Source organism: Silurus aristotelis (assembly GCF_946808225.1).
Source record: "Silurus aristotelis genome assembly, chromosome: 16".
NCBI lineage: Eukaryota > Metazoa > Chordata > Actinopteri > Siluriformes > Siluridae > Silurus > Silurus aristotelis.
In genome coordinates this window covers 10,620,706-10,692,794 of record NC_139589.1, presented here as the reverse complement: position 1 = coordinate 10,692,794, position 72,089 = coordinate 10,620,706, and the positions used below count along the sequence as shown (strand labels likewise).

The following is a 72,089-nucleotide window of genomic DNA, read 5'->3' as shown; positions in this document are numbered from 1 at the left end:
GGACTCATGCTGTATGTTTTTTTCCATTTTATACTGTCCTTCTTTACTATTCCACACCTGTAAATTGTATTAATAGATATTCTCACTATCTGGTGTCTTTCAAAAGAAGTGTGTGTCTGGTTTCCCTTACAAGTGTAACTGTGGGTTCCTCAATTAACTGAGCTGAAGATATTCTATAAATAAATACAGTATGTATACCTACTAATCTATTAGGGTTTTTTTGTTTTTTTTTAATAATGACATTTGATGTTTTAGATGCCTTAAATTGTGTTTTATGTCACGCTATTTCAGAAAAGGATGCTGTAATCTAATAATATAATGTACAGTGGACTATAGAACTGAATTTTACTGAAAGTATTTTTAGCAAATATGTGTAGAGGCAGAAAAAAGGGAAAATGGCTAAAGAGAAATATAGATTTTAAAAAAGTGTTTTCTTATTGGAAAATAAACCTAATTGCACTTTATGTGCACCTTATTCATTAATCTCTACAAGTCACAGGATCATTGATCATTATTTTTCAGTTTTTGTGTTTTTGCACAGAGCTGTGAGTCATTAACATTCTGCTCTGATGTTGTGTGAGAGTCAGAGATAGAGGAAAAGTCAATAATCAGTTTTTCCCTCAGTACAGTGGCAAGATGCTGAGATTTGGGGACTATTTATGAGATGGTGAATTATTGAGCTCAAATTAAAATGAAACAGCTGAGTGACCTAATTCTCAATAGCCAACTCTCTGTCTCTCTTTATTGACAAATTATAACTGTGTCTGTGGTCTGCTCCCTGAGGAGGGTCCTTATGTAGTGTTATGCAGTGGCTCCTGGGAGTGTGCTGTAATGATTCTGTGAGGCTGAAACTAATCTGCTTTTTTAGCCTTATTCAAAGTCTATGACTAAAGTTTAAAAGATGTGTCAATATTTATATAGGTATACTATCATTTTTGTGTACCTGAGAAAAGCGTTACACAAACTCCGAACCCTGAATATCTTCTGAATATAAATTCATTGGTATAGTTATATCTGAGTTCTGAATACTGATATGCTTCAACCAGCTCTTAAAATAGCCCATATGATCTGATTCTATTAAACAACATATTTCACAGACTGCTTTTTTTCCAAATCAAAGTCCACTTTTATTTGCCTCTGGGCAGTTATTATTTCTAGTCCTACACATCAGACTCAAAAACATGTTTGTTAGATTATTCTGTCTATTGTTTGGCAGTGATTCTGACAAAATGAAACCTAACTATTTCTCTGGCAATGGTGATTGTTATAAACTGTAAAATATTGCAGGTATAATACCATCTTTTTGGGATGGTTCAGCTTGATTTGTCCATTTTACTTCATTCTCCCTTGCAGAAATGCTCAAAAACTATCCAACTGCAAGGGGCTCACCTGTGTACAGCCCTCTTCAAGTCATTCTACAGGATTTTGATAGGATTTGGATCTGGCTTCTGACTGGGCCATTTGAAAACTTTGATCTTCTTTTTCTGAAGTCATTCCTTTGTTAACTTGGATTTGAGCTTTGGGTCATTATCGTGCCGGAAGGTGAATCTTTTCTTCATCTTCAGCTGTTTTGAAGAAACCTGCAGGTTTTGTGACAAAATACATTGGTATTTGGAGCTATCTGTGACTTCCTCTATTTTTCTAAGATCCCTAGTAAAAGCTGAAGAAAAGCAGCCCATAGCATGCTGTCCTATCTCTACCAGACCAACCATCTACAGACTCTCATTGGAACAAAATAGCAAAATAGATTAGGGCTGGACTGTATGTATGTCATAGGTGGGAAGAAATAAATATAAATACTATATTTTTGTACTTAAGTAGATTTTTCTTTTTACTTTCACTCAAATTTTTTTTTATACAAATACCTGTACTTTCTACTTCTTACATTTTCAAAGCAAGCTCGTTACTTTAGTTTTAATCTATTCGGTGACATGATCAATATCTTTCCATTGGGCACCATCTTCAGCCCATCAACCTATTTCTTTTCATTGTGCGCCTTTTTTAACCACTCACCGGTGTATCGTTTGCATTGCACCACAGTCTAGCCTACAAAGCTATAAACAAGCAGGCAGAAGGCAACAAGAAGTATGGGGTTAACGTGGATGAGACAAAGAAAATCAGCGATGTAAACATGACTGAGAACAGAGACATTCCTGATCTCCTGATCATCATCTTTCTCTGCTTGTATTCTATATGGTAGTTGTTCAGCCTGGATACATTCAGTAGGTAACAAAAATTTTAATTCTTTTGTATTAATATATTAATATGATATGAAGTCCAGTTACCAGTGTGACACCAAAACAGGTAGTAAAAATGGCTACTTTTCACTTGAGTACATGTCAGAGCCCAAACGTCTTTACTTTCACTTGAGTGAAAAATTGTAGTCAGTACTTTAACTTTTACCAGAGTCTTTTAAAACAGGAGTATCTGTGTTTTTACTTGAGTGAAGGATGTGTGTACTTTTGCCATCATGATGTACGTCTGTTTTGTCAACCTTTAGCTGGAATTGGATTTTTTTGTTGTAGGAAAAGCCTTACATCTAGCCATTCTACTTCGTAGCCCAGACATGTGTAGAATATGAGAGATTGTTGTTACATGCAGGGAATGCCAGTACTTGCTTACAGGTCGTTTAATGTTGTTATAGATCTCTTAGCAGCCTATCTTATAAGTGTTCTTGTCTTTCACATCAATTTTTGAGGGACATCCAGTTCTTAGTAACATCACTGTGGTGCCCAATTTTCTCCACTTGTTCATGATTGGCTTCAAAGTGCTTCTTGGTGCATCTAGTGTTTTGGAAATTCTTTTGTACCTCTCTCCTGATCAATATCTTTTGACAATAAGTACATGCTGTGTACTGAATGAGTACATACTGTCTCTGCTTTTTGCCAGTCCAGGGCTTCAACAGTCAGATGAAACCAAGAAGGCAAAAAAAAAATCCTACAAAACAACTGATCCTTATTTGGGTGAAATCAGAATCACTTCATTGTTGACAGGTGTAAGATAATTACTTTCATGTTATATTATAATACATGCATGCTCAAAATACAATAAAATTAAACCTAGTGGGAAAATGAGTGAAGTCTGATCAGACCAAGGTAAAAGTGTTTACAATAATTGTAAAAGCTGTGCAAAAACAAGAAAGTTTATTACCCAAAGAACACTATAACTATGGTGGCAGCATCATGCTACAGGGCTTATACTCTTTAGCTGGGACCGGTTAGAGGGAGTTATGGATAAATACCAATGTATTTTGGCACAAGTCCTGCCAGCTTCTGTCTAACAGCTGGAAATGAAGAAAAATTTCACCTTCCAGCATATTAACAACCCAAAGCACAAATCCTTGTTAACAAAGGAATGGCTTCAGAAAAAGATGATTAATGTTTTGGAAAGGCCCAGTAAGAACCCAGCTTAACCCAGAAGTCCTATTGAGAAACTGTGGAATGACTTAAAGAGGCCTGTACATGGGAGATCCTGTGTAAAGGTAGAAAAAAAAAAACTGACATGATTCATCTTGGTATTCTCGAGAACTTGAAATTTTAACAGGAAGACTTTTTTATATGCACAATGCCTGGGGTGATCTCTACTCATTTTATAGTAGGCAAAAATACGGTGTAATCTTTCCAGGCGTGTTCATGCATGGTACTTAAAAAATACTGACATCAGGGATTTAGATGAGGAAGTCACAGGTATACTCCAGAAATAATGACCTTTATAATGACGTACTTTTCCTTGTCAAACTATTCCAAGTGTGTTGTATAGAGTTAATAGAGTCTAGAGTGCATCTATTTTACATACTTATGTTTAAATAGTGACAATATCTCTGTTTTTTTTTGTTACCTCCACAGTCTCTAAATCTCTCTCTCTCTCTCTCTCTCTCTCTCGCTCTCTCTCTCTCTCTCTCTCTCTCTCTCTCTCTCTCTCTCTCTCTCTCTCTTTCTCTCTCTCTTTCTCAAGCCAACTTGAGGAGGTGAAAAGTGCTGACATCACTATCAGTCCATTGCATTCGAGGGGGGTTGCATTTTTTGCTGACATCCTGATGTGTCTCAAAAAAATCTAACAAAGTGCTAAAATTGCAGATATCCCTCCCCCCATCTCTCTCCCATCTCTCTCTATCTTTATATCTCCGCTATATACATTCTCCTTAAAATAGGAATAGGAAATAAGTAGTGTATTTGCTATACAGACATATGGTTTGATATCAAAATGTATCTATGAGACGATAAATCAGAATTTAAAAATAAATCAGAATTTCACAACTAGATGTGTTGAACAGCTGTGGTCCTTGATTGAAACCAGCCATTTTTCAAGTGACCTACAGGTGTTTTTTTGTTGCCCAGGTGTGTCTTGTATTTTTTTTTTTTATTATTAATGAACAGTTTATAGTTCTGAATGTCTACTCTTCGATTGAGCCCTAAGTTTTGCCTGTGAAGACTGCTCAAAAGGATAAATGCAACATGACAAGATCACTGTCTATAGGTAACAAAAATCATGTTACCATGTTTGATTCTGAGAAAAGAGTGGAACTCAATCAGAGACATTACACGAGCATTAGTATAGCCAATGCAAAAATCTCCTGAAAGATGCAACCACTGTGACCTAACAACCAGACATGAACAAGGAAACAACAGCAGATGATAACAGAAATATTAAAATAAGAGCTGTGAAGAAATACCCAAAACAACAGTCTGTTACATTAAAGATAAACTCCATAGGGCACAGGTGGAGTTACCACAATCCACTATTCAAGAAGCAAAATGCAAAATGAAACCACACATCAGCAGTGAAAAGGAGAACACCAAAATGGAAAAATAAATAAATAAATAAATAAATAAATAAATAAATAAATAAATAAATAAATAAATAAAAGAGATAAAGCACAACAGTAGTGAAACCAAGATTAACCTCTAGTGAAGTGATGGATAGAAAGAACCTGCTCTTGAACTAAACGTACAGTTTTATCAGCCAAGCATGGTGGAGGTAGTGTAATAGACCGGACATGCCTGGTTGCTTCTGGAATGGACTCACTAATCATATTGATGCTTGAACTCATAATGGTAGCAGCAGAAATAATTCAGTATACAGAAACATTTTGTCTGACAATTTTACAAAGAAATGCTTTAGAATTGTGGAAAAAAACTCCTCATGGAAGATAATGACCCAAAATACACAGCCAACATAAGAAAGGACTTCATCAGGGGTTTTTAGACTGGCCAGGTCATTTAGCAGACCTTGACCCAACCTAGCATGCATTCCACTTCCTGAAGAGGAGACTAAAGGGAGAAACCCCTTAAACCAAACAACAACTGAAAGAAACCAGTACAGGTCTGGAAAAGCCTCATAAAAGAAGAATGCAGGGTTCCACATGACAGCAGTGGAGTTACTTACAAGCCACTTTAAAAACAAACAATAACAAACATTTAAATCAAAGCTGTGTGTGTGTGTGTGTGTGTGTGTGTGTGTGTGTGTGTGTGTGTGTGTGTGTGTGTGTGTGTGTGTGTGTGTGTGTCTGTGTGTGTGTGTGTTTGCGCGTGTGTGTGTGTGCATGTGTTACCATTTTTCTTTTTCATTTTCTGATGTGTTTATTTGAAATTGTTGGTCTTTTTAGCACAACACACACACACACACACACACACACACACACACACACACACACACACACACACACACACACACACACACACACACACACACAATTTATCCAGATGTGCCTAAAAGCTTTTTTGCATTTTTCTTTCCTGTCGTTTTTGACAGCAAAATGGATTAAATGTGAATCTCAGACGGCATTCATAACAAATCTGCAGAGTGACTGAACACCCTATCTGTTTGTTTGTCTATCCCTCTGTCTGTCGCTCTCTGTCTGTCTTTCTATTTCTGTCTGTCTGTCTCTGTCTGTTTTTGAACCCCCCTCCCTCGTTCTTCCAGTGAGTCACCTTGTAAATATATGAATATGAAATGTGGAGAGAAGAAAATGTAATCTGCCACTACATCGCCGTGATTTGCATATCTGCCAGCCGCTGTTGTTTTTTCCCTGATGTTGTTCTTTCTTTTTCTTTTCTCTCCTTTTTTGGTCAGTGATGGAGGGATGACAGCCAATATGATCTTACCAAAATGTGCCCCCTCCTCATTTTCATTCCTTTTCATCCCTTCAATCTTTTTTGTTTTCTTTTGCTGTGATGAAAGTTAGATTAATGACAAGTAAAGTAAGCAGGTGGAAAACTAAACTAAACAAATGTGCCCTCATTCACCTTATGTTTTTTTCCAAACTTCTTTCCCTCCATGTTATTCTTTATTGACTTAACTTTCTTTTGGCTATGGTTAGAAGGATGAAAGTCACAATGTGCCCTCTTCTTTTTACATTCATCTTTTACTCATCTTTTCTTCTACTCCATCGTTCCTTTTCATGCTTATCTTTGCTTTCTTCTTACTATATTTAAGGATGGAGAGATGACAGATAAGTGCATTAAAAGAAACATTTATCACATTGACCTGTCATAAAATAATTATCTCCATCCTTTATTTTTTCTTATTCTTACATATATGGGGAAGGATGGAGAGACAGGGACAGGTAAAGTGAACATGAGTGGAACATTAAAGACATTCACTGACCTGTGTCCTGCTTTTCTTTTTTTCCCTCCATGTTTCCATCGTTATCCCCTCTTCTTTCTTTCCATTGCTACACCCCCAGCTCAACCCCCTTCACCTGTTCTTTTTCTCCTTCTTCCCCCACAGTGCCCCCTTGTCGCCCCATCCAGACCCTCTGCTGCATTCATATTCAAATCCATTGAGTGTTCTAGCCTTCTGAAAAAGAAAAAAAAAGAGAAATGAAGATCCGAGTCAACATGGCAACAAAGACATTTTATATCCCTTATTTTTTTTTATGTGACAAAACAATATATTCTACTGATTTGTGAATGGACCTGCCTCAAGAAAGCCACAAAGAACATCTGAATTTAAGATAGATCTTTAAGATAGAAAATTCTTTTTTTTTTAAGTTTAACCTTTTTATTATAGTATTTTGCTCAGTTTTTTGTCATAATCAGCCTCCATTCAACCTTCCATTCATACATGCCCCCCTTATTACACCTTTATATTATTTCTGTAATCATACATCACGTGAATAGAAAATAGCACATTTACAGATTTTACAGCAGCTCTAAAATATTTCTCTTTTGTTGTAATTCAAGGGCAAATGTAAACTTATCAAAATGGAATTGTGGTAATTATAATTAATTTAAATTAAATTAAAAATGAAATAAAGCATTAAGATGTCCTCAGAATTCCTTTAAAAATACACTTTTTGTGAATGTTAGATGTTAGATGGGGAATGTTGATGGACAGCAGTTGTCTTCTAAAAGCAATTACTTTCAATAAATGCAAATGTATGGCTGACTAAAACAGGTTTTCTCCAACAGTTTTATTATATTTAGCTTAATCCATATTTCCGGTGATGACAACCATCTTTCAGTTTATTAAGCTTTGTCTTTAGACCAAATGGCTCAACTTAAGTATCATCAGACCACAAATGCTTATTCCAATTGCTCTTACATTTTCTAACATTGTCTTTTTTAGAAGTGGCTTTCTGCTGGACACTCTCCCACAGAGTTGATGATATTGTTGAGGTCTGCAGAGGTTCTCCTATTTCAGCCAGTGAGCTCTGTAACCCCTTGAGTGTTGTAGGTGGACTCTTAGACACTTCTTTGACAATTGCGCTTCTTCTCCAAGCACTCAGGCTTGGTAGTGTCTGGATTGTGTCATATTTTTTCTACTTTTATATAATGGATTTTAGAGTGCTTCTAAGAAAGATCAAAGGTTGGTTGATGTTTTATGAACCTTCTCCATCTTTCGCTTTAAACATCTTTCTCGATTTTTCCTTTAACATCATCTAGAAGGTTTTTTACTGCAAGACATTCCAAAGATTGAGATATTTATTGTACTTGTATGTAATAGTTACAGGTAGGTTTCAAAGGTGTACTATGTTTAATATATTTAGCATGAGTCATTAAAAAATAATAATACACCTAATTTAGGTTGATAAAAGAAAGAAATAGTCACTGAGTGGGAAACATACCAGAGGCAAAGTTTAAAAAAATTATGTACAGTATATGTATTCATAGGCACCACAAAAAGTATGTTGTTATGTTTTTGGTATACTCTAAAGACATTTAGGTTAGAAATCAAAATACAAATCCTTTTCAGGAGGTGAAATGCATCAGTTGGGTTAAGGTCTGGTAATTGGCCTGGCCAGTCGAAAAAACTCAAAGTTATTTCCTCCGATTGATGTCTTGGCAGTGTGTTTTGGTCAGGATGAATTTCCTCCTAATTAGATTCAATTAGATTAAAGACCCAAATGAGAATGGGTTCCCCTTTTGAGTCTGGTTCCTCTCAAGTTTTCTTCCTCATAACATCTAAGGAAGTTTTTCCTTGCCACAGTCACCACGGCTGCTCATCAGGGATAAATGCACACCATTCACCTTAACTCTTAAAATTCTGGAAAGCTGCTTTGAGGCAGTCTATGTTGTGAAAAGCGCTATAGAAATAAACTTGACTTGATTAAATGCGTTTCTCTGTAAACTGGTTGAATGTGCACTAAATTCACTCTGCTACTACCAAAGAATTGCATCATTACTTATCTTATTACTTTTTATATCTCAAACCCAATAAAAGTATTGACCCTGCTGTTCCAGTACTTTATATACACTACGTGGTATCATATCGATATATATTAAATAATAGAAATCATATAGAATTTTATATAATATATGTCTGGCCTCTTGTTCTCCTTTATTCATCTTTTTTTGCCACTGTAGAGAGTGACCTACATCAGTGTGAGCATTCAATCTGAAGTAAATTGCTTCTTCTGACATTGACTAGTTCATTGTCATGTCTTCGGAAATGAGGCATGTCAAAGACGATGCTTTTTGCAGACAAATAATGAGAAAGTTAACATTAAACTAGCGGCCAGCTGATGTTATACGTACCAAAGCCAATTGTTAGCATTTACTTAAAACAGACTACAGAAGGATTGTATGTTTCTTGTTTATTAGATTTCTTTTAATCACAACAGCTTTTACATATTCTATGCTAGTTTCTGTTAGTCAAGTCAAGTCAACTTTATTTCTATAGCGCTTTTCACAATGGACATTGTCTCAAAGCAGCTTTACAGAATTTAAGAATGCAAGTGAATGATGTGTATTTATCCCTGATGAGCAAGCCTGAGGCAACTGTGGCAAGGAAAAACTCCCTTAGATGTTAGTCTGCATGCTATATAGGTCTTTATTTACAATTTAAACCTCCAAGGGTTTTGGAAAACCTTATTGCCTCAAAATCTATAGCAGGTCTGCTTATTCTTCATTCCATGCGCACATTTTTTTTACAGGAGCTTGCACTGTATTAACAAAAATGTTACATTTCTCAATATAGTAAATAAAAAATGCTACAGATTAGCCTAAATCCTTTGCACACATTAGGATTTAATGACATTGATTTTAGTAGATTATGTGGTTTAATTCAATTTCCTCATACAATCCACTTTTTATTTCTGTGATTTTTCAGGCTTGTGGTTAAAATGGTGGTCTAGTTTCATTTTAATAATGTAAATGGGTAGCCCATAAGAAGAACTTGTAGCCTAATGCTATGTAACTAAACATTAAATATGAGAAACTTTTGTCTTAAACAATGACATGAAGCTTTTAGCAAATATATTATGCTAGTTACTTAGCAAGTGCCATGTTGTCAACAGCAACATTAATACATGCTGCTATGTACATTTTTTTTAGCTTCTGGTTGTCAAAGAGTTAAACATGATTTGAAAGCACACATGGCAGCAGAGACAAAAACATTCCTAATATGTTCTAAGAGAAAGTGTGACATGTTTCTTCAGAGAGATTTTCCTCCCAATTGTCAAAATAAATCAGGTGGAAAGTAATAGTTTTCTCTGCAAAGCCTGAATGTGAAATTGCATTTAAATTACACAGCAGGAATCTTTTTTTTTTTTTTGTTCCTGATGTAATTTATTTATGATTTGTCTCTCAAAATGTTTTCAAGTCTCTTTTTTTTCCAGACTTTTTCATTTCTGCCATCAAAAGAAATGAACAAAACAACCTGAGCATCTGACTGATATTGAGTATAAAACATTTTTAAGACAATTAACTGAAAAAAAATACACAAATATTTTCTATAACTTCCAATGTGTGAACAGTGATTATTTTATTAAGTTCTTCACTGCAGTTAAGTTTTACGATCAGTAAAAGCTTACGATCAGTAACTCCAAGCCTTAACCACTGAGATACCGCTTCTTAATTTTAGCACAATAAAATTGACAAACAAACTGATAACCATTTGTTAGTCATGGATATAAAAAAAAATAAATAAATAAAAAAGGGAAAATGGCTTATTGGCTAAAATTGGGTTAAAAACTATTCAATGCACCATTAAAATCCTAAATAATAGTTTGAACTGTCAACTGTGTGGCAGAAACATGGTCAGAAAAAAGCATGTGAATGATTATGATCTGAGATTTTTGAAACACTTAATAAAGTGTTTATAATAATAATTAATTATTTTATTATTATTATCACTATAAAAGCAAGAGCAATTACACCTACACAATGCAACGAGATATTACTATTTGACTTATTTACCTATTTATTCCTTACTTATTAGGACTGGATATGTGGTTCTTATTTTTGAATTGCCATTAATTATTTAAGGCCGTCCAAAACCATCTAAATGGTTATTAAAAATATTATACAATACTCTTGCCTATCTTGCAGGGCCATCAGCAGCAGCACATGGTTTTTATTAATGATTAAGGCACAATGTACATTGTGTGCATAGTGCAAGCAGGGACTCCAACAAGACTGGTTATGACAACATCTAAACACTAAAAACTCTTAACAAAAGAATTGACTAAATAAATACTGAGGTTGTCTTTGTACCAAACACTAATTGGAAGGCTGTTCCATTACTGTGGGGTTTTGTAAAAAAAAATGCTCTGCCCCCTTTTCTAGCCTTTGTCTATTCAAGGTACCAACAAATAGCTTGCACATTTTGATCAATGTAGGCATAGTGGTTTATGGTAACCAGAAGTTTGCTCAAGTTCTACAAAGCAAAACAATTTAGTGCTGCTGCATTCTGGACAAACTGAAGCTTGTTTATGCACTCACTAAAATATTCAGATAATGAGGTATTGTAATATTCCTAGAGGTATTGCTAGCAATATATCTGAGCTTAAAGATGGATTTAAGGTCTTTAACTGCTGCACATGATGAAACAGAAAAACCATCAAATGTCCTTCACACATTCCTCAACTTTATTAGGCTGGCATCTCCCCTTATTAAAACATGTTGCTTTTTTAAACTTCCACCCCTGTATGGTATCAGCATAACAGTGGAAGCTGATACCATCCAAAAGAATAATTTTTGTGGTAGCACCTATAAAGAAAAAAGCAGGCCCTAACCCTAACCCTAGACATTTCTTTAGTATGCAGAGAGAGGTTACCATTTCCTCTGTAAACTGATCATTATCAGTGAAATTAGACCTGAACAAGGAAAAGGATTTGATATCAGAAAGAATTGCATAATCAGTGGTGTGGAAGGCTTAAATAAAGTCATGCAACACAAACAAGAAAACACAACTACAATCGGATCCAGTCGTAGGCCATTTACAACTTTAACCAGCACTGTCCTTATGCAATTTTGAGACTTAAATCCTGATTGATACATTTCATTAATGTTATTTCTATATACAGTGTATACAGTGTATACCTAAGTCTTTTTGCGTTTTTGACAGACACATGTTGATTTCTGTAAAGCTGCTTTGAGACAATGTCTGTTGTGAAAAGCGCTATATAAATAAACTTGACTTGACTTGACTTGACTTGACTTGACTTGACTTGACCTTTCGTTTATACGCAACAAGCAATGTCATTCAATTTTATGGAAATTTACTTTGACCAAACAAATATATAAATATACCCATGTTAAAGTTTTCATTTAAAAAAAATTCTTAAATGGAATGAATGAACGAAGGCTTTATACACTCTTGGCATCTGAAATTTTTTTCCAAGCATTCAGCTAAAATATCTTGCCATGCCTCTAGTAAAACTTGTCAAAAGTGTTTTTCTCTAGCTGGATATGACTTTTTGACCTTGTTATCCAGTTCATCCCAGAGCGGTCTAATAGGATTTAGGTCCAGTGACTAGGCAGGCCATTCCATGATAGATAACACTCATGCCGACAAAAGAAATTGCTTACAGAGCTTGTATGTATGCTTTGGGTAATTTTGTTGTATGGTGAAGTTGGTTAAAATAATTTAGGATTTTTTTTAGGATATTGCATTCAAACCATAGGTGTGATATCGCCCTGTAGTTGAAGAGCTGAGATAGACTGTTTATTAAATTATTTTTTTTTAGAAGAGGTTTGATTGCTTCTGGCAATATCTGTTTGGAGAAACATGAAGGTAAACCTGGTCTGAAACTTTTGCCTGATATTTTCTTTTTATTAAAAACCACATATTGATCGTATGGTTCTGTGGTGGTAATTTTTTTATCAATAAAATGTAATACAATATATTCAATAATTTTAGTTGTTTTCATTTTTAATCTTGTACTTGAAAAAAATAATCACCAATTGATTGATCATTTTTAATAGTGTTTTTCTTACCCACACATCTTCCTTCATGTAAATGATCTTGATGAACACATTTTCACTGATTATCTTCCTTTAGTTGTTCAGAATAATCAGAATCAGAGTCATGCTATTTCTCCATCTCTTCCCATTTCTCAATGGTTCAGGATTGCCTTCAGAATGTGCACTTTTAGTGGATATTAATACCATTTTGTTCCATCAGCACATGTGACGTGTTTGTTTTTATCTAGAGAGGTGGAGGAGACAGTTGGATTTTCCTGTTTCAGATTAATCAGCTTTCCCTCAGTGACCATATGCCATAACAGCATGAGTCTGAACTCACTTTTCTACTGATCCAGGGGCAGCTTCATGTGGCTGAACCATTATGGAAGTACAGCAATACTGATCCAAGCTCTGTAGTATGGCAGAGGTGGACACAACCACAAAAGTAAACACAACCTTCACTTAAGTAGACGTACAGATACTCATGTTTTAAAAGACTCTGGTAAAAGTTGAAGTGCTGATTATACCTTTTTACTCAAGTTAAAGTAAAAAAGTTTGGGCTCTGACATGTACTTAAGTAAGAAGTAGCCATTACTACTATCTGTTTTAGTGTCACGCTGGTCACTGGACCTCACATAATATTAATATTAGAGCTATCAATTAATCAATTAAAATATATAATCGTGATTAAACTCATGATTTAACTCACGATTAATCAAAACTTAATTTTTTTTTTTTATTATTTTTGTCTGTTTGTAATGTAATACAAATACGTTCAAGTTTTTTTTATACTCTAATCAACATGAGCATGAACAAACATAGATGCTTTATAGAAATGTAGTGAAATCACACTCAACATAGAGCATGAAGACTAAATAGTCTGGTAAAGGTTTTAATGTAATTATGGTGTTTTAAATTACGTAAATTATCAGGACACCAAACGGAACCTTTGCTACGTTTCCACATGGATGTTAATATAATCAGAGAATAATCAGAGAATATTTGTTTGCTATGTGAATTTTGAGCGATCTATTCATATATATATTATGTCTTTTCAGGTTGTTAAATAAATGTGTCTGTGAAGAGAGATGGTAGAGAGACTTGATTTGAGACTTGGCGCATCAGTAAAACAAATGTTTACTGATTAAAATATTTTTCGGTGGAGTTTATTTACTTTTATGTATATATATATATATATATATATGGTCATTAAATGTGTGTTGTGTTAAAGGTTTTAATTTCGTCTCTTTTAGATTTACTTTTTTAAATTTTGAATAAAATATGGCCAAACAGAAATGCACACTGCATTAATCACACAATAATGAAAATGTGTTCAGTTAAAATTAATTTGCGTTAACACGTTATTAACGTGTTCATTTTGACAGCCATAATTGATATATCGATACAAAACTAATTTGTTAATGAATGCATCCAGGCTGAACATCCACGATATAGAACACAAGCAGAGAAAAGATGCTGATGATCAGGTGATCAGCATACTTATCCACATTTTCCCCATACTTCTTCTTGGCTTCTGCCCTGCTCATTGTTAGCTTCATAAACTAGTTTACGTCTTTAGTGTGTGAAAGGCAGGAAATGATACACCAGTGATATGTTGATGGGCTTAAAACAGTGAGAAAAAAAATATATTGACATTTCATCAAATACAGTAGATTAAATCTAAAGTAACGAGCCTGGTTTGAAAATGTAAGAGGTAGAAAGTACAGATAATTGTGTAAAAATATAATGAGTGAAAGTAAAAAGTTCCGAAATATATATTGTGAAGTAAAGTACTGATACCAGAAAAAAACGACTTAAGTACAGTAATGAAGTATTTGTTCTCTGTTACTTCCCACCTCTGTGGTATGGTAACAGAATTCCACGAGTTGCATCATCAATAAATATCAGAGAGCCCATAGAAGTATGATGAGCTTGTATGGTTTGAGAATAGTCATGGTCATGAGAAGATCCTTTCTTTCTCCCAATTTTCTTTCTCCATCTCAATCTTGGTTTTGAAACCTTCTGTGCTGATTAGTGCTTTACATACTCTAACATGGCCTCTATATTTCTGCTATTAAAGTCTTCTTTTAAAGGTGGCTTGTGACACCTTAACTACTGCCCAATAAAAATAGCTGCCAATGCCATTGTTTTGTGGTATTTCTTCACAGCTCTCATAATGTTTCTGTCATCAGCTGCTGTAGTTTTCTTTGTCTGACCTGTTACATTGTTGGTTTCTTTGTCTTTCTGGACATTACAAATTCTTGTATTGGTCATGCTCAGTGCTAGTACAATGACTGTTGGTTATGTTCTGATTTTCTCATCTACAAAATAGCTTGCTTCCCCAAAAGACAAAAGAATACTATTGGAGGGGACTGTATACAGTCTTTTAATTACTGTGAACACTGTATACTGTACATTTTATAAAGCAAAAATGCTTTAAAAATCAATGTAAATAAATGTTTTCTACAATTTGAAAACTTTTTTAAACAATACTACTTTAAACAATCAATATTAGTAATTTGCCTTTTAAAAAGCATTAGTAGTCTGCGGTAAATGTTGTACACGTTTATAAAAAAAATTGCCTGGCAAGTTATTCTAATCATACCGAATTTGTCACAGTTCTTCTAAAAGACTGCCCCACTGTGATTGTTTTTGCAGGGAAAGCCTGACAGCCAGAATTGATTTTTTGGACAGAAATGTGGTGTTGTTTAATGTTACCTTCTTTACTTAGACACAAATTTTTCTGTAAGAGTTGTAGAATGCTGCATAATTTTGGCATTCGTTCCCCTTAAATTGTGCTTCATTTACTATGATTTAGCATATTATGCATATAGCAGCTTTTGTCGGGGCCCCTCCCTTAGCTGTGGGCCCCTATAATGTCCATCACTTAAACCAACTCCTGGTCTTGTCTACAGTGTTAATATTGGTGCTGCCAAGGACGGGCCATGCATTTGGTACCCGGGCCTTCACCTGACTTAATCCACCTCTTAATTCCACCACTATCACGTCACAATTATAGAATCCATCAATACAATACAAAAACGCAATATAACAACGCGTGGCATTACAGAGAGAGAAGCATTTCGCATATGGAGGGTGAATACCATTTTACTAAAGCAAGCTCCAAACCTCTACACTACAACCGCAACTGTGCCACCTACATCATCTGGAGCAGTTCAAAATCAATATTTGTCCAATAACATGACTTAAATATAAAAAATTTAAATAAAATACAACCTACTCACCAGAGATGCAGACTCATAATTTGCACCGCTCCTCAGAGGCTGTAAGCCAGTGGTACTTCTTGTTGGCACTGGGCTGGACGTGGCGAGCAAACACTTTCCCGGGCTGAGACAAGCTAGATAGCTTCGGGGTTGGCCGGGCTCTTCTTACAATGTCTAGCTTTTCTTCAAAATATATTTATAAGTATGTCCGAGACCAAATTAATTTCTCTTCCTCCGTAGGCATAAAAAAGTCTAACTCAGATGTTTTGGCAGTCGAACTTGGCTGTAACAGTTTCCCTCTGACCAACCAATCAGAGGATGGAAAATTGCTGACACTATTCTGGGCCAGCTAGCTGAAATTTGATTGAGTAACAGACCCATTGCTAATAGAGACTAAGATAAAAAGGCCAGCAGAACAGACTTTGAATGCCCTGGGCAGATTAGATTGACATGGCAGCACATAGAGGCTGAAATCTGATTGGACAAAAACTCTAACATCCACATACACGTACTGGAAGCAGTGCAGCCAAGAGAAACGCTACGAAATAAAGAAAATAAACTGTTGGGAATAAATTAATAAAATTTCATGGAACAAATATTAGAATTTAGGTTGTTAATGTAGGGTTAGGGTTAGGGTTAGGCCTTAAAGTGTAAACATTAATTTTTTTTTACAATTTTCTTTTCTTTAGCAGGGCCTCTTTTCTGTTATATGTTTAAAAATCTGTTTAAAAACAGAATCTCAAGGAAATGGTGAAAAGAATGTTCTGAAAAAGAGAAGTTCATCTTCTTTATGACGCTAGTCCTTATCTTATTCTCTCTGCCATTCTGCATATCCCAACAGGACATCCTTTTCCTTTATTTCTGTCACTTCCTGTTTTTAAGTCTCTTCTAATTTTTTACTTTTAGACCCTTCAGAATTATTGGCACCTCTCATGAAATGGGTGTGTAGACTAAAGATTACACACAACAATTAACATTATTTATCTTTGTTTTAACATTGGAACTATTTATTATAGCTTATAATTATAGCATTTATATTGATTATAGCATTGTTGCTTGAAACATATTTGCTTAAATTGTTGAGAGTAGGGAAATTCAAACAATTTTCTTTCTAGGCATCTTTTAAATAAATGCAAACAAATTGTCATTTTTGACATAGTTGATAAAATGCAAGAATACCTTTTATTTTATTTTTTTTACTTTTGGTACCCTTTAATAATTGTTCTGTTTCCCCACGGTAATAAAAAGAAAAGTTGCACATATCTAAAATCCATTTGGCTTCCACTACCATGGGACCATAAAACGTGCATGATTCATTCTAATGTTCTACTCTGCTTGGAGCTTCCTTTTCCTGAAAATCACTTGCTGCTGCTGAGGATCACCGCTCTTGACTAGCCTAAATTCTGCTGTGAGCTGTGCATGATACCACATAGATACCCTAAAGATTGCTATGGGTGATATCACTTAAATGGCCTAATGATTGCACTGACTGAAAACAGTCTAATCTCATGTCTCATTCATTATTTAGTGAATAACTTAATCTGGACACTATAGATTCTAATGAAATCAAAATCCCTATACTCTCGTGCCCATATTGAGGATCCTTTCAACACACTCAGGACTGTTCGAGTTTATAGCATAGAGTTAAGGAACAGAAATGACTCATAATCGCACTGTCCGGTGTTACCCAGAAAGATGAGTTCCCTTTTGAGTCTGGCTTCCAAGTTTTTTTATTTTTTCCTTTGGCTTGGGAACATTTTCCTTGCCCCTGTCATCTCTAGCTTGCTCATTAGTGATCTAAATCAATATATAAGTTTTGATATCTATCTGTTTTGTGACAATATCCATTGGAAAAAGCCCCACATACATACAGTTTGAATTAAAATTGGGGGAAATTTTATTTATTTATTTTTTTTTTACATAAGAGATCAACTGTGTTTTAACTTTAAAATGATTTGAACATATTGTTAAGACCACAACAAAAAATTCTGGGCGAAAAAACCCCTAGGTGCAAATATTTTGTGACGAGCAACAGATTAGAGCTGCAGTCAGTAATTAAACACCTGTAAGTGACCTGTATAAAGGAAAAGATGTATGAAGTGCCACAGGGTTTTGACTTAAACCTATTAGAACAGTTTATACAAAGAAATACCAGTAATAAATAAGTAGCAAATATGTATAAATAAGTATTAATTCAATAACAGCATGTATACATTTATACACGGTAGGAAGTACACGTTATCAAAAATGTTAGAGACTAACGTGCCACTTGATCTTATCATTGTTACCGAATGTCCTCCCTTAGACGCCTTAAAACCAGTATAACACTCTATTAACGTTCTGGACCCTGGGGGCGAATTCTTGATGAACAATATGTGCAGAATGTTGAAAAAGATGATGATCAATCAATTGGTCAAGCTGTAAACCTACCTCGCCTTTTTTGGTGATGCAGATGAGCACATCATCTGCATCACCAAAAAAGGCGAGGTAGGTTTGCAGCTTGACCAATTTTTTGGTGATCACCATTTTTTGGTGATGCAGATGATGTGCACTGTGAAGACTGTTGCTTCATTTCACCTAAGTTTCGTCACCGGTAATGATCCTTGACATGAAGGACGGGTCATCCACAGCACGCTGACAGAGTTCTTGGCAGACTTTGACGCAGTGTTCTTTCTGCTCCTGGGTCAGCAGCCTGGGGACGAACTTTCTCAGCAGCATGGCACATGTTCAAATCACATGTGCGGATTGCCTGTACTGTTCTATATGACACACTAAAAATTGCAGCAATGTTGTGGAATGGTTTTTACATTTCCGGAGCTTGTTGAAGGTCTTGCTGATCTTTGATTGTCTTCCAGTTAAATTCTTCCCTCAAAACACCTCGAATAACTCATTAAAGAATTGCCGTAAACTTGCCCAATCATGTCAAACGTCTCTGTGGCAGATTTGCCGAGTTTCACGCAGAATTTAATTTACTCTTTGTTCTAACTTGCTGTCAATAATAAATAAATCACAGATGTGGTTATGCACGTGGTCAGAAAAGCACCAGATGCACAGCTCCTAGGACTATGTCTTTTGGCACACTGACTTATGAGATTCAGTGCTCCCTGTGACTGTCTGCCATCTGTTGGGCGTGTTACAAAACTAGTATTAAAGCTTATTGATACCACCTCGTATTTTTATTCATTTACACAATGCAAAGTGAGCAAGCAAAAGAGAAATATAAATCAGATCAAAATTTGATTTGGCTTTCAATTCTTACACATGTACACTTTGTACCAAGCAGGTGCTGAAGATCATAAAAAAAAAAAAAAATAAATAAATAAAAAGTAGAATAATACTAGTTATTACTGAAACAGTAATAGCTGATAAAGAAGCTTAACTGGATAAGGAATAGCTATACTCTGCTACTAGGTGAGGTTTTGAAAGAAGGTTTCATGTCACTGGACATACAGAATGGCAAGATAGTGCACAGCAACAAGACACAAGGTAGTTATACTGCATCAGAAAGGTCTTTCCCAGGCAAAGATTTCAAGAAGACTGGGTTTTTTGTGCTGATTAAGCTATTTTGAAGAAACAATAGGTTATTATGAGGACTGTAGACGCAGTGGTCAGCTAAGCAAACTTAATGCAGCAGGGGAAAGACACATGCTTACTTCCTTCAACATTGAAAGATGTCCAGCGATATCATCAGCAAAGAACTGGCAGAAACCAGTGAGACCCAGGTATACCCATTTACTGTCTGGAGAAGTCTGGCCAGAAGTGGTCCTCATGGAAGAATCTCTCTCTGTCATGAAAACAAGGCTAAGCTACTCATCTATGCATGAAAACATAGGAACTGGGGTGCAGAATAATGGCAGCAGGTGATTTTGGCCGATTAGTCAAAATCTGGAATATTTGGCTTCAGCAAAAAATAAGTTGTTTGCTGAATGGCTGGAGAGTGGTACAACAATCAGTGTCTGTGGGCAAAAGTGAAGCATGGTGGAGGTTCTTTGCAAATTTAGGGCTGCAGGATTAATGGTGTCCCAATGCTGAGAAACACAGGCAGATACTTATCCATCATGCAATACCATTAGTAAGGCTTCTGATTGGCCCCAAATTAATTTCACAACTTCCATGACAACTTCCCCATAAAGATAATGTTATTAAGAATCATCTTCATTCTCTTCATTGTGCAAAAGAACAAGGAAGTGATGGTTTGGTCCCCTACAGAGAACTGATCTAAACCTCATCTAGTCTGTCTGAGATTACATGAAGAGACAGAATGATCTGAGCCAGCTACAGAAGGTCTGTGGTTTGTTCTCCAAGATGATGGTTAGAAAGCTGCTAAGTTCCTATATAAAGTAAGTCCAAGTGTACATAGAAGAGTTTATGCTGTTTGCAGGCAAAGGGTGGTCACACCAAATATAGATTTTTTATTATTATTATTCTCTTCTGTTCCTTTACTTTCCATTTTATTCATTGAAAAAAATAAACTGTTAAAACTTGTATTTTTTAAGATATTGTTATTTTACATCATTTGTTTGCACCTGCCTAAAATTTCTGCATGTATATGTATGTTTATAACAGCACTGTAGTCTTTATTATTGTGCAGATTATTGTACTGCATTACTGGATACTATATGTTGCTGTGTATTTACTGCAGTAACCTTAAAGTAATTTGGAAGATGTTTTTATGTAAATTATTAATGTCTTGTTCATGCCCTGTGGCCTTTCAGTGACAGTCACTTTTGGAGTTTGTGTTAGTTGCTGACAGAACAATTAACACTGTGTGTTAGAACCAAACCTGTGTTTGTGCCTTCAAACAAATAATGTTTAATTGAACAAATAGATGTGTGTGTGTGTGTGTGTGTGTGTGTGCGTGTGTGTGTGTGTGTGTGTGTTGTGTGTGTGTGTTATAAATGTTGTATATTAGAAAATGTAAAATTGAGTTACAATAAAGACTCCCAGATCTTATTGATAGAAAAATGGTCCTTAATCTGAGAGATGAACATTACTCCTAAAACAAGTTAATCAAAATTGTTGGACATGGATTTAATGTGTGATTTAGCTTTACTTTTACATGTAGTTTTGTTTTGTTTGTGTTTGTGTGTGTGTGTGTGTGTGTGTGTGTGTGTGTGTGTGTGTGTGTGTGTGTGTATGTGCATGCATGTGTGTTTCCTGCCACAGAGGTGAGAATAGAAAACCACAGTTCTACTGCAGGAACCATTTCAAAAATAAAAGTGTGTTTCTGCTTGAGGTAGTAATGCACATTTCCGTTCCTGATTCTCTCTAGACTAGGAACTACTAGGGGGTGTAGTTTGCTAAAGGAGACAGAAAAATGAAGAATGCTTCACATGTGAGAGTGTGGCTATATATATATATATATATATATATATATATATATATATATATATATATATATATATATATATATATATATATATATATATACACAGTGGGGAAAATAAGTATTTGAACACCCTGCTATTTTGCAAGTTCTCCCACTTAGAAATCATGGAGGGGTCTAAAATTGTCATCGTAGGTGCATGTCTACTGTGAGAGACATAATCTAAAAAAAAAAAATTCAGAAATCACAATGTATGATTTTATAACTATTTATTTGTATGATACAGCTGCAAATAAGTATTTAAACACCTGAGAAAGTGTTAATGTCAATGTTAATATTTGGTGCAGTAGCCTTTGTTTGCAATTACAGAGGTCAAACGTTTCCTGTAGTTTTTCACCAGGTTTGCACACACTGCAGGAGGGATTTTGGCCCACTCCTCCACACAGATCTTCTCTAGATCAGTCAAGTTTCTGGCCTGTCGCTGAGAAACACAGAGTTTGAGTGCAATCCAAAGATTCTCTATTGGGTTTAGGTCTGGAGACTGGCTAGGCCACGCCAGAGCCTTGATATGCTTCTTACAGAGCCACTCCTTGGTTATCCTGGCTGTGTGCTTCGGGTCATTGTCATGTTGGAAGACCCAGCCTTGACCCATCTTCAATGCTCTAACTGAGGGAAGGAGGTTGTTCCCCAAAATCTCGCAAAACATGGCTCTGGTCATCCTCTCCTTAATACAGTGCAGTCGCCCTGTCCCATGTGCAGAAAAACACCCCCAAAGCATGATGCTACCACCCCCATGCTTCACAGTAGGGATGGTGTTCTTGGGATGGTACTCATCATTTTTCTTCCTCCAAACACGTTTAGTGGAATTATGACCCTAAAGTTCTATTTTGGTATCATCTGACCACATGACTTTCTCCCATGACTCCTCTGGATCATCCAAATGGTCACTGGCAAACTTAAGACGTGCCTGGACATGTGCTGGTTTAAGCAGGGGAACCTTCCGTGCCATGCATGATTTCAAACCATGACGTCTGAGTTTATTACCAACAGTAACCTTGGAACGGTGGTCCTAGCTCTTTTCAGGTCATTGACCAGCTCCTCCCGTGTAGTTCTGGGCTGATTTCTCACCTTCCTTAGGATCATTGAGACCCCACGAGGTGAGATCTTGCATGGAGCCCCAGTCCGAGGGAGATTGACAGTCATGTTTAGCTTCTTCCATTTTCTAATGATTGCTCCAACAGTGGACCTTTTTTCACCAAGCTGCTTGGCAATTTTCCCGTAGCCCTTTCCAGCCTTGTGGAGGTGTACAATTTTGTCTCTAGTGTCTTTGGACAGCTCTTTGGTCTTGGCCATGTTAGTAGTTGGATTCTTACTGATTGTATGGGGTGGACAGGTGTCTTTATGCAGCTAACGACCTCAAACAGGTGCATCTAATTTAGGATAATAAATGTACCTATGATAAAAATTTTCCCGAAAATCACATTGTCGGATTTTTAAAGAATTTATTTGCAAATTATGGTGGAAAATAAGTATTTGGTCAATACCAAAAGTTAATCTCAATACTGTTATATACCCTTTGTTGGCAATGACAGAAATCAAACGTTTTCTGTAAGTCTCCACAAGGTTTTTACACACTGTTGCTGGTAGTTTGGCCCATTCCTCCATGCAGATCCCATCTAGAGCAGTGATGTTTTGGGGTTGTCGCTGGGCAACACAGATTTTTAACTCCCTCCAAAGATTTTCTATGGGGTTGAGATCTGGAGACTGGCTAGGCCACTCCAGGACCTTGAAATGCTTCTTCCGAAGCCACTCCTTCGTTGCCAGGGCGGTGTGTTTGGGATCATTGTCATGCTGAAAGACCCAGCCACGTTTCATCTTCAATGCCCTTGCTGGTGGAAGGAGGTTTTCACTCCAAATCGCACGATACATGGCTCCATTCTTTCCTTTACACGGATCAGGCGTCCTGGTCCCTTTGCAGAAAAACAGCCCCAAAGCATGATGTTTCCACCCCCACGCTTCACAGTATGTATGGTGTTCTTTGGATGCAACTCAGCATTCTTTCTCCTCCAAACATGACAAGTTGAGTTTCTACCAAGAAGTTCTATTTTGGTTTCATCTGACTATATGCCATTCTCCCAGTCCTCTTCTGGATCATCCAAATGCTCTTTAGCAAACTTTAGACGGGCCCAGACATGTACTGGCTTAAGCAGGGGAACACGTCTGGGATGCAGGATTTGAGTCGCTGGTGGCGTAGTGTGTTACTGATGGTAACCTTTGTTACTTTGGTCCCAGCTCTCTGCAGGTCATCCCCCGTGTGGTTCTGGGATTTTTGTTTACTGTTCTTGTGATCATTTTGACAGATCTTGCGTGGAGCCCTAGATCAAGGGAGATTATCAGTGGTCTTGTATGTCTTCCATTTTCTAATAATTGCTCCCACAGTTGATTTCTTCACACCAAGCTGCTTACCTAATGCAGATTCAGTCTTCCCAGCCTGGTGCAGGTCTACAATTTTGTTTCTGGTGTCCTTTGACAGCTCTTTGGTCTTGGCCATAGTGGATTTTGGAGTCTGACTGTTTGAGGTTGTGGACAGGTGTCTTTTATACTGATAACGAGTTTAAACAGGTGCCATTGATACAGGTAGCAAGTGGAGGACAGAGGAGCCTCTTAAAAAAGAAGTTACAGGTCTGTGAGAGCCAGAAATCTTGCTTTTTTGTAAGTGACCAAATACTTGTTTTCCACCATAATTTGCTAATAAATTCTTTACACTTCAGACAATGGGATTTTCTGGATTTTCTTTCTCATTTTGTCTCTCATAGTTGAAGTGTACCTATGATGAAAATTACAGGCCTTTCTCATCTTTTTAAGTGGGAGAACTTGCACAATATATCACACAATTATAGATTATTGTACTAAGTCTGTATATGTGCAATGTACTGAAATCTTGGGTTTATTTCACCTCCATTAAATAGAATGAATGCATGATATATACAGTTAAATAGACCTTTTTGATTAGTCACTTTTCACAAAAACATGAAACAGAAGTTTCAAAAATGAGGGAAAATCTATTAAAGCAATTGCACAAGTGTTGACCAATACAACAATTTGGAATGTCATGAAAAATAATAAAACCACTGGTGTATTAACAAGCAGACATGAAACAGTCATGGAAAACAACTGCCGTGAGAAAGAAAACCACAAAATTAATAGTTTTTCACATTACCAGCAACTTCCCCAGAGCTTGGATGAAGGTATCATAATCCATTGTTTAAATAAGACTTTGAGAGTAGAAATATAGTGGTCACACCACAAGACGCAAACACATAGAATTTGAGAGATGACCTAGAAAAATGTTGAAGCCGAATTTAACTTCTATGATGAAGCGATGGAAAGGTGTGTGGAGAAAAAACAGATCTGCTCATGATCCAAAACATGATCAGTAAAGCAGGGTAGAGGTTGTGTCAATAAGACTTGCATTGATACTTCTGAAATATATACAGTACTGTGCAAAAGTTTTAGGCAGGTGTAAAAAAAATTGCTGTAAATTAATTCAACAAAAAACAAAATGGAAAGTCAATAATAGAAGAAAAAATCAAAATCAAATAAATATTTGGTGTGACCACCCTTTGCATGCCAAACATTATCAATTCTTCTTGTTGTTTGTGGTACACTTGCAGACAGTTTTTGAAGGAACTCAGCAGGTAGGTTGTTTTATATATCTTTCTAGAATTAACCACAGATCTGTGGATGTAGGCTACCTCAAATCCTTTTATTTCTTCATGTTATACCAGATAGACTTGATGTTATGATCTGTGTGGCCAAACCATCACTTCCAGGACTCATTGTTTTTCTCTATGCTGAAGATATTAATGACATTGGCTGTATGTAAGGGGTTGTTGTCCTGATGCAGAATAAAACTTGTGGCCAATCAGATGCCTCTCTGATAATACTGTATGATGAAGTATTTGCCTGTATATCTCAGCTTTGAGGACACTATTAATCCTGACCAGATACCACTACATTTGCAGAAATGCAGCCGCAAACCTCCAAGAACCCTCCACCATGCTTCACTTTTACCTGCAGACACTGATTATTGTACCACTCACCAGCCCATTGGCAAACAACTAGTTTTTTTTTTGCTCCAGCCAAATAATTCTGATTTTGACTTATCAGCCTAGAGCACCTGCTGCCATTTTTCTGTACCCCAGTTCCTATGTTTTTGTGCATGGTTGAGTTGCTTAATCTTCCATGTCAGAGGTATAGCTTTTTGGATGCAACTCTTCCTGGAAAGACCACTTCTGGCCAGTCTTCTTTGGACAACAGATAGTATACTTGGGTCCCACTGGTTTCTGTCAATTCTTTGCCGATGGCACTGTGGGACCTATTCTGATGTCAAAGGGAAGTAAGCATGATGTGTCTTTTATCTGCATTAAGCTTCCTTTGTTTGTGTTTCTTTAAAATAGCTTAAACAATACATCTTGAAACAAAGTTCCAGAAGGATAACCATCACTGAAGCCCTCCACCAATCAGGGCTTTATGGCAGTGGCTAGACAAAAGGCTCTCCTTGGTGAAAAACCAGTGAAAGCCTGCTGAAAGACTCTCAGACTGTGTAAAACAAGATTCTCCTGTCTGATGAAACCAAGGTTGCACTGTTTGGCCTCAATTCTTAACATTATGTCTGGAGGAAACCAGGAACTGTTTATCAATCTGCCCAAAGCAAGCATCATGCTGTGGGGGTGTTTTTCTGCAGCAGGGACTGGGCCAATTGTAAGGGTTAAGGAAAAGCTGAATGGAGCAAAGTAGAGAGATTATATATAGAGAGAGTCCTCAATAAAAACCTGTTGCACAGTGTTCAGGACCTCAGTCTGGGCTGAGAGTTCACCTTCCTACATGATAACAATCCTAAGCACACAGCTAAGACAACACAGGAGCGGGTTAGGGTTAGGGACAACTCTGTGAATGTCCTAGAGTGGTCCAGCCAGAGCCTTGTCTTGAACCCTATTGAACATCTCTGGAAAGACCTGAAAGTGGCTGTCCACTGGCACTCCAGATCTAACCTGACAGATCCTGAGAGGATTTACAATGAAGAATGGCAGAAAATCCCCCAATCCAGTTGTGCAAAGCTTGTTGCATCATACTTAAAAAGACCTGAGGTGCTTTAACTAAGTACTAAGTAAAGGGTCTGAATACCTATGCGCATGTAATATTTCAGTTTTTTTTTTAAATACAGTGTAGATTAATGAGGAAAAAAATTATTTGAATGATTGTAGTATCAGGCTGCAAATTAACAAAATAAAATAAAAAAAGGTAGGGTTTTTTTCTGCATCCATCCATCAAGTCTTCATTTTATCAGCTTGTTGATGATAGCCTTCATCAGTACAAATTCCAACAATGCCTTTGTAGACCATGTCTTCGGAAATCCACCGAAAATAGGAAGAAATAGCAATATCTTTGTTATATCTTCATTTTAGTTTAATCTAATTCAAGCATGTGCACTGCTGACATTTCTGACATGTAACCTGTGCATTGTTAATATGGTTTGTTTCGACCAAAATGTTTTGGTTAGTTGTTGTCCGCTTTATACAAAATATAGAATATTTTATTTAATATGTAAACTCCTGCTTTGGGTCTTAAATACACAAACCTAGCAAGGAAATATTCAGGGTTCTGCTGATGGTTCTTCTGTAAATAAAATTGTTGGTGAATATAATATAATATAATAGAATATAATATAATATAATATCATATAATATCATATAATTTCGTTATCAGTGTTGCTAATGAATTCCCAAATGAATCTTATTCTCATTAAGTCATCGTGCTGATTGTCTGCTGAACCTCGCGCGCTCCCTCTGCTGCCTGCTTGGTGCCCAAAAACTTCATGTCTGCTCTTCCTGCTTCTTCTCCTCCTTCTTCTTCTTCTGTGTGTGTGTGTGTGTGTGTACTGGGAACCGGACGGACGGATCTCGGGTCATCTGCAGCTGCGGCGCGCGCACGCGGAGGGCGCAGGAGGAGGCGGAGGGGAAAAATGGCGGCCATCAACTAAAACAGGACACACGGGGACAAGTCGGGGAAGAAGATCCGAAATAGTGAGTATAGAGGAATCACCGGGTCTGAAACGCGACAGTGTGGAAAAAAGCCACCGTGTGTTTGGTGGTCTGTGACGCGCCGACTGTGTGTGTGTGTGCGCGCGCGCGCGCGCGTGCGTGCTTTATTTGGAAATTGAAGCTCGACGTGAAAGACCTGCGAAGGAGCTTCTCGCTCTCTATCTATCAGCCTGAATGTGTTTTTTTTCCCCCTTTGACCAAATGGTGGAGATTGCTGGTGTTGGGTGAAGATCTAGAGAAGGTTGAGATGATCAGGAGTGTAATTAAAGTGAAGCAGACAGAGAGCTTCCTGTTCGGTTCTTCTTCCAACCCTCTATTTATAAAACTCAATAATGTGTGTGCTTTTTGTTTAGATCATCTAATGGACCTTTGCTTGAGGTGTTGAGGTGTTTGGAGACGGAATTGGTCCAAAAGAGCTTTATTTCTGTCTGGTGTGTGTGGGGTGTGAGTCTGGTGTGTGTGTGTGTGTGTGTGTGTGTGTGTGTGTGTGTGAGTGTGAGGAAGAGAAGAAGGAGAAGCCATTGCGCTTCTTTTCTGCTCTTCTCTCCTGTGGGATCGTCCATTAAGCGACAGTCAGTGTGGCTGGCATTGCTGCAGCTCCTCTCCACGTCCACACACACACACACACACACACACACACGCACATGCACACGGAGTACAAAAAAGCCAATGTTCCTGCACCCTAATGTTCAGCTTGAACACGATCTGGATTTTTTTTCATGTTCTCGCTCATGTGGATGGATGGAAGTGAAGGTGAAAAGTGAAGTGTTTGGACTTCCTCCTCCTCCTCCTCCTTCTTCTTCTTCTTCTCCTTCTCCTTCCTCGTCTTCATCTCCGTCTGTCTCCGGCGTCTTTTTGGACGTGCTGTCAGGTACGGCATTATTCTCTCTCCGTAAAATGGAGGGAGGCGGATGAGTCTCCGAGGAGAGAAAGAAAGAAAGAAAGGAAGGAGGAGGAGTGAGACAGGAGAACAAAGGTTGACTTCTCTTCTCTGGCTTCTACTCTCGCTTGGACGAGGAACCTCACATAGGGAGCTGTTAGAGTAAATATTTTCTTCTTTCTTTGTTGTTTTTCTGGTTCATTTCAGGTTTAGGATGAACTCAGGTGGTTGTTGTTCTCGATGGTGTTGTTCGTGGCTCCGTGTGTTTGAGTTGTAGTTCCCCTTTTATTTTTTGGTGAGAATTTTTTTCTGGTCAATAGAAGCTGCAACGGTGGTTGTCACATTCAGCCGTGGATGAGAGGAGAATGTTAATGCTGCTACATTTATGCTAATGTTCTACCAGTAGTGGCCTTTACGCGTCTAGTGAGAAGTTTTCAAAGTTCCTGATCGTACTTTTGGAGATTTGAATCCTCTTTTTGGTGATTTCGAGGTTTCTTCATGATGAGAAACAAAACACCTTTTGCAAAAGTGTTTGTGGAGATTAGATTGAGAAGTTCCACCTCAGGTTCCTGCTATGTTCTTTACGTCATTTTTAAACTCTTAGCATGACCCTTTGTAAGGACTAGCAGTGTCCTTTTCATTGTTTTGAAGGTCTTCAAAGATGTTAGCATGCATTAAGATATTAAAATTGTCTTTGAAATCAAACTATATCTATTTGTTATAGTTTTCCCGATTGATGGAACACATAGATTTGGTATATCCACCCACTAAATTTGACTTATTAGCATGAATTTTAGGATGCATTTTAGCGATTCTTTGGTGTAATGAAGTTCTGAAGCTCTGGTGTCTGTTTTGATAGATTTCTAAATCTCAAAATGGTGTTACTTGGATTTTTTTTTCAAGGTTGAAACACTTTAATTGGGTGTTTGTGGATTGGTTTCCACCTCAGGTTCTTATTGTTTTCTCAGGCTAATTGTAATTGTAAATAGCACGGCTTTTATTGCGCATAGTGAATCTAGAACGATGGTGTGAAGTTCCTTGAGTTCTGGACATGTTTTAATATTCCTTGAGGATTAAAAATATTAAAATCGCTTCTTGTTGGTTGTTAGGGTGAGAAAAGGCATTGTTCTTCTGACGTTTTGTAGTGCTTATTTGATGTCATTGGACAACATTTGTATCGCTCTGCATAACTGGAAATAACATTTGTATATCTGCTACATAATTGTTAGAGATTAAATTATGGGGAAAAAAATCAGCATGCAATCATTTAAAATGTTTGATAGTATCTCAGATTATTTGAGATCTTTAAATTCTTATTGTTTTTGCAAGATTGTGTGTGTGTGTGTGTGTGTGTGTGTGTGCTTCTGCAATAACTCCGGTCAGTGTACAAACCTGCTGACACTGAGATCACTGCGACAACTGAGGAGGACGAGCTTTTAAAATTCAAAATGGAGGGTGTGTGTGTATGTGTGTGGAAGATAAAACTCACTTTTACACATGAAACTTGATGCGTGTGTTCAACTCGGTCGAGTTGACGATCAAAGAGTTTCGAGGCTCTGTACTGTTGAACATAGGAGTCAGATCTACGTATATATTGTTGGTCTGTAGCACAGCTGAGTGGAAACCTGGGAGTCTGATACAGACACGATTTAGGGTTACACTCAAAAATCTTGTTGTTTGTCTTAATTGAACTTGTCAACATATGCACTCACACGCACACAAACTCAACACACTCAACACACTTAAGTACGGAGTGTTTGTGTCATGTCAGCATAGCTTCATTCTGCCAACCTGCCAGTCCAGTTTGAACATGTTCTCCTGCAGCGTCTTCATTTCCCTCACCTGTGTTTATGCAAAGGTGGAATTTCAGCTGAATGGAGACGTTGGAACATCTAATGAGCTGAGCGTTCCTCCTGTGTGTGCTGTTAACAATGGAAACGCAGGATTGAGGTGTGTTTCTTGTTTTGACCTGAGTGTAGCTGCTGATCATAGCTTGCGAATGAACCCATTAGGAGTCTTAATAGTCGAACATTTTTAGTTCTGAGAGATCTATTTGGGCCACCTTGCAAGCACAGCATGTTTACACGCACATTTAAAAAGATGATCAAGTCAGGAGAATATCAGGGCCGTTCCAACAGCTTCAGCTTGCTGTTCTTTAAATAGGTCATGTCGAATTTAGTTTTCGGATCTTTGTTTTGTTTTTGAAGCCAGCTTCTTTGCAGCTTCAGTTTCTTGACTGTGTCATGTTCTTGACTTTGCTGATATTTACCGTAATCCTTTATATTTACTTTTCTTTCAATGCATGCAATGTTTGCTGTGCTACTGGCTGTCACACCATCGCAAGCATAATAGATTCTCCCCCAGGCTTGTCTTTTTATTTATTTATTTATTTTAATTGCTTCTCCTATTTTCATCAAATGCACCTTTGGTGATTGTGTCCAAAGCGATTTGCTTTCAAATTTTGACCTCATCAGTTTTTCAAAAATGCCTCTGGCTTTTTTAGATGTTGTTTTGAATACATAAAATGTTGACTTTCACGAATAGGTCCACGATAAAGTTTCCTTCTGGTGACTCTTTCATGCAGATCATGGAAGCACCACCACTCATCAGTCATCTAAATCTTCCAGCAAGTCCTTGGTGTCTTTGGAGGATTTTACTTTGGCTTTCAGCCCAACATTCAGCCAATTCAATCTGTGAGTCTTCTTGGTCTTGACTTCCACAGCTCCCCATAACTGCCATTTCTTAATAACATTTTGGGCAGTGGAAACTGAAAGCTGAAAGTGGGTTTATGTCTTTTTATAGCCTTCCTATTCTTTGTAAGCATCAATTAGCTTCATTTTCAGATCCTCAGTCAGCTGCTTGGAAAAGCCTGTGGTTGCTGAGTGTTCGCACAAAGTTTGCGGAGTCAGATTATTTATTTCGCTATGGAATTGTCATCAGACGCCAATTCCTAATGACAATGCCTGACTTGAGGGACGAGTCCTACATTCACGAGCATCCATTATTAGGTAACTGTCGATTATCATTGGAAGAAAACAATGTGCTTATATCTATACTATAGATCAGTTATAAACAGTTGTTTCCTAAACAGTGATTTTTTTCCCCCACACTTTCTTGACAGAGAAATGAGAAATTCTTTCTCCAAATTTGTTTCTTGAAGCCTTTTATATTGTTAGAACCGTTAAAGTTAAGCTTTTCCTCTGACTTTTACAAAGCTCTGACACTGGAGACGTAATAAATGTTGAATAAACTTATCTTTACAGGAAGCTTTCTCTAACATTTCTAAAAAAAAAAAAAAAATGATTCTACAATAAAAATTATATTGTCATATTAAGACAAAGTTCATTAATTAAACCTGTGATTTGTAGTGGTAATTGTTAATGTCATAAAAATTAATTATAGCTTTCGGTCCAGTCGGAATCCCTGAAGTTGTGGCTTGAGCAACACTTACATCTTTAAGCAGTATGCAAATGAGCCCTTAAACAAGCCACATTATTTGACTGGGTTCTCTAAGCACTTTGACCACCGCAGGTGTTCCAGGGTTTGAGGGTGTCATTAGTAAATCGTGACATTGCCATGTTGAAAATGTGGTGTTCACTGTTTTAACTGCAAATAATTATAAATGTGTGCATCCGAGTGTCATGGTCATGGTCAGCGCTCAGATTTACCACTGGAAATTCTCTATATGTAATTGACTTTACACTTTAGTGAATGAGCACAAATCTCCACAACTACACTTTAAAATCTAGTGGAACATCTTCCCAGAAGAGTGGAGGTTATAACAACACTAAATGGGGACTAAATGTGGAAAGGGATGTTCATATACAGCATATAGCATAAAGCATATACAAATGTCCAGGTGTCCACCAACTTTTGCCAATGTAGTGCCCATTGAAATATATATATAGTAAAATATGCAGCTGTGTTTAATTGTGTATATTCGTCTTATTCAGTATTTTTGGACACAGTCATATCCCATATGTCATTGTAACACCAAGTTCTTTACAGTGCATGTAAGGTTTTAGTTTGACACTACTCCATCACTCGCCTGAAAGCTTTACTGGGGGTTTGTCCTTGTTTGGGAATCGGTAAACCATTAAGGGGCTCTTTTTTGAGAAAAGGTTTCAATTCAGATGTGTTTAAAAAGCTGCCTTTGAAGAACGGACCTGTGGTTTGAGACGTGCATGTGTATGTGATGTGGTACGGTGTGTGTGTGTGTGTTTGTGTGTTTGTTCCTGTCTCTTGTTATCTCTGGCGCTTGTTGATGACATCACCAGTCTGCTCTGCTTCGGGACGTTAAACAGAGACAGGAGGTGATGGAAACACATGACTGTTCTTTTGTGTGTGTGTGTGTGTGTGTGTGTGTGTGTGTGTGTGTGTGTGTGTGTGTGTGTGTGTGTGTGTGTGTGTGTGTGTGTGTGTGAGAGAGAGAAAGAGAGAGAGAGAGAGAGAGTGAGAGTGTGAGAGTGTGCGCAGGAGGCCTGAAAAACCTAAAAGCTGTGTTATGTAACTGAGTGATAGCCAAAGGTTCAGTTCCAGTGCTGACCCACATGTGCACTAATCCATAAACAACAACAGAAATATAGATCTATAGAATATGTATTTATAATTAATCATTACATCCATCATGTATCATCATATGTACCCTCTAGCTTTTGTTACTGTTTTATGTTTTGCTTCAGATGATAGAATGAACCGTAGAACTGAAACGATTTCCCACAATGCATCACATTGACCGTTTTGATTACCTTTTACATCATCCTTCTCCTGAGAGGTTCCACAGAGCTTCTTTACTGTGTGTGTGTGTGTGTGTGTGTGTGTGTGTGTGTGTGTGTGTGTGTGTGTGTGTGTGTTTCAACATGTGCTACTGCGTAACTTTAACATCACCACATGCTGACCTGCAACCTGTGAGCCCCAAAAATTAGAATTAAATATACTTCTACACAATTTTACACTGATCAGTATAGTTCTGCATATTGCTGTGAAATTATTATAAAAGTTTAGATATGATGTTAGAATTTAACACGTCTTCTTTTTTTCTTTTTTTAAACCTACAGTATAATTTTCACCTGGACATTGAGTTTTAATCATATAAAAGTTATCAAGTTCTTATTTTATTACATTTTTTTACTATAAGACAATGACTAAAGGTAACGCACGATCCTATCACGGTCCAATATGCAAAAAAAAGAGCGAATTAATCAGAGAATAACAACATGGAGACAAAAACTTATTGTATATGTTTACCTGCTCAACCTGAGTTTGAAGCTTAGACAGACTGTACAAAAAACGACTGAATATTAGTCTCAAATATTTACAGTCGAGTATTTACTTATTATAGTACTGTGTTTATTGTACAAACACAATTTTTCTTGAGTAACATATTGCAATTTTACAACTTTTAACTATAAGCCACTACATTTATAATTAACAATTAAGCCATGATACAGCTCATTTGGTTTTCAATCATATACATTTCATAAACACTTTTTTTTTTGCCTAATGCAGTTGCATAAGTAAATGGTCACATGTTTCACAAATTTTCAGATGCTGTCATGAATAGAATTTGTCAAATATTTAACACTGTAAACATCATATGGTCAACTATGCAATTACAGAACTTGTGTGGCCTGCAAAGAGCCCTGACCTTAACCACACTAAACACCTTTGAAATGAACTGGAACAGAACCCCAGGCCTTCTCATCTGAAATCAGTGCCTGATCTCATTAATTCACTTGTGGCTGAATGAGCACAAATCCCCGCAGCCACACGCCAAAATCTAGTGGAAAGCCTTGACAGAACTGTGGAGGCTTTTCTAACAGCAAAGGCAGACTAAATTTGGAACGAGATGTTCAAAAAACACACGTTTAGGTTGTTGTCAGTTGTCCACCTATGTTTGACCATATCGTGTAATTTAGGTAACGGTGTTTGCACCATATGGATATGGAAAAGTATTACGACAACTAGCTTTTCTACCCGTATGTGGTTCCTCTCCCAACTGTTAGGATTTGTTAAATTTGATGGGACACAATTGTATAAGATGCCTTTGGAAGCTAGAATTGTTTTCCTCCACTTGAAGTAGGAGATGCAAACCTGTTCCAGCATGACAATGCCCCTGTGAAATATCAGCTCCATGAAGATATGGCTTACATGGGTTGAAATGGAAGATCTTGAGGTGCCTGCGATAGAGCTCTGACCTCAACCCTACTGAACACCAGACTGCACCTGATGCCTCCTCACACTACATCAGTATCTGACTACTTATGGTTGAATGAGCACAAATTTTCATAACCACACTGCAAAATCTAGTGGAACATCTGCCCAGAAGAATAAACCTAGACCTAGATATTGTAGCTGTAAGGATTCGATCTGTCAGTTTTTCCCGAAAGCAAATTTAAATGTGCAGAATTTGGAAACATCTAGTCTTTTATGGTTTCTGAGAAACACGTTTGCTCCTTTTTGTTTATATGAAACAAGCTATGAATATTTAGGGGTATGATGATTTACTTTGGGCAAACAAATATATAAATGTACAGATGTTCAACTTTTTCACTAAAAGACAAATTCCTTACCGTGAATAACAGCTTTACAAACAGTTAATCCATATATGCCACAGTCTATAAATTCTTTGCCATCTTGTAAAGCTTGCCAAAGGTCTTTGCTGGTTGGATAGTTCTTTCATCCCAGAGCAGTTAAATAGGATTTAGGTCCAGTGACTGGACAAGCCATTCCATGAGAGATGACACTCCAGCTGTCTGTTTGTTCTCTAAATAATGCTTACAGAGCCTGGATGCATGGTTTGGGTCAAGGTCTTGCTATATGGTTGGTTTCAGTTAGCCGCAGCCCAGACAGAATTGCATGGTGTTGAAGTATGGAATGGTAGCCATGTTTGTTCAGTATTCATTTCACTCAGAATAGGAGTCCATTCTTCTCTGCCCTAAAACAACCCAAAACCATTAGTCTTTCACCTCCATGTTTAACTGTCGTCGTAAGGCAGTCCGCTAACATCTTCTCTCCTGTTCTCTATTTTACATAAGTTCTTGTCTTGGAGGCAAACATTTCCAATTTGGACCCATCTATCCACTTTCTTCCATTCATTCCCTGTCCAATTCTTGTGTGGCCTTATTTTTGCCTTTTAACTAGTACGTTGCAAATAAACTTAAGGAATGTGCATGTGTCAGAGACACTAAGGGTAAAGCAGAACTGACCTGAATGTTTCATGATACTAATGTAAACATAAATAGATAAAAAGTAAATAAATATCTTAAAGAATAATCGGAAAAAGTCTTTTGGTATTGAGGAATGTAACACTTGGACATAACATGTGATAGAAAAGGTAATCAGTGCAGGGGTGATAAAAAATAATTTGACTTTGTATCCGGCTGCTTTACCCCACACAGACATGTATTTGTTAAATCTTTATTTTGGACAAATTCGTTTCAATCATGTGTTCAGAGGAAGTTTATTTCTATGTACCTACAGTGCACAAAAGAACGTTACAGTTCTGTGATCTTGTTGCTAAGACTAAAGTGGAAGAAGGAGCGAGAGCATGAGTGAAAGCAGGAAGAGCACGTGAGAGAACTTTCCAGATGATTAGACCTCAGTGCAAGGCCAAGAGCTTCAAAAACACCACTGTGGAGGATGTTGAGTTTCTAGCGAAGGAAAGGAAGAAAAAAAGACAACAGACAGTAATACAGTAGTAAATGCAGGGGCACCAATAATTATGGCGCATGGCTTTGTTAAAGGATCAGATATGTGTGTGGTTAACTTAACCAATTGAAGTTTAGATTTCAGTCTGATTTTTTATTTTTTTTTTAAACTGAGGTTGCTGACTGCTTAGGATGAAGACATGGAGCAATGACCTGGTCTGATAAATATCTTTTAAATGCAGTTATGATGACTAAAAAAAAGCTTTAGTGATATAGACAGGCAGAAGGAAACACGTACAAGCAGACAGACAGATGGACAAAATGGGAGACAGACAAATTGGCAGACTAAGAAACAGGTGTGTGTGTGTGTGTGTGTGTGTGTGTGTGTGTGCGTGTGCGTGTGTGTGTGTGTGTGTGTGTGTGTGTGTGTGTGTGTGTTTGTATATATGTGTATATATGTATATATATATATATATATATATATATATATATATATATATATATATATATATATATATGTATATGTGTGTGTATGTATGTATGTACACAGACATTTCCACCATTATGGTAAACATTTGCGTTATTGATTAGTGATGATTATATTATTTACTAATGAACATATCTAGCATCTCACATGACTCACCACTTGTTTTTGGATCCTGGATGCTAATGGTAACAACACGCAGAAAATATGACACACACACATTAGACATTATTTTGCATTATATTACACATTTTTTTGCAGGATTTGTTTATGCGCACCTAAATATTTCAATTTAAATTCTAACATGAAGTGCAGCAGCATAGTAATGAAACAATAGTACAGAAATGTTGACAGTTTGACGGCAGGATTGATATGCAAACTATACTGTATTGTGAATAATGAAACGATTGCATCGATAAAACAATGATCTGTTTTATTGGGGGGTCATTTGATGGTCACATGGAGCCACATCACATCTATGCTAAAACACGGGCTATAGGCATTCATAACCTTTTCATGTCAGCCTTATAGCCTCAGTGTAAAACGAAAGAAGCAAAGTTCCACAGTTAAAAGGGGAAAACTGAGCTGTTGTAACAAGGAAAATGTTTTATTGAAAACGAGAGGAAAAAAAGACAAAATAACCGAAAGAGCAGGATTTCTTAGATAAAACAAGATGCTGTGTGTGAAATTCTTTGCACTTCTTGGTGTTGGTGAATGGAGAAGTGGTGAGAAAACAAGCCGTCCTTTCAGAGAGAACAGCAGTGTTCTGTAGGAGAGGAACCTTCACCTCTCTCACTTCCTCTACACCGCCAAAAGACCTGCTGATCCCCAAACCGATTAAACATTGAACAGATTCGCTCACCGCCTGAGCATTAATGAATTCATTCGGGTTTCAACTGAAAAAGGAACAGTTAGCCGCTGAGGTAAAAATAAGTCAAAGCATTTAATTTCTAATAATTGGCCAAGGCATGAAAATCGTTGCGAAAACATAGGTCTAAGAGTGAGATTAAGCTATTAGCTGAGCTTTTTTTTTTTAAAGCTTAATTAAACTAAAAATAGACTAGCTCACTTCAGAGCACATCTCCATATGCAATTAGGTGGAAATGACAGGTGGGTGTCATTGAAGTGAAAGTTTATTTTGGCTTTTTTCCCTTGACTACTGAATGTTTGTGAAAGATATTGTAATTCCCACGTTTTATTCTGGAATTTTTCTCCTGCCATGTCGCAGTGTGTCATGAGCATATGTGGTTTAAGATTTATAAATAAACAGTCAGGGCTCATTATAAATGTACATTGATTAACCTTGAGCTACAGCAGTCGAACAAATAAATACTGCTGTTTTTTCTACTTCCTTCACCTCATTTCCAGTTCACACACAGCTATGAGTTTCTGTTCTCAAATGGCTTCTGAGGAGTGCCTCAAGGTTCAATTTTTGCACCTTTGTTATTGAAACTACAAACGGTCACTGAGCTTAATCTCACAGAACAAAAAAAATAAGTGAAAAACAGCTACAAAAGTAAGGGAACACGTCAAACTACACTTTCACAGACTCACTGTGTAACCCATTGAAAATTAGACTTGGACTAAATATTTGTCTGAAAATCCTTGAGGTAACGGATCACATCAAAACCACATTTATTCCAACTGTAGAAGTTAATTTAGAAATGAACCAATACAGAGGTGTAAAGAGTACCTGAAAATGATACTTGAGTAAACCTATTTATATATACCTTACTGCACAACTTGATCTATGACATAATATTACTTAAGTAAATGTCTTAGAGTATCTGATCTTTACAGTACTTGAGTATTTTACTTATATTGAACCAAGGCTGAAAAGATGCACAAGTCCTCAACACAAAGACACTAATGAAAAGCCAAAAACGGTTGATTTGAGAGGTTTTATTTCCTAAAATACAGATCAAATTTTACACCTTAACATTGCATTAACAGGGACCAACACAACAGAGATCAAACAAGTCGGGCAAAAAAAAAAAAGACAAAGTAGTTGACACAGACAAAGTGTTCTTTTAAAAAGGTTTCTTCAATTTAAAAATGTAATTACAGTATCACGTCAAAGTAGACGCACCAATAGTAATTAATGGACAAATAAAATGGCAATGGCGATATTGCCTCTTCTGCAGAATAAATTAGTCAAGGCAGATAAAGCTGCCGTGCAAAATGTATTTGTTAATGGTCATTGTCAATTTAAATTTAGTGAAGTAAAAAGTACATTTATTGAGTCATAAATGTAGTTGAGTAGAAAGTTGCTTATATAGAAAGTAGCCAAAAAAAAGACTTAGTAAATGTATTTCATTACTGTACTTAATACTTTTCACCATTGCCAATACAGCAAGAGAATTATCATGTCATCTTTACAATGAAGCAATAATGTGTAAAGGTCATGCCCAATAAGCTTGAAACACAGCATCGTTTAGTTTCTACACCCCTCCAGCTTAAGGCAGACCTTCTCATACCCCAGATCATAAATCTAGAAAGCTTTCAACTATTACTGAAAACATTTTTGTTTAAATCCCTACACATTTAATTTGAATCATTCCTTTTTTTTGCTCTGTATAACATTTACTTCACTGACACATGAAGTGAATAACATTGATTATCTCTTTACATGGCACCTGTCAAGGGGTGGGATATATTAGGCAGCAAGTGAACAGCCAGTTCTCACAGTTGATGTGTTGAATGCAGAGAAAGGGGGCAAGTGTTAAAATCGGAGAGACTCTGACAAGGGCCAAATTGTGTTGGCTAGATGACCGGGTCAAAACATCTCTAAAATAGCAGGTTTTGTGGGGTGTTTTTAGTATGTTGCAACTAGAACCTGCCAAAACTGGTCCAGTGAAGAGCAACCGGTAAACTGGAGACAGGGTCATGGGTGCCCAAGGCTGATGCCTGTGGGAAGTGGAGGATAGTCCATCTGGAGCGATCAAACAGAAGAGATATTGTAGCACATGTTGCTGAAACCGGTAATGCTGGCTATTATAGAAAGGTTTTAAAACGCACTGTGCGTCACAGCTTGCCGAGTATAGGGGGCATAGGCTCAGATTTGTCGGCGTGCTCATGCTGACCCCTGTCCACCATCGAATGCACCTACAAAAGCCAAGGGATCTTCAAAACTGAGCCATGAAGTGATGGAACAAGGCTGCCTGGTCTGATGAATCATGTTTTCTTTTATATCATGTGGACATGCGAGTGCACTGTGGGAAGCAGCAGATGTATCAAGATGCTCTGTGCAATGTTCTGCTGGGAAACCTTGGGTCCTGGCATTCATGTAGATGTTACTTTGACCTGTACCACCTACCTAAACATTGTTTCATACAGTATACAGCTACAGTATTCCCTAATAGCAGTGGCCTGTTTCAGCAGGATAATGCTTTCTGCCACACTGCAAAAAGTGTTCGGTTTGAGGGACATAACGTACAGTTCAAGGTGTTGACTTGACCTCCAAATTCCACAGACCTCACTTTGATTGAGCATCTGTGGGATATGTTGGACAAACAAGTTCTCCATGAAGGCCCTAGCTCTCAGGACTTAAAGGATCTGCTGCTAACATCTTAGTGCCAGATTCCACAGCACACCTTCAGAGAGTCGAGGCTGTGACGAGTCAGGGGAAAGACACGATATTAGGCAGGTGGTTTTAATGTTATGGCTGATCTGTGTAGGTAGTATACTTCTTTATTTATTTTGTATTTTAGTTTTGGAATAATAAGTGTGGACTTGGATTTAAATTGGATTTTTGTTTTCTTATGTTTTAAGTTGAATGTAAATATACCATACATTTTTAGATGAATTTGTAAAATGCAATTTGTTTACTGATTGTGTAAACCATAAGTTTTAGTTGCAACAAGGACAATATAATAGCAAGTTAAAGTAAAAACTGCTCAGCATGCAGACATGAGAAACGTGAACCTTTGTTCCTGAGTTACTGGTTATTCTATGACTGAAAGAAACACTTGCATGCGCGCGGGCACACACACACACACACACACACACACACACACACACACACACACACTCGCACACATTTCTTGAGGAGGGGTCTCCGTGGTGTGGTGAAACAACCTGCCACCTGCTGTGGTTTCTTTAACACCATCACAATCCTCAGAGCTTTCCTTTCTTCTCACCTTACCCATTGTTTGTCATTGTCTTATAGATCACTTAATCCAAACCATAAATGAAAAACGGCTAGATTAATGGAGTTTTTTATTTCCAATTTTTTTTTTTCCCCATATATTTACTAACGATGTTTGGTGGTTTGAGACGCAGCCAGAGGGAATAACCTGCTGTCACTGTAACGGAGCATCGCTGTGGCTTTGCTGAAGACTTCGCTCACTAATTAACCAGGCCAACCGGGGTCTTACTGTTATGGGAAACTATTTGGCATGGTTGTATATGGTGTGTGTGTGTGTGTGTGTGTGTGTGTGTGTGTGTGTGTGTGTGTGTGTTTTGTTTGAGGGGAGGCAAAGTGTACAGAAAACGTTATCATAACAATTGTGTTTGTGGTGTTTGGTCTTTCATTGAAGTTTAGATGCTGTACAGGTCAGGAACTTATTAGGACACAACCGTGCACTTTTAAATGTATTTATCCTTTTTAGAGATGTTTTCTTGTCACTGTTCATCTGGTATAAAACTTTATTTCAAACATTACCACGTGTTTATTTTCAGTCATTATTCTGTTAGCCTGCTATATAAAAGAAAACCTTTTTCTGTACAGTATAAACATCTTCAGTGTCCATCCCTGAAGTTTGCATCTTTAGTTTTGCACAGAAGATAACATGTAATTTACGCTTATAGCCGCCAGTATAGCATGTCACATTTGTAGATCACACAGTAATGACAAACAATATTTTGTTTTAAAATCTGTAATTTATAATCTGTAAAGATCACAAAATCGGACCAAATTATTGAAATCCGTTTCTAAAAACAAACAAACTCCACCTTTTAGTACAACAATATAAGTTAATCATTAAACCCAATTTAGCGAAGAATCTTACATTCAAATCCTTTAACTGGAATCTTTGGAATGGAAATGCGTCTTTTAAGTTCCTCTCTCGTTCTTGAGCAGAACATTTCAGAGCCGTGGGCTCTGCTTCTTCACCATTGCTCACTGTCTAAAACAGATCTACAACGTTTCTGCTTTCACGAGCACCAACGTAAAGTAAAAAAAAAAAAAAAGAAACAGGCTGATCCGAAGATATTTGCTGGAGGTTACTCCATGCCATGTGTGTAATAGGATAGCGAGCTTCAGGGAGGGAGCATGGAGGAACAAAAAAAAGGAACAAGGCCCTCTTCATAGCCTTGAGGAGCACAAAATGGTGGACAGATGAATGTTAGCTGTGCTGAAATGGACTCGCTCTGAAGCGGAACAGGCTGAGGGTCACCTCCACTCCTGTTATACAGATCTGTTGAAGCAGTGTTCCTGTCAGGAGAAAGGGCTGCTGGGGGAGGAGGGGGAAGAGAAATCATTCTGAGCAGATGAAACAAATCACATTCACCAGGAAGGAATAAGGACAGCTGTCTTCTAAAGCTCTTTATTTTTGGACAAATCTAAAAGCTCACGTGTGTTCAGTGGAGGAGATCACCGTTTATCTTTTACCACTGATCGCTGCATCACTAGCTCCAGCGAATTTCCTGGTGAACATTTCAGGTTTCTTTCTCACACTGCAGAGATCATTTTTATCACTTTAGAAATGTGAAAAGAACCCATTTCCAGTTGCTGAACGAATGAATAACTAAATTAATAGATTATTTAATGGTCCTGTGAAGTTAATTACTTGATTATATTTTGTACCACAGTGCCGATTCAGTACGGCAGACTTGAGAAATATGAAACTTATAATAAATAAATTTTTTTGTGTGTTGTTTGTATGTGGAGTCTCAAGTATGCTTTGCAAAGTTTGCCCGCATAGGAAATTCTTCAGGCCAGAGTTTCCCCCCCAGTTTCTTGGTAAAACTGCAAGCGACATTTTTTCTTTTGTGTGAGAGAGCGAGAGAGAGAAGGGGGGGGGGGGGGGGTTAAAGAGAGATGCTGACAAGGAAACAACTGTCATTGGCAAAATGTAAACAACATTAAATCTTAGTTGAATCCATTCAGTTGTTTAGCATGTTAGTGCCTTTTAATACATTTGCATGGTAAATTGCTGTACTATAAGTGAAAGTGAATAGGCTGTGCGTTTAGATGAAGATAATCTACCTGAGGGTGGTCATGTTACAAAATCAAGCATCGTGCCACCTCTGTGGATAACTAATTGTACGGTTGTTTATTAAATAACACCCAATTTCGGTTAAATACACATCTCACTGTGTTTCTAATTTAATGGGGTTAATGAACATGGACCACACCGGTGAAAAGGAAGCACACTCCAGGTGCCCGAGGTCACAAAGTTGGGAAATTTAAACAGGAAGTGTTTTTTTTTTTTTTTTTTTTCACCGAGATGATTCTTTCAGGAAACTTGGCAAGAGGACAAAATCGCAGCACATACACCTCTGTCAAATTAGCCCCACCCCTCAGTCCATTTTTGCGAAAGAAATGTTTTTATTAGCAGAAGTAGAACCGATACCTTTTTTTTTTTACATTTATTTATTGATTTATCCCCCCCCATGCTTCAGTGTCTTGGTGCTTCATTCAGATGTTGTAACTGGTTAATGGTTGACCCAGTTCAGTTCTGCTGCCATCTGCTCTGAAAGGGATTTGCTGGGGGAAGCAGAAGATTACAGCAGATACAGCAGGAGGGCCAGAACACTGGCTTAAATATATTAGAAGATCTTGAATGATTTGTAGACGTTCAGGCCATTGGTTTTGACCGAGATACTATAATTGACAATTCTTTTCCACTTCTTTCCTGCTGGGATTCATTAAGCACTTTTAACAGGTATATTTGACTATATGCTTTATGTGAAATATAAATGGGTTCATTATCTTTGATAAAACAAAAGGAATTCATCTTATTTATATAGGTGTGCTATAACTACGCCTTGGTTCATTCAAGTATTTCGCGCTCTGACTTTTGGTTGGTCCCATTGTTTGTTTCTTACTCTTGGTTATTCCCAGTCCCAAAGATCTGTTCCAGTCTATGACAATTAATCCCAGATGTTAAGCCTCAACCTACAGTGTGACCATTTAATAATTTCATACCTATCCATTTTAATGACATTTTATGATTCATGTTAGATATTAGTGGCTGGACCAGGATCCTTGCATCTGATCATCAAAGGCATAGGTTTGCATGCACCATGCAAAATGTGTGTGTTTTTTATTGGCACAATGTCCAGTACACATTGACCCTAGATTATTTAAAAAGTTTTACATTCTGTAGGACAGAGTATTTAAACCATTTTTTCTGAATGGATAGAAGAGATCTGTAAATAAGTAAAGTGAAGGTCAATTTCTTTCCTATAAAAGCTTCAGCTTTATTTTCTACAAGCAAATGTTTTAGGTATTGCAGCATCAAGCACCCAGAGAAATAAATAATCTCGCAGACTCGGTGTAAATAAACTAGCTTCTGAATTAAAGTAAGAGTTTTGTCTCAAGGCAAAAGTGGGACTGTTAAGTCTCTTGACCACCAAGTAAAAGGTTGCGGTGTTTAGTTATCTGCTGATTAATGGTTACCAAATCCATGAGGGTTTGTAGCGTTAGTGTTGGTCTGTTGGAATGCTGCTTTATCAGGATCACAAGAAGAACAGGTCTTTAGTTACTCATCAATGTAACCCAAAGTTGTTGACTGGAAAGTTTTTTGTCTTCACCATCTGTGACTTACATGGAAGAACCAAAGGTCAGATTTGAAGAATAAAGGGAGCAGAATACTGGATTTTTGAGAAGGACGCGAAGAGGGTCATGATCTGCCCATATTCTAACCAGAATGGCTAGAAGTCGAAGCGCTAGACTTTTGAAATTAGAGATAGATGGGGTATATATTCTTCTTCTAGTTGATGCACCTCAGACCTGTGCAGAGACTATATGACGACAGAGGACATAAAGAATAATCGCGTCCATTTGACCTAAAAGAACCATGTTCTGAGTAAAAACAAAACCTAGAATCAAAAAAGGAAACCAACATAATAGTGACTTGTTTGGTAATCCTGATGGTTTTGATCAGAATGGCTAAAACTATTTCTTGTTGAATAATCAGCTTGTTGAGTAAACCTTTGTTCTTCTCTGAGATAATGATCAATGTTGACGCACCTCTGAGTTGTGTAAGAACTTGATAAAGAAGTATGTGAAGGATGATAGTCTAGAACAAGCTGAACTGGACGAGTCAGAAGCGTTCCAGTGAATTCTGGCTTAACTAAAAAGATGAAAAAAACCCTGTCCAGAATGAAAAGCAGTTTTTTACTGTGAAAGTTCTTTGGTTGCTCTCAGCACTGGTCCTCCGGATACATATATGTTTTTCTGGATATATTTTTTAGATGTTATTCATGGTCGTGCTTTCATGCTATAGTGCGATGGTGCGTGTTTGGACGAAGCACGTTCTATTTCATTTGCCGATTCTTTTCTGAAGAAGTCCAACAGAGCTGATTAGATACATGTTAAAGCTCAGCTCAGTGCGGTTTTGAACCTCCATCCGCATCACGTAAAATCTGCGAGTAGCGCGCAACCGAGTGGACTAAAAACCTCTGCGACTTAATCGGCTTAACCTCCTGTTCGTGTTTGCGCTTTACAATGTGCTGATCCATCGCCTCTCGCCGTCGTGTTACATTTCTATACAACTGCAGCGTTTCTTTTTCAGATCATTATTTCACATCCACATGTCAGTAGGCGCAAATGAACAAGCACATGGTGGAGAAAAGTAACCACATATTAGGTGTTTTTCTGTGTTTGATCATTCTGGACGATTTTACCGTCCGCTTGCATTTTTTTTTTATTGAGCAGCTACCATGAGACAGATAGAAGTGTAAACATTTGACCTGATGTGATTGAGACTGCATTAGCTAGAAGAATGAGCCGATGTGGATAAACCGGTCGGTGTTTACCACACGGCAAAATTCCAGACCTTTTGGACCGGTGGGTGGTTTCCACATGGCAGGAAACACATTTTATTTGATTTCAAAAATGTTGAACCAACAATCATTAAGACACATTAATATTATAAGTATGGTAACTTTGTGCTGACCAGTGACCGATTAACACTACTTCTTGTCCCACCCACATACCCCTGTTTCCTTCTGGAGATAATGAGAACATGCTAGAAGCTGGTTCCTTCAAGGCGTGGTGCAAATTGTTGGAAAAGTCCATCACCTGAGCTGCGTCTTTCAAATATATGGTTTAGGAGGAAACTTACAGATTATAAATAGAATCTCTAAGAAGACGGGAATCGATGAGGATCCAGAGAACTGTTCAGGAACCTTCTAGTGATTTGGTGTCATGTTAATGTTGCCATTTTAGATTTCTTTTTCCAGCCTAGTGTATCATTACAGTTCCACATCTCTCTGTCTCGTTGCTCCTCTTCCCAGCGCTGCAGATGTTTTTAAGCTCTGGAGAGAAAAAAAAAAAGGACGTTTCAGGCATGCTTTGCATTTTTAGACCCTTTCGTGGGGCCGAGCTGGCACTTTTCTCCTCCAGCCTGCAGAAGAATTTTTTTTTTTTTTTCTTAGGCGATTGTCCTTGAGAACCTGCTCAGACTCTGTGTTAGCGCTCTGTGTTTAATCCTGAGATGGGCTGAGGTTTCGTTCTGACATATAAAATAGCCAAGTCAGGCTGGCAGGAGTGAAGAGTTTCTGCTGAGCTGTGCGTTTGTAGGACATTTTTTTTTTTTTTTTTTGTCAGCACTTCGCCAGAGGAACATCATTCCTTATACACACCACATCATTAGCATTTGCATTAGCATCTGTCTTTTATACACGTATTGTAGATGAATGGATTTCAGCGATATTAGGCTATAACCAATGGATTGAAATTTCACCAGAGACTTTGTGAGCACACCCACACACACACACACACACACACACACACACACACACACACACACACGGCTGAAACTTAAAATGGCTGCTGTCCTTGAATCTCAAAGGACTTGCACTGATCTGCACTTGTCACAGCAACAAAGACCTGTAAAAATGTATCTTATTAGTTATTAGCAGTGAGCATAGCATTGCACAGAGGCAGATGCTTCCCGTGATGATTTTCACCTTCAAGTCGTTTCTTGTCGCGCGCACGCATTAAAAAAAAAAAAAAAAAAAAAACACCTTCTTGACTCCATTTTGGAGGCAGATGTTGGAAACATAAGACAGACAACAAAAAATGCAATCGCTTAGATTTTTAGATGTAGCCATTAGCTTTATTGTTCAAATAAATGGAAAACACCTATGCTACATGGCCAAAAGTTTATGGACACTTAACCACAAAATTTCAATTGTGGTTCTTCCCCAAAATGGACCACAAAGTTGAAAGCCCACAGTTGTATACGCAGGAGTCTTTGCGTGTTAGAACTTTAGTTTCCTGTTCCAGGATGTCCATACTGCTTTGCACAAAGCAAAACCCATGAAACAATTTCGGCGTGGAAGAGCTGCACACATGACCTTGACTCCAGCCTCACTGTGAACACCTTCGGGATTAACTGGAACGCACCCCAGGCCTCCTCACCCAACATTAGTGTCTGACCTCACTAATGCTCTTGTGGCTGAAGGAATACAAATTCCTACAGCCACGCTCCAAGATCTAGAAAGCCTTCCTAGAAGAGTCAAGGTTATTTTAACAGCAAGGAGAACTATATCTGGATTGTGATGTTCAACAAACACATATGGGTGTTATTTCCAGGTTTCCACAAACGTTTGGCTATCTATTTTTACCCAGAAATTACTGCTAGCTCTGTTATTCAGTTTCTGATGAAACCAGCTTCAAAAAAGCACTTTTTTTATTTATTGCTTCATTGGGAGATTGCTTAATGTCATTTGAACATACTAGTTTGAACTTGTTAAAAATAAAACATAAACAGTGTAATCCTTTCTTCTGGTGCACTGATTGGCTGTAAATTATTACAATTAAAAAGAATTTATCACGCTAGAAGTTTCAAAAGGGGGCGTGGTCTCTGGCTCTTTCAGTTTTAGTTAAAAAAAAAGGCATGATCTTAGTGTCTGGATCTGTACTTGTGAAAGATGTGTGGGTTTTTTTTCTTCATTCCTGTCAGTTTCATTGAAGAAGGTGTGGTGTTTGTGTCTTTCAATCCCAGTGAAGGGGGTGTGGTGTTTGGGCCTGTCAGTCCCAGTGAAGGGGGTGTGGTGTTTGGGCCTGTCAGTCCCAGTGAAGGGGGTGTGGTGTTTGGTGTTTGGGTCTGTCAGTCCCAGTGAAGGGGGTGTGGTGTTTGGTGTTTGTGTCGGTCAGTCCCAGTGAAGGGGGTGTGGTGTTTGTGTCTGTCTGTCCCAATAAAGGGGGAGTGGTGTTTGTGTCTGTCTGTCCCAGTGAAGGGGGTGTGGTGTTTGGGACTGTCAGTCCCAGTGAAGGGGGTGTGGTGTTTGGGTCTGTCAGTCCCAGTGAAGGGGGTGTGGTGTTTGGTGTTTGTGTCAGTCAGTCCCAGTGAAGGGGGTGTGGTGTTTGTGTCTGTCTGTCCCAATGAAGGGGGAGTGGTGTTTGTGTCTGTCTGTCCCAATTAAGGGGGAATGGTGTTTGTGTCTGTCAGTCCCAGTGAAGGGGGTGTGGTGTTTGTGTCTGTCTGTCCCAGTGAAGGGGGTGTGGTGTTTGTGTCTGTCTGTCCCAGTGAAGGGGGTGTGGTGTTTGTGTCTGTCGGTCCCAGTGAAGGGGGTGTGGTGTTTGTGTCTGTCGGTCCCAGTGAAGGGGGTGTGGTGTTTGTGTCTGTCGGTCCTAGTGAAGGGGGTGTGGTGTTTGTGTCTGTCAGTCCCAGTAAAGGGGGTGTGGTGTTTTTGTCTGTTAGTTTTCATGAAGGAGGCATGGCTTCTATGGCCTGTAAATGCAAGTGAAAGAGGAATGGCCCCTATGCTGCTTACTGCTTGTGCTAAGACCCTCTATACCCAACACATGATAGAGGCATAGCCTCCATGTCTGTCAATTATAATGAATAGGGTGTGGCCTTTCAGACAGAGCAGTGTATAGTGAGTGAAACTTCAGTTGGTTGATTTTGATAAAGTTTTTTCAAATAAACTTTAAAAATAATGTTTCTTCGGCAGTGAACACACGCAAACAGTTTATTTTTTCTCACAGCTCTACATTTCCTCTGACCTTCACTCATCACTCAGCCTTGGACCACTTGAGCATCGAGTCCTTCATTTAGTGTCCTTGACTATTAGAAACGGCGCACTTTTGTTTGTCAGCCGTCAACTCGGTTTGCCTTCGAGGTCTGGAGTGTGTGAGGTTCTGGAATAAGAATGGATTGGTGTTTTGTTTCTACAGTTTTCAAGGCCTTGTTGATTTGTATCCTTTCTCCGAAACACAGCAAGGCTGCACATCACACGAAACAAAAAAATACATTTTTATAAAAGCCTGCTGTGTGGACAGCGATTTAGTTCTTGTTAGATTTGACAGTAGGTTTAGTGCTTAGTATGTTAAGTGCAGTAGTTCTATTCATTTGTAAACACGGTAAAATTGAATGCTACACATCATTCGTGCACAGTATTACTGTATTTTAGTGTACTATCGAATAATTATCCTCGATCTTATTTTAGAGCAATTGCTCACTTTTTTGTTATATACAGTTACCAATTTGAAATATGAACAGCTCATTAGAAATGAAGACTTGTACTCTGGAATACATACTGATTTATTATAAGTTACATCAAAGTGTTGTGGAATTCCGTATTCTGATTCGGAAAGTGGGAATTAATTTTGTATAACAGCAGCTCTGGCAGTAGCGCAGCTGCAAATCACAGGTCTAAATAAGGGCTGCAACAACTAATCAACAAAATAGTTGCCAGTCAATTTCCTCACGGATTGTGTTTTAATGCTCACTGTGACATGCTTTGCCAATTCATTTAAACAAAAAAAGAACTTTTAATGCAAATTACAGAGCCTGATTAGACAGGGAACACTTTACATTACACTGGATTGTTGGCCTAGCTGTAGTGATGGCATAGATTTTTGTTTTCATGTCAGTAATCATTCTTTAGAGGTTTTATATGAGACACATTGAAATGTGCTTGCTTGAAGAATGCTAAAGTATATTTGAGTTGTATTACATGACTGTACATATTGCTAGATGCTCTATGGGTCAAACTTATATTTTAAATTCTCCACAAATTATTTACGGAAATCATTTTGACCATTGCATTTAGCCAATTCTTATAATACAATAAATATGTTGAGTTATTTGATGATATAAAGGGGATAGTTGATAAGGTGATTGACTGCTTTGGAAATGACACTTGAGCCTCATGTACAAGATCCCTCTGTTCATCATGCATTTGAAGCTCTTGACAATTCTGTAGCAAAGTCAATGCTTGTTCTGCTCTAAACTCGTCTAGCAGACCTACAGCAGGGGCTTCCCTGCATTAGTGTTAAACACTTAAACACAGAGTACAGTCAACCCCCCGATATTCCGCAGGTGTACCTGACTAACAGCAAGTTGCGGATCATCGTAAAATTCGCAGGAATCCCCAGCGGGACCGAATGTTCAGGAACATTAGGAATGACATTTTAATCTTTTCTAATAAATTTCATAACTTTTTTTTTAAACACATTATTGTAATTAAAGTGACAATGTGAATGCACTAAGGTACCATAGGGGCTTTGGGGGTGCAGCCAAAATAATTCGTGGATTTTCGGAACTGGGGGGGGTTACGTTATAAGACCACTGTATATATTAAAATAAAAAGCTTTTTGTGCACATCAAAGTCAAAAAGAGTTGATTCACTGATTCCATCCAGTGACGGTCAACCGCAAGCTTTGGAGACGATTCCACACACCAAAATTTCTTTACGCCATACACACATTGACAAACTAAATAAACCGGTGAGAGATAAGACAGCCAGGGCATCATTAGTTTGCACTTACTTGGAATTTGCCTGTTCAGATAAGACAAACTATGTTGACCCTGTACACAATATTTTCAGAATGGTTAGGTGGGGATTTCCATTTAGTTGATATAGACACTTGATAACATTCTTATGCATGGCACAGTGGACAGGATACTCATGCCACCTCACAGCTCAAGGGTCTTGGTTCGATCCTGAGCTTGGGTTTAGTGTCTGTACGAGGGTTACTTGCATTCTCCCAGTCTAACCAGTTATCAAAAGAACTGTTAGGTGCAAGCCTAGTTTAATGCCTTTATTCTAATACATTACCACTTCTATAGCAACAGTTCCTTCACAGGAAGGTGCTCCACAAAAACCTATTTAAAACACGTGTATTCATTGATATGATTCTCTGCATGAAGATATTTATGGAAGAGGTCTCCAGTTTCAGAGCTTTGTAACAGTCACGAGTAAAGCTGTTAAGTTTAGTTTTCGAACACAGAAACATCTCCAGAACAGGGAAGCTTGTTAGCTTTTGGTTTTATAAATGGAGCGTGAGAAGTAGGACAGAATGTTTATCATTCATATGACATGCATGACACTTTAGGAAATTGCTTTGGTGGAGTGGTTAAAACATGTGGGGATGTGCTGTTGAAACATAATTAACTTTGGGGTTCATTGCACCACCCTGTCACTCATTACACTTTAAAATCACATCTAGTTTTATTACTTCCATAATATATGGACATATGGATTGGGGACAAAGTGAGAGAAGCCCGATTGAAATGGTTTGGACATGTGGAGAGGAGGGACATGGGGTATATCGGTAGGAGAATGCTGAGGATGGACCAGCAACCAGGAAGACGAAAAAGAGGAAGACCAAGGAGGAGGTTTATGGATGTGGTGAGGGAAGACTTGCAGATAGTTGATTTGAAAGAGTAAGATGTAGAGGACAGAGTGGTATGGAGACGGATGATCCGCTGTAGCGACCACTAATGGGAGCAGCCGGAAGATAATATATGCTTTAATATAGCCTTTATAAAGTGTGTTTTCTGAGGTTTTCTTTGGATTTATAGCTTTATACCATTAGAATTTTTCTTTTTGTGCAATTGTCAATATATAAGTAAAAAAATTGATCGAGATTCTCTGAGACTGCTATTAATTTTCTGTGGTTTCTGGTATAATAATTATGCCACAGTTCTTTGCTTTTTCATGGCTACATCAGTGCTCAGAGCAGTCCTCATTGCTCCAGAAGCACCTGATGCAGTGTGACAAAGATGTGTTATGTAAATACGGAGACACGCCGGTGTTCTCCAGCTGCGGTTTTATCCCAAGGTCATGAAGAAAGAGAGTGAATCCAGCCATAATCCCTTCTCAGCAAGTGTTCCTGGAAACAAGCCGCCTTTTGTGTCGGTATATAAGACTCGTGGAGCATGAGGAGGGCTTTCAGCGCAGTGTTATTCATATCGATCATGATGAGGTTGAAATTAAGATGTGCTGGGGATTTAAAATAGTTGTGATTTGCCATATTGAGGTGATGAGACATGTCACTGCAGGATGAGAGACGTCTCATCACATCACATCAAGTCCATTGTTTGTTGATTCATTTCTTTATGTATTTTCTCTTCTTGACAGGTTTCCCTGATTTTCCAGGGACTGTTCAGTGATGGAGGTGCTACAGTGCGATGGTTGCGATTTCCGTGCAGAGTCCTGCGATGAGCTCAAAGCTCACATTCAGGATGTCCACACCGTGTTCCTGCAGCCTACAGACGTTGGGAATGAATCTCCTCAAAGGTCAAGGTCCGATTCCTTAAACTCCTTCAGTCACACAGAGGAGGACGACGAGGACATCGGCAATAATGAATGTGAATTTCCACACAAGGAAACAGGTACAGCTGCAACCCAAACAGCAACTAAACTTAATGTAATTTACAATTCTGCAAACATAACGATGCTTCTCAGCTTCTTTGACCTGTCCCCCACCTTTCCTTCTCATCTTTACCACTTTTATTTTTGAATACTTTATTAATCCCACGGGACAATAATTGATTCGCATATCCCAGTGATGTTAGGGAGCTGGGATCAGAGCACAGCATCAGCCATGTTACAGCGCTCCTGGAGCACAGAGGGTTAAGGGCCTTGCTCAAGGGCCCCAAAAGTGGCAGCTTGGCAATTTCGCACCTTCCGATCAGTAACCCAGAGCCTTAAACACTAAGCTACCACCTCCCTTGTTCATTCTTCTTTTTTCATTAGCTATAGCTTCTTCAATTTCTACATATTCTTCACACTTTCTTCACCTTCTTTACATTCTCTACTTTTTTTTTTAAATGTTTCCCAGTTTCTTTACCCAATTTACTTTCTACACCTCCTTTACCTCTTTTCTTTCTCCACATTCTCCAATTTCACCACCTTATCTAATGCCCCCAGCCTCTCTACTTTTTTTCTATTATCTCAACATTCTTTCTTTCAAATCATCTCCATGTACAGTACTTTTTTTTTCAATTATTATTATAAATTTTTTCTTCACTTTCTCAACTTTCGGAAAGTTTCTTCACCTTTTGTACTTGCTTCTCATTCTCCATCTTTTCAACTTTCTTTACTTTCCCCATTTGTTTCACTTTCTCTTCCTCATATGCCATTTTTACATTCTCCACTTTCTGTGCTTATATTTTCTGTATTTTCCCCACATTCACCATTTCCTCTACTTTCTCCACTTTCTTGTATCTTATGTGTTTATTGTTCTTGGCCATGTGATTGATATATATTCTCTTTTCCTTGTCTAGTGGCAAAAATGAGCTCAATGTAGATAAAGCAACATGTGCGTATGTGTAAATAAAATGAAATGTTGGCACATAAAAAAAAAAAAATTTGAAGGACCGAAAAAAGTTGATGTTCTTAGAATCCTGGCTGGCTCTTGGCTTGGTTCCATTAACCTGCTGGTTCTGGAGTTGTAGGAACAATGTATTTCATGCTGTTTAAGTCACAGCAGTAAGTGAGAGTGTTAAATGTTAGGTGATAATGAGGCGTTAACTTAAAATCTGTAATGTAAACAGCATCCATTTTAATGAATGTCATTTCCTGATTTGAACAGAACACACGATGGCATCCCAGCTGGGTGTGTGTTCCACACCTTAGTTTTTAAGAAGCTCCAGTCTGGTCACATTTATGTATGTGGTTGTAAATGTTGGCCTTCAAACAAATGAGTATTGATAATATATTGAGATATTGATTGAGACTTACTGATAAATCATCTTCCATTAGGACAAGTGTAATGGCACCCTGTAAAAGGAGATAGAGCCGAGTGTCTGATCTCTGATTGATGCTGCAATGGCTGAGCTGCATTCGAATATTTACCATTCGCTGATTTAGATTTAGTTGTCATTTTGTCTTTTTCAGCTCCCTGTGAGCTTTTCTTTTGAAGGTGTTTTGTGGATATACTAGATTCAAGATTGTATTTGTCACAAACTGCCATGAACTCGTTTAGTGATTTACTAATGATGTATCACTTATCAACATACACAGATGCAGAGTAAATCTGTGCTACCCCATAACTTTCAGTTCTGTTTGACCAACATAAATTAAATCTTCATTTTTATTGTTACATTTCTGGGATACATTATGGCCATAAATCCCAAATTCTTACCATAATATATATAAGCACACCCTGCACACAACTCTGTCAAATCTGGTTTAGTTTCTCAGAATGAATGAATCACGCTGGACATCTTTCCACGACATTAGTCAGTCTCGTGTGCATCACATCGTGAATCACTTCAATCTGCATGCAAAATTAAATGAAAATGCTTTATGTTAAAATGTATACACTTAATTATCATGTGTACTGTTTAAACACATTGCTGGGAAATCTTGGTATCTGGGTGAATTCCAGAAAATATAGACCCATACTGAAACCGTGCAGGGCGACGATAACGGAGATGTCTTTTGGTTCCCCTTTTTTGGTCAGGAAGTGAAGCCATACAGGAAAAGTTTGATTCTTTAAGGTGGCCATGAGGAGGATAAGCTTGTGTCAATTCAATCAAAATCAGTTCATAAGACTTTTTGCTAAAAAACCCCACCCATTTCTAACAGATTTGACATCTTTCATGCCTATTTCCATTTCTACTCATTTGCTACACTTCTATGGCTTTTCAACATAACTTCATTTTCCATATGAACAAAATAGTTTGAGTATTTAGGAGGATTTGATTTTAAGGTCCACTGAAACAATTTTTGAACATTTAAATATAACATTAAAAATGTAAATAATTTTCAGGATTTGAATCTGCATGAAAATTGTGAACCTGCAGTGTTCCCAGGTTATTTGCTACATATGGAATCGGTGTTTACATTTTATCACCTTAGTGTTAGTATTTGCTGTCATTTTTTCCTTGCTTATGAAACTATTAAGCAGCGTAGTAAATTGTAAAATAGATTCCATTTGTTATAATTGAGCCTTTTATAGATTCCAGATGAAAGGACTTCTAGCCTTTACTGCTTTCAGCAGATATGCAAATAAACAGCATGCAAAAAAATAAATGTTATTTCTGTGTTTGTTTCAGGCCTCCAGAACTCCTTGACCACAGATCCGGGGCCCTTCTCCAGTTCAAACCAAACAATTTACAATCAGTCAGTCGAGAAGACAACAAACCCGTTTTTTCAGTGCAAATTTTGTGTGCGCTACTTCAGATCAAAATCCCTCCTCAATGAGCATGCTAAGAAGGTCCATGGCATTGAAGGAGGTGCTTATTCAAATGACCATTCAAATTCCCTTGACACCTCCAAGTCAGGCTTCAATGTTACAGCACATCGTAGCGTAGAAAAGTTGTACTCCTGTCAGTACTGTACATATAAATCTCCTCGCAGAGCGAGAATCATAAAGCATCAGAGTATGCACCACAAAGATCATTTTTTGGCCCATTCAGATTCTCCTGTCGAAGCAGAAGCTGAAACAGAGGTTCTGGACATGGACTCCGATGCCATGTCTTCGGAAGAACAGTGCGAGGAATCACAGGATCTTACAGAGCGTAAAGTTTTGGAATCCATGATCAAAGCCCGGTCCAGAGGCGGCTTTAGCTGTGAGTGGTGTGGCTTCCAGACCTTGCAAAGACAACAGTTATGTGATCATATGATGAAGAAGCATCGAAACATGGTTAAGATTATGGTATCGCTGCAAAAGCCCAAAGCAGATGGAAGTGCAGGATCCTCAAAATCCAATTCTCCTTCATCACCAAGAAGCACTCCAACGTCCAACTTAATGTCAACTGATCTAAGTGGCAACGAAGGCTCCGCAGCATCTGTGAAGGGCAGTGCCTCAGTAAAGTCCATATCGGGGTTGTCAAATTTTCAGTATTCCAATATTGCAGGAAAGGTTCCTAACAGCACAGGCTCTTCCATACTGTCAGAGAGGTCGACTTTTACAATGTCAGACATGTCACACTCAAGGGTAGATCTGGATACCAGTGTGTTGAACGATTCACAGAGCAGCTCTGAGGAAGAATTCGTTGATGGCATTGATGATCCAACTTATGACTCGTTGTGCACGGAGGATTCTGCTAAGCTGCTTCTGTCAGAGGAGAATAATAAACTGTTAGAGATGGAAGGAATTCATATTGAAAGGCAAATGAATAGGTTACAGTGCCCATTCTGCTCATTCTTGTCTAAACATCATAACAGTATCTTTCACCATATAGAAAACATTCATTTAGCCAGTCAAACCACGTTGTACAAGTGTGATGAGTGTACATTTCTTTGTACAAGTTCAGTAAAACTTGCCACACATAAGCAATGTCACGTTGGCTCCACTTCTGAATGGGACATCATGGATCTAACCCATGAAAGCCAAGATGGCCAACTTGAAGACCCAGTCAATGGTGGAAATGGCAGCTCTACCATGAATGGCCAAAAGTCCACTGATGTAGAAGAGGAAAATTCTCATCATTGTTCACTCTGTAATTTCTCCACGATGACACTTAAAGGTTTACGTGTCCACCAGCAACATAAGCACTCGTACTGTGATGGGATGCAACCCACAAGTCAAGACGGTTCATTAAACGAGCAGCAGGACTCTGAAACGGAATCATACAGCACATCGAACTTTGTGCAAAAAACTCAAACATCTATCCTTGGATTTTCCTCAAGAAAGCACCTAATTGGAAAGACAGCCAGAAAGTCGATAAATGACTTGCCTCTGGATTTGTCCCCGGTCAAGAAACGGACAAGAATTGATGAAATTGCAAACAACCTGCAGAGTAAAATCAGTCAAAGTCAGCAACAAGAGGATGTTATTAATCTCGATGATATGGAAGATGAGGAAGAGGAAAATGAAAATCATATTGGTGAAACGAAAGAGAAAGAGAACTCTGAGATTCAAAGCCGACGGTTCACCTACAATACACAGCATTTGTACATCCGGAAACCTGGTTTTCATCAAATAGAGCGTGGTGTCGGCAAAAGGAAGCGTAGTTTGCTGTCCAAGTTACCATCAAGAAGCATTCCAATCCAAGTCACCGTTTCTGACGATGAGGACATTTTTGGGGCAGAATCTAAAGATATCCTAGATCAAAGCAGTCAAGACAGCAGAGAGGCATATCTAGAGGGCGCCGAGTACATAGAGGAACCTGGTAACCTTTTCTACTGTAAACACTGTGAGTACCAAAACAAGTCTGCTCGCAGTGTTAGCACCCATTACCAACGTATGCATCCCTATATTAAATTTAGCTTTAAATACATTCTTGATCCAGAGGATCAGAGCGCTGTCTTCCGTTGCCTAGAGTGTTTCATAGAATACAATAACTTCAATGACTTACACCAGCACTACATGGATCATCATCCAGAAGCTAGCAATGTTCTCAACTTTAACCAGCCAGATTTAGTGTACACATGTCGCTTTTGCTCATACACCAGCCCAAATGTGAGAAGCCTGATGCCTCATTACCAAAGAATGCACCCCTCAGTGAAAATCAACAACGCCATGATCTTCTCAAGCTACATAGTGGATCAGCCCCAGAAAGGAGCTACAGAGTCGCAGACCCTGAGGGAAATTTTAAATTCAGGGCCCAAGAGCTTCAACAACTCTGCCTCACAGTCTTCTTCCAGTCCCACCCTTAAAAACTCGATCAAAACACCAGACTTAAATATGGATTCTGAAGCCTTTAGAGAAATCGTCGATGGGAATGTGGTGGTGTACGACTGTGACATGTGCTCATTCGCAAGCCCCAATATGCACTCTGTATTGGTTCACTATCAGAAAAAGCATCCTGATCAGAAAGCGTCATACTTTCGCATACAGAAAACCATGCGAGTCGTATCAGTTGATCGAGCCCAATCATCTGCCAACTCCACATTTACCCTTTCCAGTACTCCAAAGCCCTCAAACGTTGTTATGCCCTTGAACCTGGATGACGAGCTTTACTACTGCAAGCACTGTGTTTACAACAACCGATCTGTGGTGGGGGTTCTAGTTCATTACCAAAAGCGACATCCAGAAATCAAGGTGACTGCTAAATACATAAAGCATGCCCCTCCTACACTTGGGTTGATGAAGCTTATGGATGAGTTGCAGATTGCACCTCCGAAACAATTTCTGAAACAGTTAAGCACCAATGCAACGGAAGGATCCAATCATTTGCATCCAAAAGGAACTTTAGACAAGGGGGAGGGTGAGATGTTGTTTTTTTGCCAGCACTGCGACTACGGGAACCGCACTGTGAAAGGAGTGTTGATTCATTACCAGAAGAAACACAGAGACGTAAAAGCTAATGCAGACTTGGTTCGAAGGCATACTGCTGTGGTCCGCAGTCAAAGGGAAAGGGCACAGATGATCCAAACCGGAAGTTCCACATCCACTGCAACCTCAGTCACTGATGCAGAAAAATCCAGAGCACTTAGATCTTTGAAGTGCCGACACTGTGCCTACACATCTCCCTATGTGTATGCCTTGAAGAAGCATCTTAAGAAGGATCACCCCACTGTGAAGGCCACAGCCATGACCATCTTGCGCTGGGCTTATCAAGATGGGATCTTGGAGGCTGGTTATCACTGTGAATGGTGTATTTATTCCCATGCTGAGCCCAGTGGGCTGCTCATGCATTACCAAAGACGACACCCAGAGCACAATGTTGATTATGCGTATATGGCCAGCAAGTTGTGGGCTGGTCCTGATATGTCCACCGCCAAGCAGGTGGGCAACTCTGAGATAAAGCATTACCAATGCAGAGATTGTGCCTTTGAGGCTTGTTCTGTTTGGGATATCACCAACCATTACCAAGCTGTTCATCCATGGGCAGTCAAAGATGATGAATCTGTTCTCATTGACATCATTAAAGGAAACCATACCATAGCATCAGATAACCATCTGTCCCCAGTGGGAAAGGGAAATGTCTCAATGTCCATCCCATTCAACAGTCACCAATCTGAAGAAAGCATTGTGGAGATTGGCCGGTTGGCACCTGAACCCCATTCACACCTTTCCTTTTCTGCCAGTTCCTCTATATCAAACAATCCTTACCAGTGTACCGTGTGTCTCTCTGAATACAATAGTCTACATGGACTTTTGACGCACTATGGCAAGAAACACCCAGGCATGAAAGTTAAGGCTGCGGACTTTGCACAAGAAGCAGATATCAATCCTAGTTCGGTTTACAAGTGCAGGCACTGTCCATATGTAAATTCCCGCATCCACGGGGTTCTTACGCATTACCAGAAACGACATCCTCTTGTCAAAGTAACAGCTGAAGACTTTGCTGATGATGTTGAGGAGGTCAAAGATTTAGTGCCAGATGGTGATGAAAGATCAAAAAACCAGAGGCAGGGATACGGTGCCTACAGATGCAAGATGTGCCCTTATGCTCATGGAACACTTGAGAAGCTGAAGATTCATTATGAGAAATATCACAACCAGTCTGTTTCGGAAATATTTGCATCAACACAAGTTCATTCCTCGATCAGAAAGGAGGACACTATTGCCGAATGCAGTGCTAGCAGCATGACTGAAACATCTGAGAGAAGCGAGTTCGACCTTACCCTCTCAGAATTTGCAAAGGGAGAGAAACATACTGTGTTCAGATGTCAGCTCTGCAAGTACTTCTGCTCGACCCGGAAGGGTATTGCTCGGCACTACCGCATCAAGCACAACAATGTACGAGCTCAGCCCGAAGGCAAGAACAACGTATTTAAATGCGCCCTTTGTTCCTACACCAACCCCATCCGAAAAGGTCTGGCTGCTCACTATCAGAAACGGCATGACATTGATGCTTACTACACTCACTGCCTCGCTGCTTCCAAGACCTTGAGTGAGAAACCAAGCAAAGTGACTGTACCTTTAGCCTCTGAAGAAATTAAGTCAGCAATGAGCGAGGAGCTGAGGCAAGCAGTTGACCGTAGAAAGTGCTCATTGTGCTCTTTCCAGGCATTCAGCAGGAAAAGCATTATCTCACACTATGTCAAGCGCCACCCAGGGGTTTTTCCAAAAAAGCAATCCTCCAGCAAACTTGGTCGTTACTTCACTGTGATTTATCCCAAGGACCCCGAGACACCAGCCATTACTGAGGATGTAGAACTGGTGGAAGTCAAATCTGAGAATGATGGAGAACACATGGAGAATGACTTGGAATGGCAACAGTTCAAGTGCATGAAGTGCCCTGAGCTGACCTTCGACACCATGGACCTTCTCGTCTCTCATTACAACGATTACCACAGTACCGAACTCAAGCGCGACTTTGTTACCATACAGAGCCCAGTGGAGGAAGGCGCCGAGCTCTACCAATGTGCTCACTGTGAAATCAAGTTCCTCACTCTTCCTGAACTTAGCATCCACCTTACGAAGCATAATGAGAAGTTTGAGAAAAGGACGGTGCACTATGAATGGGGTAAGCAGTTCCAGATCAGGCAGAAATCCGCAGAGACACTGGAAGCACAGCCTGAAAATAAGGTGAGCTGTAATTAATATATTTATATTTATCATGGTGTTCATTCATTCATCTTCTCCTGCTTATCCGTAATTCGGGTCGCGGGGGCAGCAGTCTAAGCAGATTCCCCAGACACTTCTCCGTGTCCAGGGATCGGGCTGTCAAGGCCCCCGCATTCGACTGCTGCCCTTATCATGGTGTATGAAGCTTTATTATGAAAGTGATCATTTTAATGGGTCTTCACTTGTTTCACAGATGGATGGCTTAGCCGAAAAAGCCCCCATTGGCTACAGGTGCAACTTTTGCGTTGAGATTCACCCGACCCTTAGAGCTATTTGCAACCATTTGAGGAAGCACGTTCAGTATGGAGAAGCCAAAGAAGGCCATGTAGCGGTAAAAAGAGACACTATTATGGTTCGCATCATACATGAAATTGCATAATGCTATGATCTTTTTTTGTTTACTTTTTTGAGAGCTACCATATGTTTGTTAGTACTGGTTAAATCTGGCAGGCTTTATTTCACAATCAGACATATGACCAGCTAATATATATATATATATATATATATATATATATATATATATATATATATATATATATATATATATATACATAATGAATGCAGTTATGTACAATTATATATAGTGTGTGTATGTATGTATATAGTGTGTGTGTGTGTGTGTATGTAAATCACTTTCCTCTGACAGCAGGGAGTGGTGGAAATTTCTGACGGCATCGCCAACGGTAGCATGGAGGATGCGGTCACTACAGACACTGTTCCCACCGTAACTGGTGATGGCATGTTGGTCACCGTGGCGACGGATATCGCGGATAGGGTTCCGGAGCACCGGTGCGATATGTGCGATAGAGTTTTCATGTCCATGCAGGGACTACGATCTCATGAACGAAGTCATTCGGCCACGGCATTGTTCAACAGAGATGACAAGTACAGTTGCCAGTACTGTCAGTTCCAGTCAGCTTTCAGACACAAGTATGGCGAGAAATCTCCAAAATAACAGCCAATTTTTACTTCATATAAATATATATATAATGTAAGGAAAATGTAAGAATGGAACTGACTTCTGTAACTGTCTTATTTTTATTTCCTTAGCCTGGATCGACACATTCAATCTCATCATGGACATCACAAACCATTCCGCTGTAAACTCTGTCCCTTTAAATCAGCCTACCTGAGCCGCCTGAAGAGTCACCTGCACAAATCACATGCAGGTACACAAACACACACACGCAGTGCCAAAGAATGCATGCAGGTAAATACACACAAATATTTCTCTCGCTCTCACACTCGTGCACAACCAACGCATACACAACCACACACCTGGTCTCTAATGTGTTTCCAGGTGTTAATAGTTAATAGTAATGATTATTGCAGTCTTGTTGCTGATGGTTGTTTGTTGTCATGCTTTAGGTGAGAACACATATAAGTGCATCTCATGTCCATTCTCGACGATGACGATCAGTCAGCTGAAGGATCACTCACTGCAAGAACACGGAGAAACTCTTACACTGCCCCGGCTGAGAGCCCGAGCCGCCCTGCGCACCACACACTCCCATAACAATACACCACACACACCTAGCGATGCTGCCACCAACGGTACGTACCAACACTATACTTAAGTCAAAGTTCACACATTTAGACCAGTAATGATACTCATAGACAATTATTATTTTCTCTCTCTCTCTCTCTCTCACTCTCACTCTCACTCTCTCTCTCTCTCTCTCTCTCTCTCTCCATCTCTCAGATTCCTTGACATATTTGGAGCCCCCGGATGTTCAGCAGCAGTTGAGTCATTACCAGTTGGCGTCTCGTAATCAGGCACCACCCACACTCTTGTCGGTTTCTCCTGGGCCTTCCCTGTCGACTGGGGCAGAGGCATTAGGGGCAGCTCTGGTTCGCCCTGAAGCCAACCTAACCTGTGAATTCTGTGAGTTCAGCTCAGGTTATATGCAGAGTCTGAGGAGACATTACCGAGATCGGCACGGAGGAAAGAAACTCTTCAAGTGCAAAGACTGTTCCTTCTTCACCTGCTACAAGTAACTACATCATTATCATCATCATCGTTATAACAACAAATCAAAATCACTTAGTTTGTCGTAGTGTTTGTTTTGATGTACACTTAAGTGTTTATTTTGGTGTTTGTTGTGTTTGCTTTGATGTTTATTTTATTGTTTTCATTGCTTTGACTTTGGGGCATGTATTTACGTTTGGTTTGATGTTTATTTGAGTGTTTGCTCTTGGTGTATGACACACTGGGGATATAGTTTTTCCCTTTGGTGTTTATTTGATTGATGTTTTGTGTTTGAAATAAACCCAATGTTTGTTTTGGTATTCATTTGGTCTTTGCCTTTGCAGGTCCACCTTCACCATGCATGTGGAGGCTGGACACAGTCCTCCCTCTGATGATGGACTGAGAGAACTGCGCTGTCCTTTCTGTCTTTATCACACCAAGTCCAAGAGTCATATGATTGACCATGTCCTCCTTCACCGAGGTATGGACACTATGTTCACTATACCACCTTCCTCAATACCCACTACACTACACTAGCTCCACTCCACTACATTAGCTAGCTGTTCACCACCGTACACTACATATACACATGTTGCACATCTGTCCACTGCACCAATATCCTATTATATACAGTGCATTAAGAAAGTATTCATACCCCTTTCACTTTTTTCACTTTTGATATGCTGCAGCCTGATCGTTCTTATAGATTTTTTTCATTAATCTACACTCAGTACCTTATAATGACAAAGTGAGAACAGAATTCTAGAATTGTCCATGTTGTTTTATTTTTTTTAAATACAAAAAAACAAAACAATGAAATATCACATAAACATAAGTATTCAGACCCTTCACAGACCCTACTTGAAAATTAGCCCAGGTGCCTCTCTTGATTGTTTCTGATATGTTTCTACACCTTGACTCTTGTCTACCTGTAGAAAAGTTTAATGATGACATGATTTGGAAAGGCACAATCCTCTCTATAAAGGGGCCTTACGGGTGAGAATGTATATCAGAGCATAAACAAAGCCATGTAGTCACAAGGAACTGCCTGTTGAATTGCTGCACTGAAGATTGCCAAAAGCACAGTGCCCCCCATAATTTAAAATCAAATGGAAGCCTCTCCTTGGTGCAAACCATGGAAGCCTGTCTGGAGTTTGCCATCAGGCACCTGAACATATTTCAGACTGTGGAACAAGATTCTCTGGTCCAATGAAACCAAGATTGATCTATTTGGCATTAGTATTTAACATTGAGGAAACCAGTCACTGCTCATGACCTTCCCAAAACCATTCCAACAGTGAAGCATGATGGTGGCAGGATCATGCTGTGGGGGTGTTTTTCTGCAGAAGGAATTTGCCAACTTGTCAGAGTTAAGGGAAAGCTGAATATTGAAGTACCGAGATGTCCTCAATAAAAACATGTGGCTCAAGACCTGAGTCTGGGCTGAAGGTTCCTACAAGACAACATAGGAGTGGCTTAGGGACAACTCTGTGAATGTCCTAGAGTGGCCCAGCCAGAGCCCTGACCTGAACCCTATCAAACATCTCTGTAGAGTCCTGAAAGTGACTGTCCACTGACAGTCCCCATCCAACCTGACCCATCTTGAGAAAATAAGCAAAAATCCTGTAATCCAGGTGTGCAAAGTTTGTTGCATCATACCTAAAAAGACTTGAGGCTGTAATTGAATTTAAACGATTGTAGTATCAGGCTGCAATATAACAAAATTTAAAAAAAAGTGAATACTTTCTGAAAGTACTGTAAGTGTCCAGGGCACATCTGTCCAGTAAACCACTATCCTAAATACCATCATACACTACACATCAGTCCTCTATTACACCCATTACTGCACATCTGTCCACTACACCACTGTGCATTACACCACATCCTATATCACTGTCCACTACAATACACTGTTCTCTATAGCACTGTCCATTACATGTCCATGGCATCCACTGCATCATTGTCCCTTACACCAGTGACCTCAACACTACAACTCTACAACTTCTTATCCAGGCTTCTCTAGACCATAGCCCTGATCATCATTTCTCTCTCTGTCCCCCCAGAAGAGAGAGTGATCCCTCTGGAAGTGTCTCGCTCTAAACTGTCTCGTCACTTAGACGGCTTAATCTTTCGCTGTCATAAGTGCACGTTCACATGTTCGAGTGGCGACAGTCTGCAGCAGCACATTGACAAACACGATGAGCCCAAACCATATGAGTGTCGACTCTGTTATTACGACACAAAAGACCAGCAGCAGCTTGAGGATCACTTGCGAGACGAGCACAAGGTCAGTCTCCATCCTCAGTCCCAAACAGCATGGCACAGGTTGATGGTTTCTCACTTTGTATGCTGATTGTAAAGTTGTCTATTTATGCTCTGCTTTTGCTACCAGGTGATCCGTAACTTCGAGCTGATGGGCCGAGTGAACCTGGACCAGCTGGATGTTTTGAAAGAGAAAATAAACAGTGAAGAGGAAGAGGAACTGAGGGAGGAAGAGGAAGAACAAGATGAACTGATGGCCATTGGTGATGATGATGATGATTATGATGAGGAGGATCAAACCGAGGAGGCAGAAAGAGAAGAGGAGAAAGAGTTGGAGGATGAAATGACAGCCACACAGGAAGAGAGTAAACAGGAAGCAGAGATGGCAGGTAAACAATAGACTACATTACTGCAGACATAAAATTATTTTATAATTATGTTTTCATTAAAATGCTATCACTTGAGTTATACCCTTTTATTTAAAACATAAACAGTACTAACAAACTGGAAACGTGAATTCTAATGAAATTACAAGTGTTAATAAACAATTATTTTTTTTTAAAACGATATATAGTTTTAATTGTCAAGTAAAAAGTATAAAAGTATATTGTCAAGTCCCCAAGTATGTGGACAGTGACAATTTGCACATTTGTGCCTCTGTATACCACAGTAATGAATTTGAAATAAAGCAATCGTGGTGTGATTGATTCATTGATGTTCAGCTTTAATTTAAAGGTTTTAACAAAGATATTGCATTAACCATTTAGTAATTACAACCATTTTCACATATGTTTTTGGACAACTGACTGATAAGCAGTTTCATGGCTTGATGTGGCTTGTTTTCTCACAGGTTCAGGATATAAAGCAGATAGGATTAGCATTTGGTAGCTGTTTACTGAATATGGAGTCCAAAAAGGTGTCGATTGGAAGTGAAGGATCGTTAGGCTATACAAAATTAACAGAGCTGACTAAAAAAATAACAAAAACTTAACAGGAGTAACAGAGACAACCTACGTTTTTCAGAATTGTTTGCTTGGTGAAGAAAAAACCCTGTCGCAAAATATATGGCCGAGTCAAGAATACTCTTGAGGAGGCAGACGTATTGTCAGGGTCTGCAATTAGAAACTTCTTCATGAATGTAAACACAGAGGATTTTCTTCAACAGAAAGAACAGATTAGACTGCTAGACAGCATCTAAAAAAGCCAGCCCAGTTCTAAAAAAAATAAAAAAGTTAGACAGATGAATCCAAGATGAACCAGATTGTAGTAGCAGATTGATGGGAAGAGAATAGTATAGAAGGAACGGATCCAGAGCATACCACATCATCTATCACACATAGTGGCGGCAGAGTTATGGTACAGGCATGTATGGCTTCCAGTGGAACCAGGTTTATTTTGATGACACAACCGCTGATAAAAGAATCAGGGTGAATTCTATACTTTCTGCTTACATTCAGTCACATTTACAGTACAGATAAATAATATACATACTGTGAAAGCAACCCCTGAGCTGAGTCATTCACCTGGCTACAATTCAACATGTCTTTCGCTCACTGAAGTCAAAACTGAACACAAAGTCCCACACACAAGCAATAATTGAAGGGCACTGCAGTGAGGCAAAGCATCTGAAAGAGAAAACTCTGCCTTTGGTGATGTCCTGTAAATGATTTGTAACCCACTATTAGAATAAAAAAATTCTTATATACAGCATGTTAGTTTGTCCAATTCTATCTGACCCTGTAGAATTGGCTATAATTCCTAAATACAATATCTTTATTAAACTCCTTGTATTAAAGCTCCATATTAAACCCATTGTTGTTGGTGTACAGAGGCAACATTATAAGAATTAACACTTAAACTACTCTCTCTCTCTCTCTCTCTCTCTCTCTCTCTCTCTCTCTCTCTCTCTCTCTCTCTCTCTCTCTTCTCTCTCTCTCTCATCCCCATCTCCGTTTCTCTCTGATCAATGTCTTTCTCTTTCTTTCTCCTGTCTGTGACTCGCTCCTATTTGTCTGTCTGTCTCTTTATTTTTCTCTCTGTCTATCTCTGTCTCAATCTCTGTCTTTTCTATCCCTCTCTCTTCCTTTGTCTGGTTTGGGATGGTGCGTTGTTACAGAAACAGTGACGGCGTGTTCTCCAAGTACAGGGAAAAAGTTTCCATGTGAGTTTTGTGGGCGAACTTTTTCTCTTAGTTTGGAATGGGAACGACATGTTCTCCGCCACGGCATGTGAGTGTCTGGCCTTCACTCATGTCCAATTACTATTAAAACCACCACAGAAAATACATTATTATTATTATTATTATTATTATTGTTATTAGGGGGCCAAGCACCAAAGGCTTGTAGGCACCCTGTTATTTTACCTTTTCTTTTTTTTTTCTTTCTTTCCCCATTTTCTTGCTTTAGGGGGGTTGTCTATCTGGTGTTAAAAAAAATAAAAATAAAAAAATGGCTGAAGATTAGGAGGGTCAAAAACAATTTATGGGTCATTTGCTGCCAACGCTCTAGTGCGTCAGGTCAAATTTAGGCCTTATTTGGGTGTACGTTTAAAGATAACTTTTTAACTGTGTCCAAAATGTAAAAGCCTACCCAGATTCCTCTTGAATAAGCACAGGCTATGACCATTTTTACCATATTAGGTTCCCCTATCTTTGATTTTGTCATCTTCACCAGATTTGGATTATATCATTTTGACCTGTCTCGACCAAATCAAATTTCGATATATAAGACTATTCTCATGTAACTGCCAAATGCAAAAAACAGGATGTGAGTATGCATCTTAGATATGCATGATTAGGGGTGAGGATATATCTTATCTATGGAAACCATGATCTGCTCTTTAGGGCCACACCCTGAATGTATCCAAGAGGATTTTACTGCTTAGGCATCAGTTGCATGCTGAGTCTGGGTGCTTGGCCCCCGAAAATGCTGCGCTCAACATTAAATATTACTGGTGTTTTTATTCTCCTCTTCCTTATTCTTTTTCTTCCTCTTCTTATTGTTATAATTAATAATTATTATTAGAATTACTATAATTCAGCTGAATTCGTTTGTTTTGTTTTTCAGGACTGTTAATAGCAACATGAGAGCAATGAGCCCAGTTGCCTCAGTAACAATAACAGATGGAGGCATCGACCAATCAGCTAACACTACAGAAGTCGAGAGAGAGTATCAGTCGAACCAATCGGAGAGTTCTGTACAGAATGAGGAAGATTGAGAGACCAAAAATGACGTATAGAAATGTACTGTGTTATAATGGTGTACGGTTTGTTGTTAAAAAAAAAAATAACTAGGCTGCTTCATGGACACTTGACAAAAAAAAAAGTGAGGAAAAAAAGCAAAACTGTTCATGGTTTTGAAGCATTGTTAGATTTTAAGTGTTAAACATGGGTTCTATAGGTTGTGTTACATCCTAGCTGTGTGTTAAATCGCTGATCCTTTAAAAAGTGTGACTTGGTCCCATAGGACAGATGCTAATAATATATTGGTAACCAATAGTGATGAATCTGTAAGGACTTTGTTCAGGTCAAATAAACGCTTCCTGTAAGGTGACACAAAAAATTTCCCCCGTTTTGAAATTTCGTTCTTAATGCTAAATATGTTAAAGGTTAAAAAAAAAAACATAAAAAAAGACATTTTCAAACATGCACAGGGTAAAGTGTTCCAAAAGATTAATTCTCCTGGAATTGTATTAAAGTATGTGATCCTTTAATACAGCGATCCAAAATGCCCCACGTAAACTTTATATCAGTCAAAATTTATGTGGATTTTATCCTAAATACAATATGTAGGATTGGACATTTAGATGCTGACAGTTATATTTATTATATTATGGATATGTTGGTCTTTATTTTACCAAACCAATAAATCACATATACCTTTTTTTTTTTAAAGAAAAATCGCACTGGATCGGATCGGATTTTTGTATTACCTACATAAGAATTGTCCATAGTGGCAAAAAAGTCCATTTTAATAAGTTTTAAAATGTTTCTCATTTAATTATATTACATATAATTTGATTACAGTACGATAAGGAATTACTGGCCGTTCCAAACACCAATCCAGAGTTATTATATTTGTTCAAGACACTAAATTACAGATTTAAATAAGTATTTAAATATGATAATATTACGACTCTATTTCTGTGAGCCATCGTTCGCTTGTATCCATTTTATTACATCCACAAGGTTTTTTTTTGTTTGTTTGTTTGTTTTTTTTAAACAGCTATATTTGTGACCCAGCATTATTATTTCCCCTGCACCCCATAAACACTGTGATTTTAACAGCTTTCGAACACTAAAATGATGGAGTGGTCCTCATTTTTGCGATTCAGACACAAAGCTGTGACGATTCTCTAACACCTGACACACAGGTTGTGTGATTTGACCCGAACGCTGACTTACAGATTCAATATTTTTTTTACATTTTTAGCCTTGTGTTAATCTTTAATCCTGTAGCTGAATTCCTTCAGGAATAGACTCCATCTTATTTGTATCAGACGTTTGTTGATTTTTATTTCTATTTAATTTCTTTTTTGCTTTGTTTTTTTGTTTTTGTTTTGTTTTTGTATATGGACAAACACTGGGCCCCAAAGTTTTGTAGCAAATTGCTACTGTAGTTTTATTCTGTTTTTAATTCTTATTTTTATTTTTAAGGCATGTTCCTGCACTCCGTCATATATGAAAGCAAAACAAACAAGAAAAAAACTTTATGTAATAACTTAAAGCACCTTCAACTCCATTGCTCCAAATTTATCATTTTCTTTTTGTGCATGATTACAGCAAACAAGAACTGAAGAAAAGTAGCATTTTGGGTTTAGCTATTTTATATCGAGCAGCTCGTCCCAACAAGCAATTACTACAATAATAACATTTGTTTTATTTAAATAATTGTTTTTATGTTTCTCCTCAAAGGAACAATGAATAGATTGTATGCGATGAAAGTTGCTGCTCAAAAACCCTGAAGCCTTATTATTATGATTATTATTATTATTTTGACTTTTTTTATTTTTTATGTCATTTTGCTCCATTTCTTTTTAAACACAATTTGGTGCAGTTTAAATACAATACATTCGCATCCCAAAATCTAAGATACTGTTTTGGGATAAATGTGAGAGAAATTTCGACCTGTTCTACAGCAATCCCAGAATTCTCAGAGAATTCTCAGAATATATTAGTAAATTTTTTTAAAACAAAATATTGTAATAATTGACTGTGCATGTAACATTTCTATTGTAGTATTACACCGTTACTCAGCACATCTGTGTGCAGCAAAGCAAACGTCATTCAGAAAATGTTTCGTATATAACACATTTTTGATAACGAAACAGAAATCCTTAGGAGCCGTGACATCACTGATGGAGGAAAAAAAAAAAAACACCTCGTACTCATATTTCCGCACCTGTCTTATAAGTGAGGAAGGAAAATCGAGCTATATTCTGGGTAATCTGGGAAGTTATTATTATTTTATTTTTAAACAGAAGCTTCATGTCAAGTGTTTGGGAATGTGGTGGGATTTTCTTTGTGTGTGTCGTCATATTTAACAAAAAAAAAAAAAAAAAAAAAGTCATTTTGTGTGGTTATAGGAAAGACTTTTCTACCTTTAAAAAAAAAAAAAAAAAAAAAAAAAAAAAGTTTCTTTCTTTATAAGCCTAAAAGTTTGTAAAAGATAGAAACCCGTTAGAATTCTGAACACACTGGATTGTTGTACATATGATTTAGAATTTTGTTGGTTTGCTTGTTTGTTTGTTTTGTTTGGAGCCCCTCCATCTCGCCTTCCTGTGAAACCCGTGACGTTGACTAGAAGTTTGTTGTTTACACTTTGATTTCTGGATATTCTGTAAATATTGTAATTCATCGGGTTTTTTTTAACTTGTTAATAAAGTTATCAGATAACGAGAAACGCACAGGTCTGCGTTATTCTCCTCCACTTAAAATGGGTTTTAACAGGATTTTGAATTTAGATTTTTATTTATTTATTTTTATTATTTTCACCAGCATTCAGTTTAAAATTGGTGAAAGGGAAAGAGATTGTGCAGGTTTATTGTGGTGTTGCTGTAAACCTGATTTGTGAAGCATATTTATCACCAACATGAATAATGAGTTAAAGTACTGTAAAGTTAATAATGACTTTTGTGAATAGATCTCATGTTATGCTTCCATCTGATGACTCCTCCATGCAGTGCATGCTGCAGAGTAAAACGATGTATCTCTCACGTGGCAGCTAAACCTTCTTGCAGGTCCTTGTTGTCATCCGGGGATTTTGCATTGCCTTTCTGTCTAGCGTACAGCTCTATCTGAGTTTTTTACATGTAGCCCTGACTTCTACAGCTCCCCTTAAGTGCCTAGCGCTGCTTTGTAGACATTGCATAGCTCAATTTATTCAGAGTATTCAGAGCACTTCACTCTTTCCACATTTTGTTATGTACAGCCTTTAAATTAAGTTCATTATTTTCCTCAAAATTCTACAAACAATACGCCATAATGGCAACGTGAAAGACGTTTGTTTGAAATCTGTGCAAATTTATTAAAAATAAATTATAAATAATGTACATAAGTATTCACAGCCTTTGCAGGTAACAGGATTTAGAAAGGCACACACCTGTCTATATAAGGTCCCACAGTCACCAGTGCATGTCGAAGCACAAACCATTCCATCAAGTCCAAGGAAATGTCTGTTGATCTCCAAGACAGGATTGTATTGAGGCACAGATCTGGGGAAAGGTACAGAAATATTTCTGCAGCATTGTAGGTCCCAATGAATACAGTGACCTCCATCATCTGTAAATGAAAAGTTTGGAACCACCAGGACTCTTTCTAGAGCAGGCCACCTGGCCAAACTGAGCGATCGGGGGAGACGGGCCTTACTTAGGGAGGTGACCAAGAACCTGATGGTCGCTCTAAAAGAGCTCCACCTTCCAGAAGAATAACCATCTTTGCAGCACTCAACCAAGCAGGCCTGTATGGTAGAGTGGCCAGACGGAGAGAGTGGCCACTGGCACTTGAAGGACTCGTCGGACCATGAGAAACGTAGATTCAACTCTTTGGCCTGGAGGAAACTAGGCACCGCTCATCACCTAGCCAATACCATCCTTAAATTGAAGCATGGTGGTGACAGCGTCATGCTGTGGGGATGTTTTTCAGTGGCAGGAACTGGAGACTAATCAGGATCGAGGAAAAGATTAATGCAGAAAAGTACAGAGACATTTCCGATGAAAACCTGCTCCAGAGTGCTCAGACTGGGGTGACGCTTCATCTTCCAAGATAACAAAGGAGTGGCTATTAGACAACTCTCTGAATGTCGTTGAGTGGCCCAGCCAGAGCCCAGACCGATTAAACATCTCTGAAGATATCTAAAAATGGCTATGCACCGACACTCCACGTCCAACCTGATGGAACTTAAGAGGTTCTGCAAAGAAGAATCGGAGAAACTGCCCAAAAATAGGTTTGCCAAGCTTGTAGCATCGTACTCCAAGATTTGAGGCTGTAATTAGTGCCAAAGGTGCTTCAAGCAAAGGCTGTGAATACTTATGTATGTGTTTTTTGTTTTATATATATATATATATATATATATATATATATATATATATATATATATATATATATATATACACACATATATATATATATATATATATATATATATACACACATATATATATATATATATATATATATATATATATA

At 38.3% G+C, this 72,089-nt stretch overlaps 1 protein-coding gene across 15 annotated transcripts; it reads left to right on the top strand.

The window, feature by feature from the left end:
* Nucleotides 1-27,037: 27,037 nt before the first annotated feature.
* On the top strand, nucleotides 27,038-70,305 carry znf462 (zinc finger protein 462). 15 transcript variants are annotated; one of them, XM_083564250.1, is made up of 13 exons: nucleotides 27,042-27,265; nucleotides 51,843-52,096; nucleotides 54,767-60,135; nucleotides 60,368-60,505; nucleotides 60,821-61,104; nucleotides 61,225-61,343; nucleotides 61,543-61,728; nucleotides 61,877-62,168; nucleotides 62,488-62,624; nucleotides 64,207-64,430; nucleotides 64,536-64,794; nucleotides 66,522-66,633; nucleotides 67,471-70,305. In XM_083564250.1, the coding sequence occupies exons 2-13, from the start codon at nucleotides 51,874-51,876 to the stop codon at nucleotides 67,619-67,621; spliced, it is 7,494 nt and encodes a 2,497-aa protein (XP_083420376.1). In that variant the 5' UTR covers nucleotides 27,042-27,265; nucleotides 51,843-51,873; the 3' UTR covers nucleotides 67,622-70,305. The 15 variants fall into 15 exon arrangements, with proteins under 15 accessions (XP_083420367.1, XP_083420376.1, XP_083420365.1 ...); XM_083564239.1 differs by having other exon boundaries at nucleotides 27,087-27,265; nucleotides 60,368-60,526; XM_083564252.1 differs by having other exon boundaries at nucleotides 27,099-27,265; nucleotides 60,824-61,104.
* Nucleotides 70,306-72,089: the final 1,784 nt, after the last annotated feature.

Bases quoted from the DNA above. Each gene is read 5' to 3' on its own strand.
- znf462 (XM_083564239.1), top strand. From the start codon at position 51,874: ATGGAGGTGCTACAGTGCGATGGTTGCGATTTCCGTGCAGAGTCCTGC. The intron at 62,169-62,487 runs GTAACTACATCA...TTGCCTTTGCAG, and splicing joins TCCTTCTTCACCTGCTACAA to GTCCACCTTCACCATGCATG. The intron at 64,431-64,535 runs GTCAGTCTCCAT...TTTTGCTACCAG, and splicing joins ACTTGCGAGACGAGCACAAG to GTGATCCGTAACTTCGAGCT.